The sequence below is a fragment of the Mercurialis annua genome, linkage group LG2, assembly GCF_937616625.2.
Source record: "Mercurialis annua linkage group LG2, ddMerAnnu1.2, whole genome shotgun sequence".
Classification (NCBI taxonomy): domain Eukaryota; kingdom Viridiplantae; phylum Streptophyta; class Magnoliopsida; order Malpighiales; family Euphorbiaceae; genus Mercurialis; species Mercurialis annua.
In genome coordinates this window covers 19,518,969-19,591,057 of record NC_065571.1, presented here as the reverse complement: position 1 = coordinate 19,591,057, position 72,089 = coordinate 19,518,969, and the positions used below count along the sequence as shown (strand labels likewise).

General features: G+C 36.2%; 1 protein-coding gene across 1 annotated transcript; it reads right to left on the bottom strand.

Annotated features, from left to right (window-relative positions):
* Window positions 1-26,691: 26,691 nt before the first annotated feature.
* Window positions 26,692-29,766, bottom strand: LOC126668345 (uncharacterized). Its single transcript, XM_050361550.1, has 2 exons — window positions 28,528-29,766; window positions 26,692-28,473 (listed from the first exon to the last, which is right to left on the bottom strand). The coding sequence occupies exons 1-2, from the start codon at window positions 29,764-29,766 to the stop codon at window positions 26,692-26,694; spliced, it is 3,021 nt and encodes a 1,006-aa protein (XP_050217507.1).
* Between the last annotated feature and the right edge of the window lie 42,323 nt (window positions 29,767-72,089).

Genomic DNA, 72,089 nt, shown 5'->3' with positions numbered 1-72,089 from the left:
AAAATAAACCTCCGAGGATTCAAATAATCGGAGTTCACCAGCTTTCAAATCATAAACCTTGAAAATTTGGGAAAACAACGGGGTCAGATATACTGAGATGAGTTCGCAATACTATTTACATTTATTAAGTTTAAAACCCTTAAATCAAATCCTTTTATACTAATATAATTAAAAAATCCCAGCGTAAGTATGACATAGCATAATTAAAAAATCCAAAGTGGACGGGAACAAATCCTCGTCAAATTACCAGCGTAAGCAAGACCTTAGTCTGCCGATCCCTAAGTACTTACTGGTGCACGCAGTCTCGATACAAGCCTATCGAGTAGCTCGTTTCAATCCAGATCCATAATCGCTTAAAACAATTCTAAAACATTTATAATACTAAAATAAATTGCGGTACTTAATAAAGCGGTAAATAGCACTACAAACTCAATGCTTGCTAATCCACGTGAAAACCTGGCAAGCGATAAAACCTGATTTGATTCTGAAACACCAGTAATCGACGAGTCTAAGAACAGAGTAGAAACCAATATTTAAATCAACCCCTAACTCTAGAGAGTACTAGACACCGCATAGGACTAACACAATACTAAGTCAAGCACAAGCACAGCCAAAACAGAATGGACAATTAAACACATTATGACCCGAGTCAAAATACGAACAACATCAAGTAATTCAATACCCCAATAATTAATAAGTCCACAATAAATAAAGTCTATTGAGTTTCCCGCTTTAAAATCCAATCCGGAAATATTACTTAAATAATATTTAAATAATAACTTAAATCAATTCCTCAAATAGTGGGTTAGCCGAGTTACCGATAACTACCAAGCTAACCTCACATGTCGGGCGATCAAAGTCTAACCCGGCCTAAAATATTTTATCAAAAATATAACCAGAGTTTATAATTCCCAAAAACAACTTTGATAAAATAAATATATTTATATTCAATAATAAACCATAGTTTATAATTATAGAAACAACTTTGATAAAATAATAATCAAAATTTAAAACGGAACTCAATAGCTTAAAACGCAAGTAACCAATAGTTACCGGCAAATTACTTAGTCAACTAAGTTAAGAAAAATAATTAAAAGCTAAAATGTAAATTATCCAAATTGACACACCGAGCCCATAATTCTCAAAAATAATAATTATCCGACTAAAATTTATAATATAAATATGTTTCCTGATTTTAAATATCAAACACAATTCAATTGAAATCCAATAAATATTATTTTTAAATTTAAATAATATTATCAAAATTTAAAACGATAATTGAAATTCCGGTTTTAAAATTAGTTTTTAACTAAAATAATAACCTTAAATTAAACTTGAATAAATAATCAATAGTAAGGAAAAATCAAGTGGCCAAGAATTTGAAAATCAAGTTGCCGCCATAGTAAAACCAAGCAATAATAGCCCATATTAAAACAAAATAATATAATGAATCCAAGTTACAAAAACCAAACAATTATTTGGTCTCACAATAATAACCTGTTGCTTTTGAATAAACAAAAATAAAGAGTGAAGTCAACATCCAGGAACTTTATCTGAAACAACCATTTCCGCCACCGAGCATGAAACCAAATAATAAGAAAAACAATGATTCATGACCAGGGACTACAATAACATTCACATCCTTCACAAAAATTCATAAAGGAGAAATCAAATGAAATTCTTAACCAAGAAGCAAATCAAGTATGAACAAATATATAGCAAAACTCAAATTGTCATGGCTTAAACAACAAGCAGAAGTTTCACGCAACAAATCATGACCAAAGAAACAAATTATGAACTCAAGTAAACAAAGCAACCCAGAAAACTAACATTCAAGCTCAAGAAAATGAATCAAAGATTTATAAAAGTAGCCCTATCAATTAGAAACCATCGGCAGAAAAAGACAAGAAACAATAGGCACATAAACATTCAAATGACGGTGCGTATAACGGAGAGAATAACGTACCAAAATAAATAAATTTCAAACGTAGAATCAAAGAGCACTGAGTTACTACGCCATCAAACAAACGGATCTCGATTTGGTGCTAAAATGAAAGAGATATCGATTAAGAACGAAGATTCCGATTTGAAAGTAAAACTAAAAATAGGCGATGAAAGCTTACCGATTTCCAGCAGAAATAGAGAGGATTAAGACATAATTTTTTTTGTGTTTTTCTAGGGCTTAGAGACGGCCAGGGTTTTCTAGTGAAATTAGGATTTAAAACAAATTTAAAAAGAATGAAAAAAGGAAATAATTTACGTGATTCTTTCAGTTTTAGAGTAAACCCTGCTTACTCAAGCTAAATAAAAACAAATTATAAGAATTGTGCGTGAATGGGCGGGCTGCATGAAAGTTGGGCCTTTAACAATGAATGAGCCAAACAAAAAAAATAGCATAAATAACAATTTATTGGCCTTATTAATAATACAAATCTAATACGAATCGAACCTTAACCAAACTAAAATTATTCAAACCGTTAAATCGTCTCATGATTCCACAAGCGACCTGAATTTAATACCGGAAGCTCATAAAATAAATTTAAAAAAAAAGAGAATTTACGGGGTATTACATTCTCCTCACCTTATTAAAAATTCATCCTCGAAATAATATTAAAACAATTATAGCACGCATAAAAGCACACATAACTCAAAACTACGGAGCAACGTGTCCTCAACAGAACGAAAGATACGACTACGCATCATAATATCTGATTTCCAAAATCACCTTACAACCGAGTGACAACTCAACGAAAATCAAAAGACAAAACCGCTTAATTCAACCTAAGCCAAAAACACGCCGTAATCTCAATAGATTAACCAGACTCTTACCCAAGGGTAATCCTACCCTTATGACAACTGAGGAGAGTCGAAGCAAAACGAACATAATTTAACCGAAAATACGCTGAAGATAAATGAGGTGTTACATCCTCCTTAACCTAATGAAATACGACCCTGAATTTAAAACTGATATGAAAACTCGAAAGATTACCACATGTCAACAATTTGGTACCTCAAACGACTTCTCAAACATCACGTATGAACGGGTTAGAAATTTATTTACAACCGGGAAATAATCAACACGCTAAACGAGGAAAAATAATCAACATGCTTAAATTATTAAAAAGATGAAACGTTTGGATTTTTTCTGTAACGCTTGTAAATGTTTGGCTTAAATCGCTAAAAAGGTGAAACGTTTGGATTTTTTTGTAACTTTTTAAACATTTGGATTAAATCACTAAAAAGGTGAAACGATTAGATTTGTTTCGTAACGTTTATAAATGTTTGGCATAAATCGCTAAAAAGTTAAAACGTTTGGGTTTATTTCGTAAAGTATTAAGGGTTTGGATTGGTTTCGTAACGTTTTAAACGTTTGGCTTTAATCGCTAAAAAGGTGAAATGTTTGTATTTGTTTCGAATCGTTTTAAACGTTTGGCTTAAATCGTTAAAATGGGGAAACGTTAGGATTTGTTTCGTAACGTGTTCAACGTTTGGATTGGTTTCGTAACGTTTTAAACGTTTGGCTTAAGTCGCTAAAAGGGGAAACGTTTGGATTTGTTTCGTAACTTTGTAAACGTTTGGCTTAAATTGCTAAAAAGGAGAAACGTTTCGATTTGTTTCATAACGTTTAAATAGTTTGGCTTCGTTTCGTAACGTTTTAAACGTTTGTCATAAATCGCTAAAAAGGTGAAACATTTGGATTTGTTTCGAAACATTTTAAACATTTGGCTTAAATCGCTAAAAAGGTGAAACATTAATATTTGTTTTGAAACGTTTTAAACTATTGGCTTAAATCGCTCAAAAGGTAAAATATTAGGATTTGTTTCATAACATTTTTAAACATTTGGATTGGTTTTGTAAGGTTTTAAACGTTTGGATTAAATTTCAAAAAAGGTGAAACAATTGTATTTGTTTTGAAACGTTTTTAAACGGCTTAAATCGCTAAAAAGGTAAACATTAGGATTTGTTTCCTAACATTTTAAACATTTATATTTGTTTCATTACATTTAAAACGTTTAGATTGGTGTCGTAATGTTTTAAAAGTTTGGCTTAAATGGATAAAAAGTTGAAACGTTTCGATTTGTTTCGTAAGATTTGTAAACGTTTGGCTTAAATCGCTAAAAAGGTGAAATGTTTGGATTTGTTTCGTAACGTTTATAAACGTTTGGCTTAAATCGCTGAAAAGGTGAAACGTTTGGATTTGTTTCGTAACGCTCTAAACGTTTGGATTGGTTACGTAACATTTTAAACGTTTATCTTAAATTACTAAAAAGGTGAAACGTTTGAATCTGTTTCGTAATATTTGTAAATGTTTGGCTTAAATCGCTAAAAAGTAGAAACGTTTGGATTAGTTATGTAGCGTTTTAAACAATTTGATTAGTTTCGGAACGTTTTAAACGTTTGGCTGAAATCGCTAAAAAGGTGAAACATTTGGATTTTTTTCGCAACGTTTTAAACGTTTGGCTTAAATCGCTAAAAAGGTGAAACTTTAAGATTTCTTTCGTAACGTTTTAAATGTTTTACTTCAATCACTAAAAAGGTGAAAAATTAGGATTTGTTTCGTAACGTTTTGAACCTTTGGATTAGTTTCGTAACGTTTTAAACGTTTGGATCAAATCGCTAAAAATGTGAAACATTTGGATTTGTTTCGAAACATTTTAAACGTTTGGCTTAAATCGCTAGCTTAAATAGTTAAAAATGCGAAACATGAGGATTTGTTTCGTAACGTTTTGAACGTTTGGCTTAAATCGCTAAAAAAGTGAAACGTTTAGATTTGTTTCGTAACGTTTGTAAACGTTTGGATTAAATCACTAAAAAGGAGAAACGTTTCGTTTTGTTTCGTACCGTTTGTAAACGTTTGGCTTAAATCGCTAAAAAGGTGAAACGTTAGAATTCGTTTTTTAACGGTTTAAACGTTTGGCTTAAATCGCTAAAAAGGTGAAACTTAGGATTTGCTTCGTAATATTTTAAACGTTTGGCTTAAATCGCTAAAAAGGGGAAACGTTACGATATGTTTTGTAACGTTTTAAATGTTTGAATTGGTTTCGTAACATTTTAAACGTATGGCATAAATTGCTAAAATGGTGAAACGTTTGGATTTGTTTCGTAATGTTTTAAAAGTTTGGCTTAAATTGCTAAAAAGGTGAAACTTTAGGATTTGTTTCGTAACGTTTTAAACATTTGGCTTAAATTGCTAAAAAGGAAAAACGTTAGGATTTGTTTTGTAACATTTTAAACATTTGGATTGGTTATATTAAGTTTTAAACGTTTGGCATAAATTACTAAAAAGGTGACACATTTGGATTTATTTCGAAAAGTTTTAAAACAGCTTAAATCGCTAAAAAGATAAACATTTGGATTTGTTTCTTAACGTTATAAACGTTAGGATTTGTTTCATTACGTTTTAAACATTTGGATTGGTTTCGTAACGTTTTAAACGTTTGGCTTAAATCACTAATAATGTGAAACGTTTGGATTTGTTTTGTTACATTTGTTAACGTTTGGCTTGAATCGCTTAAAAGAGGAAACATTTGAATTTGTTTTGTAACATTCATTTCGTGAAGTTTTGAACGTTTGGATTGGTTTGTTAACGTTTTAAACATTTGTCTTAAATTTCTAAAAAATTGAAGCGTTTGAATTTGTTTCTTAACATTTGTTTACGTTTGGCATGAATCGCTTAAAAGGAGAAACGTTTGGATTAGTTTTGTAACGTATTAAACATTTGTATTAATTTTGTAACGTTTATAACGTTTGACTTAAATCGCCAAAAAGGTGAAACGTTTATATTTGTTTCGTAACGTTTTAAACGTTTGACCTAAATAGCTAAAAAGGTGAAACATTAGAATTTATTTCGTAAAATTTTACATGTTTTGCTTAAATTGCTAAAAAGGTGAAACATTAGGATTTGTTTCATAATGTAGTAAACCTTTGGATTGGTTTCGTAACGTTTTAAACGTTTGGCTTAAATTGCTAAAAAGGTGAAACATTTGGATTTGTTTCGAAACGTTCGGCTTAAATCGCTAAAAAGGATTTTTTTCGCAACGTTTTAAACGTTTGCTTAAATCGTTAAAAAGATGGAACGTTAGGATTTGTTTCGTAATGTTTTGAACAATTGTCTTAAATCGCTAAAAAGGTGAAACGTTGGGATTTGTTTTGTAACGTTTGTAAACGTTTGGCTTAAATTGCTAAAAAGTGAAACGTTTAGATTTGTTTCGTAACATTTGTAAACGTTCGGCTTAAATCGCTAAAAAGGTGAAATGTTTGAATTTTTTTGGTAACGTTTGTAAATGTTTGGCTTAAATCGCATAAAAGGTGAAACGTTTGGATTTGTTTCGTGACATTTTTAACGTTTAGATTTGTTTCGTAACGTTTGTCTTAAATCGCTAAAAAGGTGAAACGTTTGGATTTAATTCGTAATATTTGGAAACGTTTGACTTAAATCGCTAAAAAAGAGAAGCTTTTGGATTTGTCTCGTAACGTTTAAACGTTTGGCTTGAATTGATAAAAAGGGGAAATGTTTGGAATTGTTTCGTAACGTTTATAAATGTTTGGCTTAAATCGTTAAAAAGTTGAAACGTTTGTATTTGACTCGTAACATTTTACACGTTTGGATTGGTTTCGTAACATTTTAAATAATTTGCTTAAATAGCTAAAAAGGGTAAACATTTGGATTTGTTTTGTAACATTTGTAAAGGTTTGGCTTAAATCACTAAAAAGGTGAAACGTTTGGATTTTTTCGTAACGTTTTAAACTTTTGGATTAAATCAATAAAAAGGTGAAACGTTTGGATTTGTTTCGTAATGTTTATAAATGTTTGGCTTAAGTCGCTAAAAGGATGAAACGTTTGGATTTATTTCGTAAAGTTTTAAATGTTTTGATTAGTTTCTTAACGTTTTAAACGTTTGACTTAAATTACTAAAAAGGTGTAGCGTTTGTATTCGTTTCGAAACGTTTTAAACGTTTGGCTTCAATCGCTAAATTGATGAAACGATAGGATTTTGTTTCGAAACGTTTTAAACGTTAGGATTGGTTTCGTAACATTTTAAACGTTAGACTTAAATCGCTAAAAGGGGAAATGTTTGGATTTGTTTCGTAACGTTTGTAAACGTTTAGCTTAAACTGCTAAAAAAAAGGAACGTTTATATTTGTTTCGTAACGTTTTATATGTTTGGATTGGTTTCGTAAACTTTTATACGTTTGGCTTAAATTTGTAAACAGGTGAAACATTTGGATTTGTTTCAAAACGTTATAAACATTTGGCGTAAATCGCTATAAAGGTGAAACGTTAGGATTTGTTTCGTAACGTTTTAAACGTTTTACTTAGATCGCTAAAAAGGTGAAACGTTAGGATTTGTTTCATAATATTTTTAACGTTTGGCTTAGATCGCTAAAAAGGTGAAACGTCACGATATATTTCGTAACGTTTTAAACGTTTAGATTTGTTTCGTAACGTTTTAAACGCATGGCTTAAATCGCAAAAAAGGTGAAACGCTTAGATTTGTTTCATACGTTTTAAACGTTTGGCTTAAATTGCTAAAAAGGTGAAACTTTAGGATTTGTTTCGTAACGTTTTAAACACTTGGCTTAAATTGCTAAAAAGGTAAAACGTTAGGATTTGCTTCGTCACATTTCAAACATTTGGATAAGTTTTGTAATGTTTAAAACGTTCGGATTAAATCGCTAAAAAGGTGAAACATTTGGATTTGTTTCGAAACGTTTTAAAACGGCTTAAATCACTAAATAGGTAAACATTAGGATTTGTTTCTTAATGTTTTAAATGTTACGATTTGTTTCATTACGTTTTAAACGTTTGGATTTGTTTCATAACGTTTTAAATGTTTGGCTTAAATCGCTAAAAATGTTAAATATTTGGATTTGTTTCGTAACGTTTGTAAACGTTTGGCTTAAATCGCTAAAAAAGTGAAATGTTTGGATTTGTTTGGTAACGTTTGTAAACGTTTGGCTTAAATCGCAAAAAAGGTGAAACGTTTGGATTTATTTAACATTTAGATTTGTTTCGTAACGTTTTAAACGTTTGTCTTGAATCGCTAAAAAGGTGAAACGTTTGAATTTGTTTCGTATAATTGGTAAACATTTGGCTTAAATAGCTAAAAAGGAGAAACGTTTGAATTAGTTTTGAAACATTTTAAACATTTGGATTGGTTTCGTAACGTATTAAACGTTTGACTTAAATCACTAAAAATTGGAAATGTTTGGATTGGTTTCGTAACGTTTTAAACGTTTTACTAAAATCACTAAAATGATGAAACGTTTGGATTTGTTTCTAAATGCTTTGAACATTTGGTTTAAATCGCTTAAAAGGTGAAACGTTAGGATTTGTTTCGTAACGTTTTAAACGTTTTGCTTAAATCGCTAAAACGGTGAAATGTTAGGATTTGTTTCGTAGTATTTTAACGTTTGGCTTAAATCGCTAAAAAGGTGAAATATTACGATATGTTTCGTAACGTTTTAAATGTTTGGATTGGTTTCTTAACATTTTAAACGTATGGCTTAAATCACTAAAAAGTTGAAACGTTTGGATTTATTTAGTAACGTTTTAAACGTGTGGCTTAAATCACTAAAAATGTGAAACTTTAAGATTTGTTTCGTAACGTTTTAAACGTTTGGCTTAAATCGCTATAAAGGTAAAACGTTTGGATTTGTTTAGTTACGTTTTAAACGTTTACATTGGTTTAATAATGTTTTAAATGTTTGCCTTAAATCATCAAAAAGGTGAAACAATTGGATTTGTTTCGAAACGTTTTAAAACGGCTTAAATCACTAAAAAGGTAAAAGATTAGGATTTACTTCGTAAGGTTTTAAACATTTAGCTTAAATCGCTAAAAATAAGAAACGTTAGGATTTGTTTTGTAACGTTTTAAACGTATGGCTTAAATCGCTAAAAAGGTTAAATGTTAGGATTTGTTTTGTAACGTTTTGAACGTTTAGATTGGTTTCATAACATTTTAAACGTTTGGCTTAAAACGCTAAAAAGAGGAAACGTTTGGATTTGATTCGTAAAATTTGTAAACCTTTGGCTTAAATCGCTAAAAAGGGGAAACGTTTGGATTTGTTTCGTAACATTTGTAAACGTTTGATTTAAATCTCTAATAGATAAAACGTTTGGATTTGTTTCGCAACGTTGAGAACGTTTGGATTGGTTTCGTAACGTTTTATACGTTTGCCTTAAATCTCTAAAAAGTTGAAACGTTTAAATTTGTTTCGTAACATTTGTAAACGTTTGGCATAAATCGCTAAAAAGAAGAAACGTTAGGATTAGTTTCGTAACGTTTTGAACGTTTGGCTTAAATTACTATAAAGGGGAAACGTTTGGATTAGTTTTATAACATTTTAAAGGTTTGACTTAAATCGCCAAAAAGGTGAAACTTTAGGATTTATTTCGTAACAATTTAAATGTTTTACTTAAATTGCCAAAAAGGTGAAATATTAGGATTTGTTTCGTAAGGTATTAACCTTTGGATTGGTTTCGTAATGTTTTAAACAAAAGACTTAAATTACTAAAACGGTGAAGCATTTGGATTTGTTTCGAAACATTTGGCTTAAATCGGGAAAAAGGTAAAATATTAGGATTTGTTTCGTAACGTTTTAAACGTTTGGCTTGAATCGTTAAAAAAGTGGAACATTAGGATTTGTTTCGTAACGTTTTGAACGTTTAGCTTAAATCACTAAAAAGGTGAAACGTTGGGATTTGTTTTAAAACATTTGTTAACGTTTTGATTAAATCGCTAAAAACGTGAAACGTTTGGATTTATTCTGTAACGTTTGTAAACGTTTGGCTTAAATCACTAAAAAGGTGAAACATTTTGATTTGTTTCATAATATTTGGAAACGATTGGCTTAAATCGCTAAAAAGGGGAAACGTTTGGATTTGTGTCGTAACTTTCAAACGTATGGCTTGAATTGATAAAAAGGGGAAACGTTTGGATTTGTTTCGTAACGTTTGTAATAGTTTTGCTTAAATCGCTAAAAAGGTGAAACGTTTGTATTTGACTTGTAACATTATAAACGTTTGGATTGGTTTCATAACGTTTTAAATGTTTAGCTGAAAGAGCTAAAAAGGTGAAACGTTTGGATTTGTTCTGTAACATTTGTAAACGTTTGACTTAAATCGTTAAAAAGGTGAAACATTTGGATTTTGTGGTAATGTTTTAAACGTTTGGATTAAATCACAAAAAAGGTGAAATGTTTGGATTTGTTTCGAAACGTTTAGAAAAGTTTGGCATAAATCGCTAAAAAGATGAAACATTTAGATTTTATTTCGTAAAGTTTTAAACGTTTGGATTGGTTTTTTAACGTTTTAAACGTTTGGCTTAAATCGCTAAAAAGGTGAAACGATTGTATTTGTTTCGAAATGTTTTAAACGTTTGTCTTCAATCGCTAAAATGGTGAAACTTTAGTATTTGTTTCGTAACATTTTAAACGTTTGGATTGGTTTCGTAACGTTTTAAACGTTTGACTTAAATCGCTAAAAGCGGAAACGTTTGGATTGGTTTCATAGCGTTTTAAATGTTTGACTTAAATAGCTAAAAAAGTGAAACGTTTGGATTTGTTTTGTAAAATTTGTAAACGTTTGACTTAAATCGCTTAAAAGGTGAAACATTTGGAATTTTTCGTAACGTTTTAAACGTTTGGATTAAATCACAAAAAAGGTGAAATGTTTGGATTTGTTTCGTAATGTTTATAAAATTTTGGCTTAAATCGCTAGAAAGATGAAACATTTGGATATGTTTCGTAAAGTATTAAACGTTTGGATTGGTTTTATATCGTTTTAAACGTTTGGCTTAAATCGCTAAAAAGGTGAAACGTTTGTATTTGTGTCGAAATGTTTAAAACGTTTGACTTCAATCGCTGAAATTGTGAAACGTTAGGATTTGTTTCGTAACATTTTAAACGTTTGGATTGGTTTCGTAACGTTTTAAACATTTTGCTTAAATCTCTAAAAGCGGAAACGTTTGGATTTGATTAGTAACGTTTGTAAACGTTTATCTTAAACTGCTAGAAGAAGAAACGGTTATATTTGTTTTGTAATGTTTTAAACGTTTGGATTGGTTTCGTAACATTTTAAACGTTTGGCTTAAATCAATAAAAGGGTGAACCATTTGGATTTGTCTAGAAAGGTTATAAACATTTGGCATAAATCGGTAAAAAGGTTAAATGTTAGGATTAGTTTCGTAGCGTTTTAAACATTTGGATTGGTTTCGTAACGTTTTAAACGTTTGACTTAAATCGCAAAAAAGGTGAAACGTTTGTATTTGTTTTGTAACGTTTTAAACGTTTGGCTTAAATCACTAAAAAGGTGAAACTTTAGGATTTGTTTCGTAACATTTTAAAAAAATTGCTTAAATGCTAAAAAGGTGTACATTATGATTTGTTTCGTACAGTATTAAGCCTTTGGATTGGTTTCGTAACGTTTTAAACGTTTAGCTTAAATTGCTAAAAGGGTGAAACATTTGGATTTCTTTCGAAACGTTTGGCTTAAATCGCTAAAAAGGTAAAACATTAGGATTTGTTTCGTAACGTTTTAAACGTTTGGTTTAAATCGTTAAAAAGGGGGAACGTTAGGATTTGTTCCGTAATGTTTTGAACGTTTGGCTTAAATCGCTAAAAAGGTGAAACATTAGGATTTGTTTTGTAAGGTTTGTAATGGTTTGGCTTAAACCGCTAAAAACGGGAAACGTTTTAATTTGTTTTGTAACATTTGTAAACGTTTGGCTTAAATCGCTAAAAAGGTGAAACATTTGGATTTGGTTTCGTAATGTTTTAAACGTTTGGCTTAAAACGCTAAAAAGGTGAACGTTTGGATTTGTTTCGTAATATTTGGAAACGTTTGGCTTATATAGCTAAAAAGGGGAAACGTTTGGCTTAAATTGATAAAAGGGGAACGTTTTGGATTTGTTTTGTAAAATTTTAAACGTTGGGCTTAAATCTGCAAAAAGGTGAAACATTAGGATTTGTTTCGTAACGTTTTAAACGTTTGGCTTAGATCACTAAAAAGGTGAAACGTTTGGATTTGTTTCGTAAATTTTTTAACCTTTGGTTTAAATCGCTGAAAAGGTGAAACGTTACGATATGTTTCTTAACGTTTTAAACATTTATATTGGTTTCGTAATGTTTTAAACGTTTGGCTTAAATTGCTAAAAAGGTGAAACTTTAGGATTTGTTTCGTAACGTTTTAAACGTTTGGCTTAAATCGCTAAAAAGGAAAAACGTTAGGATTTGTTTTATAACATTTTAAACATTTGGATTGCTTATGTAACGTTCTAAACATTTGGCATAAATTACTAAAAAGGTTACACATTTGGATTTATTTCGACAAGTTTTAAAACGGCTTAAATCGCTAAAAAGATAAATATTTGGATTTGTTCCTTAACGTTATAAACGTTAGGATTTGTTTTGTTACGTTTTAAACGTTTGGATTGGTTTCGTAATGTTTTAAACGTTTGGCTTAAATCGCTAAAAAGGTGAAACGTTTGGATTTGTTTCGTTACGTTTGTTAACGTTTGGCTTAAATCGCCAAAAAGGTGAAACGTTTGTATTTGTTCGTAACGTTTTAAACGTTTGGCCTAAATAGCTAAAAAGGTGAAACATTAGGATTTGTTTCGTAACATTTTAAATGTTTTGCTTAAATCTCTAAAAAGGTGAAACATTAGGATTTGTTTCGTAATGTGGTAAACCTTTGGATCGGTTTTGTAACGTTTTAAATGTTTGGCTTAAATTGCTAAAGAGGTGAAACATTTGGATTTGTTTCGAAACGTTTGGCTTAAATCGCTAACAAATGTAAAACATTAGAATTTGTTTCGCGACGTTTTAAACGTTTGGCTTAAATCGTTAAAAAGGTGGAACGTTAGGATTTGTTTCATAATGTTTGGAAATGTTTGGATTTGTTTAATAACATTTGTAAACGTTTGGCTTAAATTGCTAAAAAGGTGAAATGTTTGAATTTGTTTGGTAACGTTTGTAAACGTTTGGCTTAAATCGCAAAAAAGGCGAAACGTTTGGATTTGTTTCGTGACGTTTTTAACGTTTAGATTTGTTTCGTAACGGTTGGCTTAAATCGCTAAGAAGGTGAAATGTTTGGATTTGTTTCGTAATATTTGGAAACGTTTGGCTTAAATCGCTAAAAAGGGGAAGCTTTTGGATAACGTTTAAACGTTTGGCTTGAATTGAAAAAAAGGGGACACGTTTGGATTTGTTTCGTAACGTTTACAAACGTTTGGCTTATATCGCTAAAAAGTTGAAACGTTTGTATTTGACTCGTAACATTTTAAACGTTTGGATTGGTTTCATAACGTTTTAAATAATTGGCTTAAATAGCTAAAAAGGGTAAACGTTGGAATTATTCTGTAACATTGTAAAGGTTTGGCTTAAATCACTAAAAAGGTGAAACGTTTGGAATTTTTTTGTAACGTTTTAAACGTTTGGATTAAATCACAAAAAAGGTGATCACAAAAGAGGTGAAACGTTTGGATTTGTTTCGTAATGTTTATAAATGTTTGGCTTAAATCGCTAAAAAGATGAAACATTTGGATTTATTTCATAAAGATTTAAATGTTTTGATTAGTTTCTTAACGTTTTAAACGTTTGGCTTAAATCGCTAAAAAGGTGTAATGTTTGTATTTGTTTCGAAACGTTTTAAACGTTTAGCTTAATTCGCTAAAATGATGAAACGGTAGGATTTGTTTTGTAACGTTTTAAACGTTAGGATTGGTTTCGTAAAGTTTTAAACGTTTGACTTAAATCGCTAAAAGGGGAAATGTTTGGATTTGTTTCGTATCATTTGTAAACGTTTAGCTTAAACTGCTAAAAAGGAGAAACGTTTATATTTGTTTCGTCACGTTTTAAATGTTTGGATTGGTTTCGTAAAATTTTATACAATTGGCTTAAATCTGTAAAAAAAGTAAAACATTTGGATTTTATTCAAAACATTATAAACATTTGGCGTAAATCGCTAAAAATGTGAAAGGTTTGGATTTGTTTCGTAACGTTTTAAACGTTTGACATAGATCGCTAAAAAGGTGAAACGTTAGGATTTGTTTTGTAATATTTTAGACGTTTGGCTTAGATCGCAAAAAAGGTGAAACTTTACGATATGTTTCGTAACGTTTTAAACGTTTAGATTGGTTTCGTAACGTTTTAAACGTATGGCTTAAATCGCTAAAAATGTGAAACGTTTAGATTTGTTTCGTACGTTTTATACGTTTGGCTTAAATTGCTAAAAAGGTGAAACTTTAGGATTTGTTTCGTAACGTTTTAAACACCTGGCTTAAATTGCTAAAAAAATAAAACGTTAGGATTTGTTTCGTAACATTTTAAACATTTGGATAAGTTTTGTAACGTTTAAAACGTTCGGATTAAATCGCAAAAAAGGTGAAACATTTGGATTTGTTTCGAAACGTTTTAAAACGGCTTAAATCGCTAAAGAGGTAAACATTAGGATTTGTTTCGTAATGTTTTAAACGTTAGGATTTGTTTCATTACGGTTTAAACGTTTGGATTTGTTTCATAACGTTTTAAATATTTGGCTTAAATCGCTAAAAGTGTTAAATATTTGGATTTGTTTCGTAACATTTGTAAACGTTTGGCTTAAATCGCTACAAAAGGGAAATGTTTGGATTTGTTTGGTAACGTTAGTAAACGTTTGGCTTAAATCGCAAAAAAGGTGAAACGTTTCGATTTTTTTCGTAATGTTTTTAACGTTTATATTTGTTTCGTAACATTTTAAACGTTTATCTTGAATCGCTAAAAAGGTAAAACGTTTGAATTTGATTCGTAACATTTGTAAACGTTTGGCTTAAATCTCTAAAAAGGTAAAACGTTTGGATTTTTTTCGTAACGTTGAGAACGTTTGGCTTAAATTGCTAAAAAGGGGGAAACATTTGGATTGGTTTTATAACACATTAAAGGTTTGAATTAAATCTCCAAAAAGGTGAAACGTTTGTATTTGTTTCGTAACGTTTTAAACGTTTAGCTTAAATCGCTAAAAAGGTGAAACTTTAGGATTTATTTCGTAACAATTTAAATATTTTGCTTAAATTTCTAAAAAGGAGAAACATTAGGATTTGATTCGTAACGTATTAAACCTTTGGATTAGTTTCATAATGTTTTAAACGTTTAGCTTAAATTACTAAAACGGTGAAACATTTGGATTTTTTCTCGAAACGTTTGGCTTAAATCGCTAAAAAGGTAAAATATTAGGATTTGTTTCGTAATGTTTAAAACGTTTAGCTTGAATCGTTTAAAAGGTGGAACGTTAGGATTTGTTTCGTAACGTTTTGAACGTTTAGCTTAAATCGCTAAAAAGGTAAAACGTTGGGATTTGTTTTGTAACATTTGTAAACGTTTTGCTTAAATCGCTAAAAATGTGAAACGTTTGGATTTATTCCGTAACGTTTGTAAACGTTTGGCTTAAATCACTAAAAAGGTGAAACATTTGATTTGTTTCATAATATTTGGAAACAGTTGGCTTGAATCGCTAAAAAGGGGAAACGTTTGGATTTGTCTCGTAATGTTTAAACGTATGGCTTGAATTTATAAAAAGGGGAAACATTTTGATTTGTTTCGTAACGTTTGTAAACATTTGGCTTAAATCGCTAAAAAGGTGAAATGTTTGTATTTGACTTGTAACATTTTAAACGTTTGGATTGGTTTCATAACGTTTTAAATTTTTGGCTTAAATAGCTAAAAAGGTGAAACGTTTGGATTTGTTCTGTAACATTTGTAAACGTTTGACTTAAATCACTAAAAAGGTGAAACGTTTGGATTTTTTCGTAATGTTTTAAACGTTTGGATTAAATCACAAAAAAGGTGAAATGTTTTAATTTGTTTCGTAATGTTTATAAAAGTTTGGCTTAAATTGCTAAAAAGATGAAACATTTGGATTTGTTTCTGTAAAGTTTTAAACGTTTGGATTTGTTTTTTGAACGTTTTAAACGTTTTGCTTAAATCGCTAAAAAGGTGAAACATTTGTATTTGTTTCGAAATGTTTTAAACGTTTGGCTTCAATCGCTAAAATGGTGAAACATTAGAATTTGTTTCGTAACATTTTAAACGTTTGGATTGGTTTCGTAACGTTTTAAACGTTTGGCTTAAATCGCTAACAGCGGAAACGTTTGAATTTGTTTCGTAACGTTTGTAAACGTTTAGCTTAAACTTCTAGAAGGAGAAACGTTTATATTTGTTTCGTAACGTTATAAACGTTTGGATTGGTTTCGTAACATTTTAAATGTTTGGCTTAAATCTGTAAAAGGATGAAATATTTGGATTTGTTTCGAAAGGTTATAAACATTTGGCGTAAATCGCTAAAAGGTGAAACGTTAGGATTAGTTTCGTAACGTTTTAAACATTTTGATTGGTTTCGTAACGTTTTAAACGTTTGACTTAAATCGCAAAAAGGTGAAACGTTTGTATTTGTTTCGTAACGTTTTAAACATTTGGCTTAAATCACTAAAAAGGTGAAACTTTAGGATTTGTTTCATAACATTTTAAAAGTTTTGCTTAAATCGCTAAAAAAGGTGATACATTAGGATTTTTTTCGTACAATATTAAACCTTTGGATTGGTTTCGTAACGTTTTAAACGTTTGGCTTAAATTGCTAAAATGGTGAAACATTTGGATTTCTTTCGAAACGTTTGGCTTAAATCGCTAAAAAGGTAAAACATTAGGATTTGTTTCGTAACGTTTAAAATGTTTGGCTTAAATCGTTAAAAAGGTGGAACGTTAGGATTTGTTTTGTAATGTTTTGAATGTTTGGCTTAAATCGCTAAAAAGGTGAAACATTGGTATTTGTTTTATAACGTTTGTAAATGTTTGGCTTAAACCGCTAAAAACGGGAAACGTTTAAATTTGTTTTGTAACATTTGTAAACGTTTGGCTTAAATCGCTAAAAAGGTGAAACGTTTGGATTTGGTTTCATAATGTTTTAAACGTTTGGTTTAAAACGCTAAAAACGTTTGGTACTACATTACCCATACCCTAGCGCCGGTCACGATTCATGAAAATGGGTCGTGACAAACTTGGTATCAGAGCTTTGGTTTCAAACCAATGCCATTTGTATGCTATGTGTTACTCTGTTAAGTATGGTTGTGTCTTAGGAACTACTGCGGATATAGGTTTCTTGTCATGTCTTTAAAAACGTCATCTTTTGATTTTAAAACATTCTGCCTACACCAATAGGATTGCGTCGAGTCAGTCATTATATGTGGATTTAATGCTTTTAACTGTTAATGTTATTTCACTTGGGTGAATATTTTATTGTTGTTGATTTATTTGGAAATCCTATATGTTGCTTGTTTTGTTCATATTTGGGTATGAAATATCTGTGTATTTAAATTGTTTTTGTTCAATCCTTAGGATATGAACAACGCTGTTCGTACTCGTGCTCGTGCTGCGACCAACAAGAAGCTGAGGCTGATGATGCTATTTCCATCAGAATGTACCATCGGCTCAGGCTAATGCTGGGCGTGGTCGAGGTAGAGGTGTTGGTAGAGGACCTGGTAGAGGTAGAGGACGTGCTGCAGCAGGCGTTTAGGCACCAAGAGTGCAGCAGGTACCGGATGTGCAGCAGGCACCAGAGGTGCAACAGGCACAAAACATGCAGGCGTTCGACTTCACTACTTTCTTGGCTGGGATTGTCGAGATGCAGAACAATCAGGCTCTTCTGCAGAATCAGTGTACTGTACTTGGTCAGATAGCGCAGCAACAGCAACCTCAGGCTGGTGCTGTAGCTGGTATGGGTGGACTTGCTGGTGTGGACCATGTTCCGACAGATAGAGAGGCGGTGATGAGTTACACGAAGTTGACTCCGACTACATTTGATGGCACTAGAGATGTCCTTGACTTTTTGGAGGAGTTTGAGTACAACAGTCAGAGGATTCAGGCTACTGATTGTCAATCAGTGATGCTTGTGGAGATGTCGCTGAAGGGTCCAGCTAAGGACTGGTTTTGCGATAATATTAGACTAGAGATGGCTACAGTGACTTGGGCTGAGTTTGTGGTCAGGTTCAGAGGCTTCTATCTACCCTTCTATGTTATTGAGAATTTCAAAGAAAGGATGCTACATTTGAAGAAGGGGGATAGATCAGTGACAGATTACACTACAGAGTTTGTCCATTTGGGGCGGTTTTCTACAGATCTACAGGGTGATCGAGTGCGGGTGAATGAACGCTATGTTAGGGGCTTAGGCTCGGAATTTCTTCCTTTGCTGATAGGGACAGACATGGAGTTCTCTCGAGTAGTGATAGTGCTCGTCGGTTGGAGAGCTCATTCATTCAGTTTGGGATGATCTCTGACCCTTTCCAGATTCAGAAGGGAAAGAGTTATCTTCCTAGTAGGGGGAAGTAGGCCCCAGCGCAGCATGGCAGTGGGAACTACTACAGCGGCTCTTCTCAGGCCAATAGGGGGAGTCTTTGGACGCACAACAAGGGGAGGCATAGTGCTAGGAGTTCTCCGTACAGTTCTAGCAGCAATGGGAGTAACTGTGGTTCAGGACGCGGGTTTAGTGGTGGATCGGACATTCCGTTCTGTCAGAATTGCAAACGTAGGAATTATGGTCAGTGCCAGTTAGCTCCAGGAGGTTGTTTTTACTTGTGGCCAGCCGAGTCATTTCTCCAGGGAGTGTCCGACATCTGGGCAGCAGATGTCTAACTCTAGTGTGGCGCAATTGTCTTAACAGCAGCAGAGACCTGCGTTTACACAGTCTGTAGGTTACTCTTAACCTGCAGCATCTGTTGGTTTCCAGCGGGCCCGTGGTTCTGGTGGCAGAAGTTTTGGTGGCCATGGTAACGGTGGCAGCGGTTCCAACAGTTATGTTACTGGGCAGAGTTCGCAGTAGCAGCCGTAGAATCAGGCCAGAGTGTTCGCTCTTACTCCTCAGGATGCGCGTGCAGCAAACGCCGTGGTGCAAGGTATCATTCCGATTTCTTTTATTGATGCTTTGGTATTATTTGATGCGGGTGAAACCCATTCGTTTGTGTCTACGTGCTTTGCTGGAAAATTGGGTAGTGCACCATCTATTTTGAGTGAACCTCTAGCTGTGTCTACACCTATGTCTGAAGGTGTAGTAGTGGACGTCGTTTATCCTTCTTGTCTTGTGGTTATTCATGGTAAAGAACTATGTGCTGATTTGATTGTGCTTGACGTGCTTTCTTTTGATGTCATCTTGGGGATGGATTGGTTGTCACGCCACTTTGCTTCTATTGACTGTCGAGGGAAGTCAGTCGAGTTTAGGATTCCAGGTGATCTACCTTTTTCCTTTCAGGGAGAAAAGGCGGAGACACCTAAAAATCTGATTTTCGCCATCAAGGCAAAGCGGATGTTAGGCAAGGGTTGCCAGGGTTTTCTTGCTGTGGTTCGAGATGTGGAAGCAGAAGTTAGTGATATGCATAGTGTACCGATTGTTAGTGAGTTCACAGATGTATTTCCAGAGGAATTGCCTGGATTACCACCTGATCGTTATATTGAGTTTTGCATTGATTTGGTTTCTAGAACAGCTCCAATTTCGATACTGCCGTATCGGATGGCTCCCGCAGAGCTGAAGGAGTTGAAGGACCAATTACAAGAGTTGTTGGATAGTGGGTTCATCAGACTGAGTACTTCTCCATGGGGTGCTCCAGTTCTGTTTGTGAAGAAGAAATCCTTTCGACTATGTATCGACTACAAACAATTGATCAAGGCTACTGTCAAGAACATATATCCTCTTCCTCGCATCAATGATTTGTTTGACCAGTTGCAGGGTGCGAAGTGTTTTTCCAAGATTGACTTGAGGTCTGGGTATCATCAACTTCGGATCCGTGATGTAGATGTGCCTAAGACTGCTTTTCGGACGCGGTATGGACATTTTGAGTTTCTGGTTATGTCCTTTGGTCTGACTAACGCACCAGCAGCGTTTATGGATATGATGAACAGAGTGTTCAAGCCGTTTTTGGATCAATTTGTTATCGTTTTCATTGATGACATTTTGATCTATTCTCGGAGTGAGGAGGAGCATGCTTATCATTTGAGGTCTATACTACAGACATTGCGTGAGCATCAGTTGTATGCTAAGTTCTCAAAATGTGAGTTCTAGTTGGATAAGGTTACCTTTCTAGGACACGTAGTGTCGAAAGATGGGATCAAGGTTGATCTGAAGAAGATTGAGGCAGTTATGGATTGGCAGAGGCCGAGGTCAGTTACCGAGATCAAGAGTTTTCTTTGTTTAGCTGGCTACTATCATCGGTTCGTGCATGATTTCTCCAGAATATCTGCATCGTTGACTAAACTGACACAGAAGGGTGTTAAGTTTGAGTGGACTGACAAGTGCGAGGCGAGCTTTGAGAAGCTCAAGGAGATTTTGACTACAGCTCCGGTTTTGGCATTGCCTTCTGGCATTGACGGTTTGGTTTGGGTTGCGTGATGATGCAACATGAGCAGGTGATTGCCTATGCTTCCTGTCAGTTGAAGAAGCATGAGGTGAATTACCCTACTCATGATTCAGAGTTGGCAGCTGTAGTTTTTCGCTGAAAATTTGGAGGCATTACTTGTATGGCGCTACATGTGAGATTTTCACTGATCACAAGAGTCTGAAGTATATCTTTGATCAGAGAGAGTTTAACTTGAGACAGAGGAGGTGGCTAGAGTTGCTGAAAGACTACAACTGTACTATTCAGTACCATCCTGGTAAGGCTAATGTGGTAGCCGATGCGTTGAGTCGCAAGTTTTCGGGCAATTTGGCTCATATTTCTGAGGTTGGGCGTAGACCCATGGTTAGAGAGTGGCACAGTTTGATAGCTTCAGGCTATGGTTTTCAGGTTTCTCAGGCCGGTAGTTTGTTGGCACAGTTGTAGGTGCAACCTGTTTTGATTGATCGGATCAAAGCTTTACAAGCTGAGGATTCACAGTTGAGACGAATTTTAGAGGAGGTTCAACAGGATGGAAATTCTGAGTTTACATTTATGGATGGGGTTCTGAGACATGGTTCGAGATTGTGTGTTCCGCATTCAGATGGTTTGAGAGACCAGATTCTGGAAGAAGCGCACAAGTCTGCTTATAATGTTTATCCGGGTTCTACTAAGATGTACCATGATCTTAAGGGTACCTACTGGTGGAGTGGGATGAAGAAGGATGTCGCTGAGTATGTTTCTAAGTGTCTGACTTGCCAGCAGGTGAAGCTAGAGCATCAGAGACCTTTTGGTTATTTGTAGCCACTACCTATTCCAAAGTCGAAGTGGGAGCGGATTGCAATGGATTTTATGGTTGGGTTACCACGTACTCGACAGGGGTACGATTCTATCTGGGTGATAGTTGACCGTATGACCAAGTCAGCTCATTTCCTTCCGATCAAGGTTTCGTATCCTGCTTTGAGGTTGGCTCAGTTGTACATCGAGTGGATTGTCAGTTTGCATAGTGTACCGGTTTCTATTGTTTCAGGATGTGTGTTCTCGATTATCAGGGTAGCTGGGATTCTCATTTGCCGTTGATTGAGTTTTCTTACAATAACAGTTACCATGCGAGTATTGAGATGGCGCCGTATGAGGCTTTGTACGGGAGCAAGTGTAGATCTCATATCTGTTGGGAGGAGGTTGGAGAGCGTAAGCTCTCGGGAGCAGAGATTATTCAGATTACCTCAGAGAAGGTAACATTGATCTAGCGGAGGTTAGAGACTGCTTATAGTCGACATAAGAGTTATGTTGATCCGAAGAGAAAATACATAGAGTTTCGGGTCGGGGACTTTGTGTTTCTTCGTGTTTCGCCTATGAAAGGCGTGGTTTGTTTTGGTGTCAAGGGAAATGATGGTTCTGCGAATGGTAGGATCCTCTCTTGTCAACCTGAGATCACGAACACAGGTTAGAATGAGTCGGACGTTTGTGTCCGACCACACTCTGATGCCTAAGTCAGATACCTTGTAAGGTTCAAAGATAAATGACGTAGTTTAAAGAGAATGAATTAGCGTTTACCTTTGGTCTTCGGTCTATTTATATAGAATCCTTTCTCAGTAATTGACCCAAGGTCATCTTCTTGTGATTGTGTTTAATTCGGACTCATGCTGGAAAATAGGGATTAAGTCAATCCCAATCTTTCCGGATTCCAAAGATCATATCAGTTAGGATCTGCGTCTACTGACTAATGACAGCTGTTTGGTATCTGATGTCTACCATATTTATTTGACTATATGTACTGGGGTCAACTGCGTATCCATCATTAGCCCCTCCCCTCTCTATTCCGTAGCGCAACTATTTATGGTTGTTTGAAACACTACCCGGATAATTTAAATGCAGGGTAACCTTAGTTATGAAGTAACTATTCTTTCTTCATGCCGCGTGGCCCACTTTTTGAAATTTCAAAATTTTGAAAATCAAAATAATACCCGTCCGTTCCGTTCCTTACGCTCTCTCCCTTCTCCACGTGTTCTTTTTTTTACCTTCCCTTATAACTGCTTCTCTTTCTTCTTTCTCCCATTACTTCTTTCATTCTAGCGAGTTTCTGTTTTCTTCCTTCTTTCTTGCAAATTTCTACTTTCTTCTTTCTTTCTTGGCGATCATCCCCTCCATTTTTACCAGGTATTTTCTTTCTCCTTTTTATTTTTATTTTCTTCGCATCATGACTCGCACCTGTTCTATTGTTGCCACTCCTTCTTCTGGGACCACTGTAGATTACCGTAGGGATTTAATTGAGTTTACCTCTAAGATTGATGACAGTATGCTTCCTGGTATACGCGAGACATACGACATTCCTTTTGATTACACTTTGCATTCCTGTGATCCATCCTTTAGTGCTAACTATCGCCCTGACGCCGATCGTATTGTTGTTTATAAAGAACAGTTTCGAGGTGGTCTTCGTTTTCCTCTCACTCCTTTCCTTCATGGTTTCGTTCTTACCCACAAAATACCTCTAGGACAAATTCATCCAAATGCAATCCGGTTGTTGTGTGCGTTTGCTGAACTAGTTCACCATAAAGGTCTAATTCCCACCTTAGGTTTAGTGGCCGAAGTGTTCAATGTTTCCCGGCGAGCCAACGAGTTTTACCTTTATCTTCCTTTTGTTCGTGGCAAGCGTCTGCTTGCTGGTCTTCCTAAACTCAATAAGGGTTGGCAAAATTTGTTCTTCTGTGTTGGTCATGAAAATGCATTTGCTTCCTTTCCCCTTGTTTGGTTGGACAAACCTTTGAAAATTTCTGTTACTAAACCTCCGAAGAAGGATCTGCTTCTTCTGGAACAGCTTATTGGTGCTACGCGTATCAAATGTTTCAGTGCTCCTGACCTTGTTAACAATTACTTGGCCCGCTTGTTTCCTGAGTACGCTCCCCTTGTGGATGATTCTGGTGGATCCCCAGATCCTAGTGCGGGTAGCCAATCTCTTTCTCACGAACCTACCGAATCTGCGTCACTTATGGATCTAAGTTCTTCTGAAAAGGGTATGCTAATCTCTCATTTGTTGTAATTTTTGTTATGCGTATTGATCTGCTTTTGCTGTGTCTTCAGAAATGAACTATCTAGATGACATCAAGATTGTTGTGGAGGAGTTGCCTGGTGTAACACCTTCTGCGTCTGCACTTGCTTCTTCTACTCCTACTGCGTCTGGGGGCTCTCAAACAATGCCTGCGTCGCGGTCTGCGCTGAACAAACCTCCTATGAAGAAAGGGGATTCTTCCTCCAGAAAGGTACCTGAGCCCTCTACCCGATTGAAACAGGCGTCTGCGAAACGCCGGAAGCTTGACTTGGATTTGTGTCCTGATCCTCGTGCCTGGATTGAAGAGCACTTTGGATCTGCGTCCATTCATGACGCGGATGTGTCTGGTCTGTACTCCCAGTTTCTTCAGTTGAATGGAGATATGGATACGTGGAGGCAGGTACCCGTTGATGACATTTTTGATAAGTTTGATGCTTCCTTGCTACATGTAAGTATTTCTTTCGTTAATTTCTTACTCTTCTTTTTACTTTGTTTGTTCTGTTATCGTGACTTATCTATTATTTATTTAGGTGGTTCAAGGTGTCTCCTTTCTGCGTCAGCAGAAGGATCACCTGATGGAAAAGTATGAACAAGAGCTTGCGTCTCTGCGACAGTCTGCGCAGGCGGAAACGCAGAAGCTGAAAAACTCTCTCCAAGCGGCTGTTGACAAAGGCAAGATCCTGGAGCGAAAAGTTGCTGATCGTGACGCTTCTCTTTTGGAGGTGCAGCGGGTTCGCGATAGGTTGTTGTCTGAGCAAAAAGAGAATAGAAAAGATGTGAATGCCTACATTTCCGGCTGTTTAACCGACTTATGTGCTAATGCCGTCGGGGTGGTTCGTCAAGACTATCCTGGCTACGACATTGGGAAGTTCTTAGCTATTGACCTCCGTGCCTTGGGTCAGCGCGTCATGGCGAAGACAGATGCTAAGAAGAAGTTACCTGTAGATGCTTCTACGGAGAAAAGGGTTGCTTCTGCGCCTCTAACGCCGCGTTCAGCGTCTGGGGCTACATCGACTTCTGATGAAGGATTGGCGATTGACAAGCCTCCTCTTTCTAAGACTGCGGCCCCTAAGAGCGCAGATGATGTTGAAAAGGAGGTTACCGAAGAGCTTCCTACAGCTGATTCTTCTATTTTGGTTGAGCGTCCTTCTGATATTATTCCTGAAGATACCCTTGGCGTGGATGCTGTTCCTGAGAAAGTGCTGTCTGCTGGAGAGGAAGATGCTTCTGTCACAGAGACTGCGCCTTCTGCGGAGGAAGTGGTGTAGGCTGTGAAGCCCTTCTTTTACATACTTATTCTGTTAAGCTAGCTTTCTTTTGTAATTGCCTTTTGGACAAAAAATTCTTAGTTCTTTCTTTTGGGGTACTTACGTTTTATTTGAACTGGCCCACTATTTTTAGAATTGTTATTTTTGGTAATTATAGATGCAATTTAGGCTTAAAGGGAAAATAACAGATGCCATGCTTTATTAAAATTTGAGAATGATAGCAAATACATCTACTGGAAATATTTCTTCATGTCATTAATATTCCATGTTCGGGGGAGAATCTGCCCTTCTAGGCGAGCGATTCTGTAAGCCCCTTTTCCTACTACCTCTACGACTCGAAATGGTCCATCCCAATTGGCTCCTAATTTGCCAACTCCTGCTGCTCCTTTACCAATTTCTGCCTTCCGGAGTATCAAATCTCCTACCACGAAGCTTCTTCCTTTTACCTTGGCGTTGTGGTATCTAGCCATCTGCCTCCGGTATGCTTCAGCTTTCATAGCTGTCTGGTGTCTTCTTTCTTCCAAAAGATCCAGACATAATCGCATGGACTCTTCATTCTTTTCTTCATCAAAAACTTGCACTCTTAGTGAGGGCATGCCGATTTCTACTGGTAATACAGCTTCTGTGCCATACACCAGACTGAAGGGGGTTTCTCCGGTGGCTTTTCTGGGCGTGGTGCGGTACACCCAAATGACTTTGTACAGTTCATCAATCCATCTCCCCTTCAGATCATCGAGTCTCTTCTTTATTCCTGTGAGGATAGTTCTGTTGGTTACTTCTGTAAGTCCATTCGTCTGCGGGTGGGCTACTGAGGTGAACTTCAGCTTTATGTTCAACCCTTCACAGTATGCTCTGAACTTGCGGCAATCAAATTGCTTTCCGTTGTCGGTGACTAAGGAATGTGGTATGCCAAACCTGTCTATTTATGTTAGCAACATGCGAATGTATACAAGTATATGATAAAAAATACAACATGTTTTACCTTCCCATGACTTCTCTTGATAGCCAAGTTTGGATCTTCTCCATAGTGATTGTCTTCATTGGCTCTACCTCCACCCATTTGGTGAAGTGATCTACGGCTACCACGATGAACTTTACTTGTCCCCGCGCTGGGGGGAAGGGTCCCAGTATATCTACGCCCCAAGTCATGAATGGCCATGGACTACCGATGGGGTGTTGCTCAGATGCGGGTGTTCGTATTACTGCGCCAAACTTTTGACACTTATCACATTTAAGTACTAGGTCTTCTGCGTCCTTCTTCATTGATAGCCAGTAGAATCCTTGTAAAGATGCTTTCCTAACCAGGGCTGCTGACGCCTCATGGGCTCCGCAGATCCCCTCATGGATTTCCTGCAGAACGTATAGACCCTCTGTCTTGGTCAGGCATCGAGACCATGGGTGCGTAGCTGATGCCCTGTAGAGTACTCCTTCTAGGACTGAGTATGATGCTGACTGTCGAACTACTTTTGCGGCTTCAGCTGTTTGCTCTGGTAGAATGCCTTCTGTTTGGTATGCCAATAGTCTCTGCATCCAAGTGTCTACCTCCTCTATAGGTAACACTTCCTCCTCCGTATCTAAGGAAGAAGTCGAGCGCTCCTCTGTCATTTTCATCTCCATGAAACGCTGGTTCTTTGCGGCTACTGCCTTGGCGATTGCGTCCGCGGCTGCGTTCTCTTCTCTGGGTATGGGGCAGATTTCCCATTCTCCTCCAAATCTCTCTATGTCATTCAAGAGTTCTTTCGCTTTCTCCATATATTTCGCCATCTTGGCCTCCTTTGCTTGGAACTGTCCTCCTATTTGTCCAGTGACTAACTGGGAGTCGCTATGGACTCGTAGGACTTCGGTTTTCATTGCTTTCGCAATTGACAATCCTGTTATGAGAGCTTCGTATTCTGCAGTACTATTAGTTTATTGCAATAAATGGTATGTATATTTAAACGATAGATTGATACCATACCTTCCATGTTATTGGTTGCTTTGAATGTCAGTGTACTGCATACTCGATTGTTATTCCCATTGGTCCCTCTAAGACAACCCCTGCTCCCGCTCCGAGGTTGTTAGATGCTCCATCTACATAGAGATTCCAAGTAACTGCTTCTCTGGGTTCTTCAGTGTCTGGTTTCTCCGTCATCTCTACCACAAAGTCTGCGAGTGCTTGCGCCTTCAACGTTTTCCTCGGCTCATATCTTATATCATGTTCTCCTAACTGGATGGACCAGCTGACCATCCTTCCTGAAGTTTCTGGTCTCTGCAATGCCTTCCTCAGAGGTTGATTAGTGCTTATGATAACCGTATGCCCTTGAAAATATGGCCGTAACTTCTTCGCTGCTACTACCACCATTAGTGCCAACTTGTCAATTGTCGGGTAATTTAACTCTGCGCCTTTCAACGTCCTGCTGGAGTAGTAAATAGGCAGCTGCTCTTCTTCTTCCTCTCTTACTAGTACCAACGCGATCGTTTCTTTACCTGCTGACAGGTACAGGTACAGAATTTCTCCTGCTTTTGGGCGACTGAGTAACGGTGGGCTGGTCAAAAAGACTTTCAATTCCTCGAAAGCTTTCTGACATTCATCATTCCATTTGAACTTCTTCATGTTGCGCAGTTGCTTGAAAAAGGGGAGACATCTCTTCGCAGACGAAGAGACAAATCGCCCCAACGCTGTCACCCTTCCGTTTAGTTTTTGGACTTCTCTGATGCTTCGCGGTGCTACCATGTCTAGGATGGCTTGAATCTTTTCTGGGTTTGCCTCTATGCCTCTATGACTCACTAAGTACCCCAGGAACTTCCCGGCTTTAATACCGAACGCGCACTTCTCCGGATTTAACTTCATGTTAAATTTGTTCAGTACCGCAAAGGTTTCCTCCAGGTCCTTGGCGTGCTCTTCGGGTGTGCTGCTTTTTATGATCAAGTCGTCCACATAGACCTCTATGTTTCTTCCCAGTTGATCCTTAAACATGAAGTTCACCAGTCGTTGGTACGTTGCTCCAGCGTTCTTCAGCCCAAATGGCATGACGTTGTAACAATACGTTCCCAAGTCGGTAGTGAAAGCTGTCTTCTCCTGATCTGCTTCGTTCATTGGTATCTGATGATAACCCTGTTTAGCGTCTGCGAGACTATACAGCTGATAGCAAGCTGTTGAATCTACCAGCTGATCAATATTCGGCAGCGGATAGCTGTTCTTTGGGCATGCTTTGTTTGAATCCGTGAAATCTACGCACATGCGGTATCCTCCATTTGCTTTTTTCACCAAGACGACGTTAGCAACCCATTCCGGGTACATCACCTCCCTTATGAACTTGGCTGCCTCCAACTTCCTGACTTCTTCCTCTATGACCTTCCTACGATCTTCTGCGAAACGTCTCTTCTTCTGTACTACTGGTTTGGCGTCTTTGTAAACAGTCAATTTATGGGAGGCTATCGCTGGATCAATTCCTACCACTTCTGAGGCCTCTGCGGCAAAGGTGTCTCCATTCTTCTGTAATACACTCTTGATTTCTACAGCCACAGCCTCTGGTATTTCTGTCCCGATCATCACTGCTTTCTTCTGGGTGATCTGGAATTCCCTCATGTTGCCCACTGGGGCGTTCCTATCTCCTTCTTCTTCTTCTGGATCCTCAGGGAATGCTTCAATGTTCAGACTTTCGCCTTTTTCTTCAGTGATCAAGTTGCATTCTCGTGCGGCTAACTGGCTTCCTTTTACAGTTACTATCCCTTCTTCGTCCGGAATTTTAAGTGTCAGCCATCTGATGCTGGTTACTGCACCACACTAGTATAGGAAAGGTCTTCCTAAAATGGCGTTGTATGTCAAAGGGATATCCACCACATTGAAAACTGCTGTCATGGTCTTCAGTGGCCCTTCTTCTGCTTCTCCCAGAATTATCTCCAGCTCTACCATCCCTTCCGGTCTGATAGGCTTTCCTCCTAAGCCAACCAACGGCACGAAAACCTGTCTGAGATCCGTTACTGATCCCCTTATCCCCCTGAAGACTTGCAAGGTAAGGAGGTTAACTGCGCTTCCTTCGTCCACCAGGATCCTCATTACTCTAAAATTGTTAATCAATGCTTTGATTACTAGCGCATCGTTGTGCGGTTCCTGCACATGTCTCCCATCTTCTGGTCCAAAGGTGACTAACGGAAGCTCCTCTGCGGATGCTCTAGTGCTTATCGAGTACACGCCCTTACGTATCTTCTTCTTCTGTGCCTTCGAATAGGGTTCCCCCCCTTCTATCATGTTGATCACGCCCATAGGTTCTTTGAATCTTTTGTTTGCCTCTTCTTTTTCTATATTTTCCGGTTTCCTTTTTTCTGCACTTCCTTCTGTACGTACAAACTTCTTCAACACTCGTGACTGGATCAGCTGTTCTATCTCCCGCTTCAAGTCCCAGCATCTATCTGTGTCGTGGCCATATCCTTCATGGAATCTGCAATACTTGCTCTTGTCTCTCTCTTTGTCTGGGTGTAGCTTTCTGGGTGCATTGTACATGATTCTATTGTTCTTCATCCAGCTGAATATTTCCACTGGTGCTCTATTCAAAGGTGTGAAGTCAAATGGCTTGTTTCCTCTTCCAAATCTCTGCGCTCTGTCATCTCCTCCTCTACTGCGGTATCTCTCTGTTTTGTCCTCCTCATACTGTTTTGTCAGCGTTCTTCTTGCTTCATCCAGTTCTACGTACTTATGTGCTATTGCCATCAATTCTTGGAAAGTGGAAGGCTTTTTCATTAAGATCTTGTCTCTCAATCGTTCGAACCTAGTTCCCATCTTCATGGCTTCTATGGCTGTATCATGGTTTAGGTGCTCTATCTGGACTGCTTCTTTATTGAATCTCTCCACGAAGTTCTTCAACGTCTCGCCTTCACCTTGTCGGCACTTCCGTAAGTCACTTGAGTTCTTCTGCAGCGGGATGTTTGTGCGGAAACGCCCTTTGAATGCCGTTGCCAGTTCTGCAAATGTTCCGATGGTATTGGACTTCAGTCCGAGGTACCATTTCTGCGCTGATCCCTTGAGGGTGGCAGGGAATACTCTGCACAACATCGGATCTGAAACATCTTGAAGTAACATTATCGTCTTGAATTTTGAGATAAGCTTTTTGGGTCTCCGGTCTCATCGAAGGGCTCGAACGCAGGTAGTTTGAAACGAGAAGAGAATCTCACGTCTAATACCTCCCTTTTCAGTGGTGAAAAATCATCTCCTCCTTCATCGTCTTCGTAGCTATCCTTCTGGTACTTCCTCATCGCATGTTTAATCTTCTCATCCAGAGTGTTCTTTTCTCCAACGGCTCTTCTTCTGTTTGAAGAGTGGCTTTCTGCGTCTCGTTCCTTCCGTCTACCTCCTCCTTCTTCCTTCTCCAGGTCTACGTATTCTCTCTGCTTCTTCGCAACTTCTCCATCCCTTGCTTTCTCGCCTTGCTGTGCGTCGTCCCTTCCTTTTTCTTTTCCCACGTCTCCTGGGAGTGGAGCAGTGAGAACACGCCGGGGGCCGTTTCTTTATCTTTCCGTGCGTCTTTGTCTCGCCCTCTTGGGATTGGTTCCGATTGTTGCTTTCTCTGAGCTAGTGCTTTATCTGCTTCTACAGTTTTCTCCTTTGCGATTCCAATCAGTCTATCTTGGAAGTCGTTAAAGCTCTTCAGCACCGCCTCATGGTAGAGCGGTGGTAGCTGGGCTCCTGGTGGTACATATGGTGGAATGTATCCAGCTGTTACCGCTGTGACGGTTCCTTCTGCGTCTAGGGACGGAAAAGGAATTGGTGCGGTGGGTCTTTGATATCCCTGGTGATACTGGCTACCCCATGGGGTGTACGTCTGCGGCCAGCTTGTTGCGTTTTGATTATACAGGGGTGATGGATAATACATGTTCTGCGGTGTAGAATAATTCCAAGGAGGAAATACCTGACTAGTTCCGGGTAGTTGCGCTCCTCTGCCCATCAACCCTGCTGCTGAACCGGGTATGGAAACCGGTGGTGTGATGCCCGTACTTACGGCTCCGATTCCCACTGGGATTCCCGCGTTTTTCCTCAAAGGACCCGTCGTTCCCGCAGCTCCCGCCGGAGGTGGGCGAAGGGGAAAGACTATTCTGTCTGTTCTTGCTAACAGAGTTGGATTGCTGCCTCCGGCCATCTCTCTATCTCTGACTCCGACTCCAGGTGGTGGTGGTTCATCATGGTTGTCCATGAGTTTGTTTCAGTTCGTAGAACCAAAATTGATTGATTTTTAGGAAAGAACAAATCGTTTCCCACAGACGGCGCCAAATGATGGTTCTGCGAATGGTAGGATCCTCTCTTGTCAACCTGAGATCACGAACACAGGTTAGAATGAGTCGGACGTTTGTGTCCGACCACACTCCGATGCCTAAGTCAGATACCTTGTAAGGTTCAAAGATAAATGACGTAGTTTAAAGAGAATGAATTAGCGTTTACCTTTGGTCTTCGGTCTATTTATATAGAATCCTTTCTCAATAATTGACCCAAGGTCATCTTCTTGTGATTGTGTTTAATTCGGACTCATGCTGGAAAATAGGGATTAAGTCAATCCCAATCTTTCCGGATTCCAAAGATCATATCAGTTAGGATCTGCGTCTACTGACTAATGACAGCTGTTTGGTATCTGCTGTCTACCATATTTATTTGACTATATGTACTGGGGTCAACTGCGTATCCATCAGGAAAGTTGGCACCGAGGTATGTTGGTCCTTACGAGATTTCAGAGAGGATTGGAGTTGTGGCTTATCGTCTGGTTCTACCGCCAGACATGTCTTTAGTGCACCCTGTGTTTCATGTGTCTATGTTGAGGAAGTGCATTTTTTATCCTTCGCATATGATTGTGCCTCAGAGCGTTGAGATTGACCAAGAGTTATCGTATGAGGAACAACCAGTTGAGGTTTTTGATACGCAAGTGCGTAAGTTGCGGAATAAGGAGATTCTGATGGTCAAAGTTCTCTGGCGCAATCATTCCGTTGAGGAGTGCACTTAGGAGACGGAGTCCGATATGCGGAAAAGTTATCCTTTGCTTTTTCCTTGAGGTATGTGGGCCCTTGCATATGTGTTTATATTTAGTTGTTTCTATGTGTTTTATGTGTGGTTATAAGTTTATTTGATTACGTTTTAATTCGAGGACGAATTTTTATTAAGTTTGGGAGAATGTAATATCCCGTATTTTTCTTTCATTATTTTTAAATTATTTTAAATTTTATTTTATTTTATCTTTGCGTTCCGTCAAGCTTTAGGTAATTTATTACTATTTTTATTAAATATTTTTATTTAATTTTATTGGAAACGCTCGTTGATTCGTTCGTGGTTCGATTCGTGTCCGGTTTGTTTGAATTATTACAACTCATACAAGCCATGCATTATGAAAGCCCATGAATTATGTAAAAGCCCATGCATATGAGTAATTCATGCAAAGTTTTGGCCACTTATATGGACAAGTTTTGGCTAACAGCCTTTGGTAACAACCTTAGGCATAATGCATCTGTTTCAAAATCCCTATATTATACGTTTCTATCAGCCCTATAGATAAACTTTTCTATTCTTTTCTTTCATCAAACGTATTACAAAACCTGGCCGTCTCTCAAACTCAGAAACGCTTTGAGATCAACACATCCTTCTCTTTGTTCATCAAGCACGCTAGCATTGGTAAGAGTTCACGTTTCTTATCGTTTTAGTCAATATCATATGTATCGTTCTTAATCCACGTCTTATTTGTTTTAGCACCAATCTTAGGTTTGTCACTTTGGTTCAACAATACACATCGTCTTCTATTATCATACGCGTTGGAAACGAATTTGGTACGTAAAAATCTATCCGTCTTTCGCCGTTTTCTTTCGACGTTGTTGAACATGTTTACTGTCATATTCCTGTTCCTATTTGCTGTTGTTCTTGCTTATTTTGATAGCTTGGGTTGTTTGTGTAAACTGTCATGGGCTAACTGTGTTGCGAGAGTTGTGTTCAGTCGCCGTACGGTTCATCGTCGCTTTGAAATTTCTCACTGCCGTTACCTTCTTATTGTTGCTTCGGTTTTCTGAGTTTTACTAGGTGATTAGGGTTGTTCTTTATTCATGAATAATGTTGAGTTTGGTTAGTATAGGTTGTTATTGAATCATTGTTGTTTGAAGCTTGAGGTTCGGGTTGCTTTTGTTATTTAATGGCAGTGTATATGATAAATTGGTGTATATGTTGAAGATGATGTTGTGGCAGTAAGTTATTGGCTGTTTTGATTTGTGTTTGGTTAAAGGTCCTTTTTAATCACTAACTTGTTGTTGGATTCAATTTAGTTGGAGGGAATTTGTTTGATTGGATATAAAGGATGGTTAATTGGCTAATATAACCACTCATTGTTTTTGTTGAAATTAATTAAATCCTTCAAGTTAAATATTACTTATCATTTGGTAATAACTTTGAATTTCACATCAAGTTATAAATACGTGAATTATGAACGATAAATATTTTACAACTTAAATTATAATTTACTCGGGTAATTATATTTAATTTTGAATATCAATTTGACATGTAAATTGGCTAAATTACAATTTAGTCTCTAAACGTTTTTTTTATTGGTTATTTGATTAAGTTGTTGTTTAGTAACTTTATATTTTCTTTTTAATAAAAAATAAAAGTAATTAATTTGATTTCGAATATTAAATTGGCTAAAATACAGTTTAGTCCCTAAACTTTTAAAACCTATTTAATTAAGTTTTTGGTTTGTAACTTGGGTTACTTGAATTCGAAGTTATTGAGTTCTGTTTTAATGGTTTATTAATTTATCAAATTATTTTATAAATATAGACTCGGGTTTATATTTGATAAACGTTTTGTGTCGGGTTAGACTTGGGTCACCCGACAAGTGAGGTTAGCTTGGTAGTTATTGGTAACTCGGCTAACCCACAATTTGGAAATTATTTATTATTTATATTTTATTAAATAATATTTATAAATTGGATTTTAAAATAAGAACTCAATAGACTTGTATTAATTAGGCGTTTCTACCTATTAGATATTTTTGTGTTGTTCTGGATTGTTTTATTCCGACGTGTTATTTGTGCTAGTCCTGTGTGGTTTCTAGTACTCTATAGAGTTAGGGTCTGTTTTTAATAATTATTTTATATTGTCAAGACCCGACTACTGTTCGTGCTTCAGAGGCGAACCAGGATTAGTTGCTTGCCGGTTATCACATGGATTAGCAAGCAGTGAGTTTGTACTTACTCCCTCCATTCTGAAATAGTTGTCGCTTTAGCCATTTTCACACAAATTAAGAAATCAATAAATATGTCTAAAATTGTTAGTATTTTTTACTAAATTATCCCTTCTTGAAACTTATTAACATTAATTAGTATGACTCTTTATTTTTATTTTTATATTCTTTCAATGAATTGATGAGGGATATATATGAAAAAATAGCAATAAATGCTTTCTTGGTATTCTAAGATGGCAAGTATTATGGAACAAAAAAATCTCCCAAAAGCGACAACTATTTCAGAATGGAGGGAGTACTATTTACTGCTTTATTAAGTAAATCGTTATTTTAATATTAAATATATATACTGTACGTATATTTTGAACTCTTTTTATATTATGGCTCTTAGTTGGAACACGCCACCTAATGGGCATCATTAGGACTGCGTGCGCACCAGTAATCTGGGTAAGGTATATATGGAAATGTGGTAACTCGGTGTGAGCATAGCTCTCGGGACCAAATAGAGTAACTCGGTGCAGCACAGCTCTCGGGACTCTGGATATGGTATAAGTGTGGTCAGTGGTAACTCGGTGTAGCTCAGCTCTCGGGACCAGGCGTATTGGATTATGTTATATTATTTAGAATTGTGGATTAGGGTTCCAACTATTACTCGTAATATCGTTATTAAATGTTTTAAATGGTTTTAAAGGTTTTCCACTTGATTAATGTAAATAGTGGTATAAACTCATCTCAGTATATCTGACCCCTGTTGTTTTTCCAATTTTCCAGGTTATGATTTGAGAGAGTCAGCTGATCTCCGTTCTTTACTTTTCTCGGAGGTTTCATTATTTTGATAAATTGTAAAACTATTTTATTCTTTGACCGCAATAGTAAACTAGACGTCTTTATATTTGGATGTTGTCGGATTGGTCCGACTGGATTATTATTGCTTTGGCATGTTATATGATTATTCATGATTATTTATATTACACCTATTTAAGACTAGTATTGTGAAAGCATGTTATAACGGTTAGAATTAGGCTGATGTCTCGGTTGCCCCCGAGCATTGGTTTTCTTGCAGGTTTATTATAATTGAATGTTAATTGAAAGGCTAGCTACGGGTTTTGGTACTACATTACCCATACCCTATCGCCGGTCACGATTCATGAAAATTGGTCGTGACAGCTAGAAAGGTGAAACATTTGGATTTGTTTCGAAACGTTTTAAAACGGCTTAAATCTCTAAAAAGGTAAACATTAGGATTTGTTTCGTAACGTTTCAAACGTTAGAATTTGTTTCGTTACGTTTTAAACGTTTGGATTGGTTTCGTATTTTTTTAAACGTTTGGCTTAAATCGCTGAAAAGGTGAAACATTTGGATTTGTTTCGTAACATTTGTAAACGTTTGGTTTAAATCGCTAAAAAGGTGAATTGTTTTGATTTGTTTGGTAACGTTTTTTAAACGTTTGGCTTAAATTGCAAAAAAAAGTGTTGGGTTTTCTAGGTTCATAACGCAGCGGAATTTCAAAAATTTATATAAAACCCAAAACAAGATCCATGTAATTCGGCTTAATAGATTAATAACAGAATAAGTGCTTACTTGTATGTCGAATTCAACAGCAATGTAGGAAGGAAGGAGGTGGTTCACTTTGGTGATACTTGGCCTCGGATGAGAAACGCCTCCAAAAGAATGCGTCCTCTACGAGTATCCATACGAACAGACCTTAGCCAAAACTAGTGCTTGTGTGCTAGCACTATTGCTTCACAAGCAATTTCGAATTTTTAGTGATTTAGTGAATAATGAATTTTTTTGTTATTCTCAAACCAATTGCTTAATGTGTATTTATAGTGATACAACAACACTAGGGTTTGAGACAAATTCGAATTTCAATCTCATTGCAATTCTACAAGTTTATGTTTATCAAAAACTCCTTTTTGATAATCATCCATATAAATTAATTACTATATTTATTATCTTCCAAAAATAATAAATTAAGGAAAACACTTATCCTTAAATTTTGAATTAATATATACTTATTAATATATATATATATATATATTACGAATTATATATATATATATATAATAATTAATCACTTAATCACATTGGGCTTGTACAACCCATAACTGTTTTGGGCATGTTCTTAGTGTGCGACCCTGTAGGTTCATATAACGTTGGCAGTAGGCCCGAAATCCCTATTTCAGCCCACAAGTCATAAGTGGCCTCTAGCAAGACATTATGACTACCCAAGTTATACGAATATCGACAATCCAATTTAACCATTTACAATAATATTTTAATCCCTTTGTCTCTCGATATCCAGATTGAATATAAGGCATAGTCCTGTCATCCTTATAATATTCAATCATTAGTTTCTTGACTCTAAGTAGATTGAAAATGATAACTCTTTATCAATTCATTTTAGCATGGCCATGCATTTCCTTCAGTCTATGTTCTTCAAGGGGCCCATAGATATCTTACTCAAATAAATAAGGGACAAATTCCTTCTCAGTCACTCACATTTCTCACATAGTTACTTTCATATCCAATGACAATCTATTCCATTATCCTGTTAAAGATAATGTAAGACTGTATCAAAATAGGAAATAGCTATGTAGAAATCCATGATGATTTCAAGGTCAAAGGATTATACTAATAGAACTGTAATGAGAATTACTTATGACAGTGATCTATGTAGTATTCTCACAGTGGGTCATCCAGTGCCTTATTTCTCAAATAGCACCTATGATTTGACTTAATATCTCATATACATGATTAGTAAAACATAATCATCAGTCAACATCATACTAGTCTCAATGTTCTATTAATACTAGGGATAGATGGTATAATAATTCTTTTATTAAATCTAAGGGTTCTACTATCAAGTCACATACTTGATGACCTTAGAAAGAATTAACCATTCAAGTATTTTAATCATTAATATAAAATGATAAAAACTGCCAATCAATAAATAACAAAATGATAAAGTCAAAACATGGTCAAACATGATTAACCTAGTCCATATCACTAACAAAAAGGCGAAACGCTTGGATTTATTCCGTAACATTTTAAACGTTTAGATTGGTTTCATAGTGTTTTAAACGTTTGTCTTGAATCGCTAAAAAGGTGAAATGTTTGAATTTGTTTCGTAATATTTGTAAACGTTAGGCTTAAATCGCTAAAAAGGAGAAACGTTTGTATTAGTTTCGTAACGTTTTAAACATTTCAATTGATTTCGTAACGTTTTAAACGTTTCGCTTAAATCATTAAAAATGTGAAACGTTTGGATTGGTTGCGTAACGTTTTAAACGTTTGGCTTAAATCGCTAAAAAGGTGAAACGTTTGGATTTGTTTGAATTTTTTTTAAACATTTGGGTTAAATCGTTAAAAAGGGGAAGCGTTAGGATTTGTTTTGTTACGTTTTAAACGTTTGGATTATATCGCTAAAATGGTGAAACGTTAGGATTTGTTTCGTTACGTTTTAAACGTTTTACATAAATCGTTAAAACGGTGAAATGTTAGGATTTGTTTCGCAGTATTTTAAACATTTGGCTTAAATCGCTAAAAAGGTTAAACATTACGATATGTTTCGTAACATTTTAAACGTTTGGATTGGTTTTGTAACATTTTAAACGTATGGCTTAAATCGTTAAAAAGGTGAAACGTTTAGATTTGTTTCGTAACGTTTTAAACGTTTGGCTTAAATCGCTAAAAATGTGAAACTTTAGGATTTGTTTCTTAACGTTTTAAACGTTTCGCTTAAATTGCTAAAAACGTAAAACGTTAGGATTTGTTTGGTTACGTTTTAAACATTTGGATTGGTTTACTAATATTTTAAACTTTTGGCTTAAATCACTAAAAAGGTGAAACATTAGGATTTGGTTCGAAATGTTTTAAAACGGCTTAAATCACTAAAAAGGTAAAACATAAGGATTTTTTTCGTAACGTTTTAAACATTTGGCTTAAATCGCTAATAATGAGAAACATTAAGATTTGTTTTGTAACGTTTTAAACGTATGGCTTAAATCGCTAAAGAGTGAAACATTTGGATTTGTTTCGTAACGTTTTAAAGGTATGGCTTAAATCGCTAAAAAGGTGAAACGTTTGAATTTGTTTCGTAACAATTGTAAATGTTTGCCTTATATCGCTATAAAGGTTAAACATTTGGATTTGTTTCGTAACGTTTGTAAACATTTAGCTTAAATCACTAAAAAGGTGAAACGTTTGGATTTGTTTCGTAACAGTTCAATAGTTTGGATTAGTTTCAAAATGTTTTAAACGTTTGGCATATATTGCTAAAAAGGTAAAACGTTTGCATTTGTTTCATTACATTTGCAAATGTTTCGCTTAAATTTCTAAGAAACATTTCGATTTGTTTCCTAACGTATTAAATGTTTAGATTAATTTCATAACGTTTTAAACGTTTGGCTTAAATTGATAGAAAAGGGAAACGTTTGGATTCGTTTCATAACGTTTAAAAATGTTTGACTTAAATCGATAAAAAGGTGAAACGTTTGGATTTGTTTTGTAACATTTTAAACATTTGGATTGGATTCATAACGTTTTAAATGTTTGGCTTAAATCGCTAACAAGGTAAAACGTTTGGATTTGTTTCGTAACGTTTATAAATGTTTGGCCTAAATCGCTAAAAAGGTGAAACGTTTGGATTTGTTTTGTAACGTTTGAAACGTTTGGATTGGTTCGTAACGTTTTAAACGTTTCGCTTATATCGATATAAAGGTGAAACACTGCTCGGCATATGACGTGGCACGCAGACCACGAGATGGATGGTGATAAGATGTGCCACCCGTCCGACTCTCCGGCTTGGAAACGTTTTAGTGAACTGCATTCTGAGTTTGCCGATGAAGGGAGAAATATCAGATTAGGCTTATGCTCCGATGGGTTTCAGCCATTTACCAATTTTGGGCAGCAGTATTCCTCGTGGCCGGTCATTTTGACGCCGTACAATCTCCCCCCAGGCATGTGCATGAAGGATGAGTTTATGTTTTTAACGGTTTTGGTACCGGGGCCTAGAAACCCAAAACACCTAATGGATATCTTCCTACAGCCGCTGATTGCAGAGTTGAACCAACTGTGGGAATGTGGAGTCCAGACATATGACGTTCATAAGCGTCAGAATTTTCAACTAAAAGCGGCTCTTATGTGGACAATAAATGACTTTCCCGCTTATTCTATGTTGTCTGGTTGGAGCACTGCTGGTAGAAAAGCATGCCCGTACTGCATGGAAAACACCGATGCATTCACACTGGATAAAAGCGGTAAACAATCGTGGCGAAGATGATGCAGACTCTTCCTCCGCAGTATCGCCCACCCCCAGGTCCTTCAGACGATGACGACACTCCGACTTTGTAGTGTCACGTTTGTATTTCTGACATTTTGTATTTTGTCACTTTTATACATTTTGTGTTATCTTGTTTTGTATATTTTCTTACGATATGTAAAATATAACATGTTTTTATATGAAATCGGTCGTTTTTGGAAATTGAGTTTTAATGAGAGTTGCAAATAATAGATTTTACAGATTTTAATCGTCGTGAATTGAATAGGAAAAACGGACGGAAAATAGATAATTTTGTCCAAATTGCGACAACATATGCGACGGAATCAATTCCGTCGCAAATATTGACAATTTGCGACGGACTCAATTCCGTCGCAAATATTGACAATATGCGACGGAATTGATTCCGTCGCAAACTTGTACCATTTTGCGACGGAATTGAGTCCGTCGCAAATTGTCAATATTTGCGACGGAATTGATTCCGTCGCAAATTGTTTAAATCCGTCGCCAATACGTCTCCTTTTTCATTTTTTGGGAGACGACATTGGCGACGGTGTGTTTGGTTATGGCGACGGGCTGGCCGTCGCCATATTTGCGACGCTCTGGTCGCTAATATTTTAGCGACCAGATCTTTTGCGACGGACTAAGTCCGTCGCAAATCCGTCGCAAATACACATTTGCGACGGAATATGAGTGATTTGCGACGGAATTGTCCGTCGCAAAATCACTGAAATCCAGTAGTGTTGGATTTGTTTCGAAACATTTTAAACGTTTGGCTTATATAACTAAAACAGTGAAACGTTAGGATTTGTTTCGTAATATTTTAAACGTTTGACTTAAATCGCTAAAAAGGTGAAACATTACGATAAGTTTCGTAACGTTTTAAACGTTTGGATTGGATTCATAACGTTTTAAACATACGGCTTAGATCTCTAAAAAGGTGAAACGTTTGGATTTGTTTCGTAACATTTTAAACGTTTGGATTAAATCGCCAAAGAGGTGAAACTTTAGGATTTGTTTCGTAACGTTTTAAACGTTTGGCTTAAATCGCTAAAAAGGTAAAACGTTAAGATTTGTTTCGTGACATTTTAAACGTTTGGATTGGTTTTGTAACATTTTACACGTTTGACTTAAATCACTAAAAAGGTGAAACATTTGGATTTGTTTCGAAACATTTTAAAACGGCTTATATCGCTAAAAAGGTAAACATTAGGATTTTCTTCGTAACATTTTAAACGTTAGGATTTTTTTCGTTACGTTTTAAACGTTTGGATTGGTTTCATATTTTTTTAAATGTTTGACTTAAATCGCTGAAAAGGTGACAAAATGAACGTGTATAAGAGCGTGAATTAGGAGTTATATTTTTTAAAGGCATGAAGCTAGCCGAAATTCCACAATCCATTATGGGATTAAAAGAACAAGGTGAACACAAGTAGTAAAGTGAAATAGACTGAACTATGAACTAGGATGTCCCTATCTTTGAACGAATTGTGCCTAGACCTAAGAAAGAATTACATTACTACCATGACATAACTAAAATTACATCACTACATACATGAAAGCATGCAGTAATAGGACATGCATCACATGAATTTTGCACAGACAAGAAGTAAGTAGTGGCAACTCTTTGGGGATGAGAGATGTCATCACCGTAGGGCACAATTATGCTAACGTTTAAAGGATTTAAAATATTTTTCTTTAAAAGGGCCCTTTCCTTTGAATTTCAAAGATGATTGAATTTTTTTTATAAGAGATTTGTTTTAATGTAAGTATACCTAGACCGGAACCCTGTAACGTAGGTGAAATGTTCGAGAACAAGCTACAAGAAACTCTCGAAGACACAACGAACGTGTATAAGAGCGTGAATTAGGAGTTATATTTTGAAAAGGCATGAAACTAGCCGAAATTCCACAATCCATTATGGGATTAGAAGAACAAGGTGAACACAAGTAGTAAAGTGAAATAGACTGAACTATGAACTAGGATGTCCCTATCTTTGAACGAGGTGGTTAGAAACCATGCTATAAGACAATAGAAGTACGAAAATGATAGTTGAATTTAGTAATCGACCCATAGCTTAAACATTAGAGATTAAAGGTAATCTCTATGCATGGATGACATGAATTTTACGCGATATCCGGAAACTGTCAATCTAGTAAAACTAAGATATCTTTTGATTGAACCGTTGGATCGGTTTAATATCGAAATATGTTGTTCCTAAGAAGGTTGTTTAGGAGTTAATCGTTCCGATTGTCGAACGAAGGACTAAACAATAGTTTTCATAAGAGTGTGACGAAAAGTTTATATAAATGATCAATCTAGAAGATGAATTGCATAAGTTGCATAGGAGTATGTTAAGAAATTGAGAAGCTAGACAAAATGCTTTGTGATTAAGATATTTTAACCGACAAATTAAAGAACAAGTGTATGCAGACGAAGTATAAGACCACAAAATTAGAGTATGAATGGCATAGTGTGGAAATCTTAGTACAAAAGCTAGGAAACGCCCTCGATGATGCTTAAGCAAGAACATAGGTGATGGTTACCGAAAGGTAAGATACATGAGATGGCGAAGAATCATGTCAAAGATATGAAATGTGTTAAGGACAAAAGTACTCGGAAGATAACTTAATGAAATAAAAGGAGTAACTTAACGCGAATAAGAAAATAAAACAAGCGTTACATAAAAGAAAGTTGAGTTATGTTAGGATTTAAAGAGAGAGAAAGATATAAGAATTAATAAAGATGCAAGGACCCCAGAATATGATAAGAGGAGCAATAAAGAATAAGTAAAATTATGATGGATTGAGTATGCGGGTAAATTAAAACCGCTCATCGGATACGAGGGAATGGGTAAATGGAAAAGGCGCTTAATGAATGAATTAAAGAAGGAGGAAGTGAATAATTAAAGTTATGATATCGAGAATGAAGTTGTGGTATAAGGACATCGTACCAATAAACATCGTACCAATGGACAACACAATGAGTTTGACATTATATAACTCTAAAGCTAACAGATACATCAACTGTATTTAAACAGTATATCGAAGTATGATATAAGTTTATTCTTTGACTATTGTCAGAAGTTTAATAGTGGTCCACAAAAAAATAATTTGGATAAGAAGAAGGAACACGGGGAACATTAATGATCAGTGCATCAACTCCTGAGAGATTAACAGAACAAAGTCAAGCTTATCTAGTGCCAATAATGTCTGTTTTAGGATCCAGAAAGTCTCAAGAGACATTTGGACAAGTCGGGGCAATAATACATAGAAGTAACTAGTACAACAAAACAAAACAAAAATCAATAAAGTCTTAAGATTTGAAGAGTATTGCTAATATCGAATATAAAATTCGACATGGATTTTGCATGCAAAATTAAGAATGGTTTAAAGGAATGTGATAGTAAAAGACAGATTAGTCTTACTGACATAATAAATGTCAGTGTTGGATGCATCACATAGGTATTAGCGAATATTAATGCATTGAAGATCGGGGTGATCCAAGGAAAATAACGTTTAAGATTGTCATTGGAGGTGCAACAATGTAAAATGGAACAAAAGACAACGATAAAGGAGTAAACGATCAAGGAAACAAACGAAAGTATGTAGTGCAAGAGGCAAAAGACAAGAATGATAGTGCTAAGAAATGGATCTAAGGGGTAGCTGATGGAATAAAGAGTTATGTCAAGGACAAGACGTGAACAAATGGATGTATAAAGAGTTGATTATAAGAAACTTGTGAAAAAGAAACGAAGAATGATTATAGAAGTCTAAAGACGTTACTTCTATAATTCCAAATATAGGTCATCTACGAATTTATAATCCAACGTAGAATGACTTTTATGAAGGAGGTATATCGGAGAAAGAAGTAAAGTATCTATCAAGCATGACAACCAAAAAGGATAATCAAATTTAATTAATTAAACTTGATGCATACCGGAATTATAGGACTTTATAAGGACTCAAAGCAAAGTTATTTGAGAACTTCAGCGTAGTAATTTTAACGAACAATATAGCAATATAACAGCGCGAAGAATAAGATCAAATGCAGAAAAGTGTCATTAGATGAAGATATCTAATGAAAACAATAAGACACTAAGGTAAAGACAACACTGGCAGCTATTAATAAAAATAGACTACTAAAGTAACCCGCAACTTGAAAATATGAAATATAACTTTAAGGAAGGAAAAAAGTAATACCAGTCCGATAAAATAATGGAATTAAAGGGTGGAGAAATGAAATATACCATGGAAGATGGACCCGAAATAAATCAAATAATGCCAAGAGTGTACTCAACTTCATAAGAATCAATACCATGAAACCATGAAGTGCGAAAAGGAAATATTAAGTTAAACCTTATACGTTTAGGAAAACGTATATGAATACCGCAAAAAGGGCAAGCGCTATGAGAAGATTTTCATGATCTAAGCAAGATCACTCTGATAAAGACGTAGATATAAAGATGGAGCACTTCTAAGAAAGATTTGACTCATGATACAAGATCATGATGTTAACAAGGTAACGAAACAAAGTTAACAATAAATAACAAGGATATAGTATCTTTTCAATCTACAACCAACTAGAGTAAAGTTAAGTATCAGAAGAAGGAAAGTAATGATAAAATAATGGACATAAAGTCAAGGTCAGTAAAACTACAAGTGAAGCAATTACTGTGGATAAGTAATTTGAGTAACGGAAAATTCAGAAACTTTGCCAACAGCAAGTAAGTGGAAAATCACCAAGGAATTGACAATGTGAAAAGTTTCAAGAAAATAATGATTGTAAAGGTGAAAGTGTATTATGCTTAAAAAGGTAAAGTATAAGAAGTAAGACTTTAAGTCTTAACAAGGAGCAATAAGAACTGTTAAGAAGTGTAATACTTAATGGATAAGAGATCCAAACCGCTCCAAACTTTGAGGCCATACCCAAGACATCTCAAAACACATATTAAAAGGTTTGGAACTAGAAAACCACTATTCTAAGTGGTCGAACCACCCGAAAAAACACCCGAAGTATAAGATAAGCTTAACGAAACTAACCAGAAAATACGGGATGTTGCATAAATTCAAACGTTTCACCTTTTTAGTGAATTAAGCTAAATGTTTACAAACGTTACAAACAAATCCAAACGCTTTACCATTGAAGCGATTTAAGCCAAACATTGAAAACGTTATGAAACAATTCCAAACGTTTCGCCTTTTTAGAGATTTAAGCGAAATGTTTAGAAAAGTTACGAAAATGTTTAAAACGTTACTAAAAAAATAAAAATGGTTAACCATTTTAGTGATTTAAGCCAAACGTTTACAAACGTTACGAAACAAATCTAAACATTTCACCTTTTTAGCAATTTAAGCCAAACGTTTAAAACGTTACGAAACCAATCCAAACATTTAAAACGTTAAGAAACAAATCCTAACGTTTCAGCTTTTTAGTAATTTAAGCCAAACGAATAAAACATTACAAAACAAATCTTAACGTTTCATCTTTTTAGCGATTTAAGCTAAACGTTTAAAACCTTACGAAAAAAATCCTAATGTTTCACCATTTTAGCGATTTAAGCCAAACGTTTAGAAACAAATCAAATTATTTCACCTTTTTAGCAATTTAAGCGAAACGTTTAAAACGTTACGAAACCAATCCAAACGTCGAAAACATTACGAAACAAATCCAAACGTTTCACCTTTTTAGTGATTTAAGCCAAACGTTCAAAATGTTACGAAACCAACCCAAACGTATAAAATGTTAAGAAATAAATTCAAACATTTCACCTTTTTATCGAATTAATCCAAACGTTTACAAACTTTACGAAACAAATCTAAATGTTACACCTTTTTAGCGATTTAAACTTAACGTTAAAAACATTACGAAAGCAGTCCAAATGTTTAAAAGGTTAAAAATCAAATCCAAACGTTTCACCTTTTTACCAGTTTAAGCCAAACGTTTACAAAGGATATGAAGCAAATCCAAACGTTTCCCCTTTTTAGCGATTTAAGCCAAACGCTTAAAACGCTACGAAAGCAATCCAAACATTTTAAACGTTTCGAAATAAATCCTAGTGTTTCACCCTTTTAGCGATTTAAGCTAAACGTTTACAGATGTTACAAAACAAATCCAAACGTTTCACCATTTTAGTGATTTAAGCCAAACGGTTACAACGGTTACGAAACAAATCCAAACGTTTCACCTTTTTAGCGATTTAAGCCAAACGTTTAAAACATTACGAAACCAATCCAAACGTTAAAAAAGTTACAAAACAAATCCAAACGTTTCCTTTTTTTTAGCAATTTAAGCCAAACATTTGCAAACGTTACGAAACAAATCCAAAAGTTTCACATTTTTAACGATTTAAGCCAAATATTTAAAACGTTACGAAACCAATCCAAACGTTTAAAACGTTACGAAATAAATCCTAACGTTTCACCTTTTTAGTTATTTAAGCCAAACATTTCAAACATTACGAAATAAGTCCTAACGTTTCACCTTTTTAACGATTTAAGCCAAACGTTTACAAACGTTACCAAACAAATCCAAACGTTTCACCTTTTTAGCGATTGAAGCCAAACATTTAAAGCATTACAAAACCAGTCCAAACATTTAAAAAGTTACGAAACAAATCCAAACGTTTTCACCTTTTTAGCAATTTACGCCAAACGTTTACAAACGTTACGAAATAAATCCTAATGTTTCACTTTTTTAGCGATTTAAGCCAATTGTTTACAAACGTTACAACATAAATCCAAACATTTCACCTTTTTAGCGATTTAAGCCAAACGTTTACAAACTTTAAGAAACAAATCCTAATGTTTCCCCTTTTAGTGATTTAAGTAGAACGTTTAAAACGTTACGAAACCAATCTAAACGTTTAAAACGTTACGAAAAAAATTCCAAACTTTAAAACGCTTAGAAACAAATCCTAACGTTTCACCTTTTTAGCGATTTAAGCCAAACGCTTACAAACGTTACGAAACAACAAAGTTTTCACCATTTTAACGATTTAAGCCAAACATTTAAAACGTTACAAAACCAATCCAAACGTTACGAAACAAATCGAAACGTTTTACCTTTTTAGCGATTTAGGCTAAACGTTTACAAACGTTACGAAACAAATCCAAATGTTTTACCATTTTAGCTATTTAAGCCGAATATTTAAAACGTTACGAAACAAATCCGAACGTTTCGCCTTTTTAGCGAATTAAGCCAAATGTTTACAAAAGTTACGAAACCAATCCAAACTTTAAAACGTTACGAAACAAATACAATTATTTCACCTTTTTAGCGATTTAAGCTAAACGTTTACAGACGTTACGAGACAAATCCAAACGTTTCACCTTTTTAACGAATTAAGCCAAACATTTAAAATGTTACGAAACCAATCCAAACGTTTAAAATGTTACGAAGTAAATCCTAACGTTTCAGCTTTTTAGTAATTTAAGTGAAACGTTGACAACATTACGAAAAAAATCCTAACATTTCACCATTTTAGCGATTTAAGCCAAACGTTTAAAACGTTCCGAAACAAATCCTAATATTTCACCATTTTAGCGATTTAAACCAAACCATTAAAAAGTTTAGGAAGAAATCGAAACGTTTCACCTTTTTAGCAAATTAAGCCAAACATTTAAAATATTACAAAACCAATCCAAACGTTTAAAACGTTACGAAACAAATCTAAATGTTTCACCTTTTTAGCGATTTAAGCAAAATGTTTAAAACGTTACAAAACAAACCCAAACGTATACACGTTATGAAACAAATCCAAACGGTTCACCTTTTTAGGGATTTAAGTTAAACGTTTACAAATTTTACGAAAGAAATCACCTATTTTGTGATATAAGTGTAATGTTTAAAACATTACGAAACCAGTCCAAACATTTAAAACGTAACAAAACAAATCCAAACGTTTCCCCTTTTTACAAATTTAAGCCAAACGTTTACAAATGTTACGAAACAAATCCAAACGTTTCACCTTTTTAGCGATTTAAGCCAAACGTTTAAAACGTCACGAAACAAATCCAAACGTTTAAAACGTTATGAAATAAATCCTAACGTTTCACCTTTTTAGCGATTTAAGCTAAACGTTTACAGACGTTACAAAACAAATCCAAACGTTTCACCTTATTAGCGAGTTAAACCAAACGTTTACAAACTTTACCAAACAAATCCAAACGTTTCACTTTTTTAGTGATTTAAGCCAAACGTTTAAAACATTATGAAACCAGTCCAAACGTTTAAAAAATTACGAAAGAAATCCAAACGTTTCACCTTTTTAGCAATTTTAGCCAAACATTTACAAACGTTACGAAACAAAACCAAACGTGTCACCTATTTAGCTATTTAAGCAAAACGTTTAAAACGTTACGAATCCAATCCAAACGTTTAAAACGTTACGAAATAAATCTTAACGTTTCACCGTTTTAGCGATTTAAGCCAAACGTTTAAAACATGACGAAACAAATCCTAACGTTTCACCGTTTTAGCGATTTAAGCCAAACGTTTAAAACATGACGAAACAAATCCTAACGTTTCATCTTTTTAGTGATTTAAGCCGAACGTTTACAAAAGTTATGAAACAAATCCAAACGTTTCACCTTTTTAGCGATTTAAGCCAAACGTGTAAAACATTACGAAACTAGTCCAACCGTTTATAAAGTTACGAAACAAATTCAAACGTTCTACCTATTTAGCAATTTAAGCTAAACATTTACAAACGTTAGGAAACCAAATCCACACATTTCACCTTTTTAGCGATTTAAGAGGTCCAGCTGCTTCTTACTTCGCCGAATCTAAAACAAATTTCAAAATATTTGACTCACGTCAGAATCCTATTCTAAGATTGACTCTATGCTCGAGACACGACACATTACACTCATTAATCGTCGTGCTTTTCACGTATATCCCAATAAACGGCATTTAACTCATTTACGGATCGAATATCACTTTTAAATCAATTCTCGTTTAACCTCATTAGGTTAACGTCTCAAACTAATCGAAAATTAAGCGAATACTAACCGATTTCAAATCTCGGTATGTGCGTACGACAAATTTTTCAAAAATGGGTCGATCGGCGGATTCACTGTGCGTACGCGCGTCTTCCTGTGCTGCTGCACAGGGAGCTGTGCGTTCGCACAGTCCACAGACTGTGCGTTCGCACAGTCCACAGACTGTGCGTTCGCACAGTCCACAGACTGTGCGTTCGCACAGTCCACAGACTGTGCGTTCGCACAGTCCACAGTCCACAGACTGTGCGTTCGCACAGTCCACAGTCCACAGACTGTGCGTTCGCACAGTCCCGGGTGGTATTGTATCGTGCAGTTGTAGTCTTTTAGCAGCTCCATCTATCTTCACTGTCTGAGGTTCAACTCTTGTTGATCAAAAATGTACTTCAAGCTTTTATGATGTGTAAAGATCTCGCATGTGGCGCCGTACAAATAATGCCTCCAAATATTCAGCGTGAAAATCACCGCTGCTAGCTCCAGATCGTGCGTCGGATAATTCGTTTCATGTTTCTTCAACTGTCGCGAGGCGTACGCGATTACTCGTCCATGTTGCATTAGGACACATCCCAATCCAACTCTCGACGCATCACAGTAAACTATGAATCCTTGTGTTCCTTCTGGTAGTGCTAAGACTGGTGCCATCGTCAGACACTCTTTCAGTTTTAGAAAACTGAGCTCATTCTAGTCCGTCTAGTTGAATTTAGCGATCTTCGAAAAGTCCTGTACGAATCGTTTATAGTATCCTGCTAAACCGAGGAAACTTCAAACTTATGTAACTGATTCAGGTCGTTTCCATTCTATCAAGGCTTCAATCTTCTTTGGGTCAACCTTAATGCCGCTTTGCGATACCACATGACCCAAGAAAGCCACTTCCGTTAGCCAAAATTCACATTTCGAGAATTTGGCGTAAAGTTGATGCCCTCTTAGCGTCTGCAGTACTATCCGCAGATGCTGTCCATGTTCTTCTGTACGTGAATAGATCAAAATGTCGTCAATAAATAAGATCACGAACTGATCCAAATATGGCTTGAATATTCTATTCATTAAATCCATAAATGCTGTTGGCGCATTAGTCAACCCGAACGACATAATAAGAAACTCGTAATGTCCATAACGAGTTCGAAAAGCAGTCTTCTGAATGTCACCATCGCTAATCTTCAACTGATGATAACCTGACCTTAATTCAATTTTGGAGAAGTACTTTGGTCCTTGTAGCTGATCGAATAAATTGTCGATTCTAGGTAACGAATACTTATTCTTGTTCGTCACCTTATTCAACTGTCGATAATCGATGCAGAGTCGAAGCGATCCATCTTTCTTTTTCACAAACAACACGGGTGCACCCTATGGGGATACACTCGGTCTGATAAAACCATGATCAAACAACTCTTCTAGTTGATCTTTCAACTCCTTGAGCTCTGCAGGAGCCATACGATAAGGTGGTATCGATATTGGCTTCGTGCCAGGAGCCAATTCGATACAAAACTCAATCTCGCGATCTGGGGGTAATCCAGGTAATTCCTCTAGAAAAATATCTGGATATTCTGACACAACTGGTACATTGCTTATGTTTGCGCTCTTCTTCTCCATGTCTCGTACTATTGCTAAGAATCCTTGACATCCCTTCTTTTACAGACGATCAACTTTAATAGCCGATATAATACTTGTAGGAGATTCCATCTTGTCACCCTGGATTGAAACTGCTTCAATTTCAGGTGTATTAAACGTTACCGTCTTCTTTCGACAATCCACATTGGCATAGTGCTGCGCTAGCCAATCCATTCCTAATATGACGTCAAAAGCTAATACCTCGAGTAAAATTAAGTCGACCAATAAGTCTCGTCCTTGAACTTTCACAGGACAGGACGGATAAACAATACTAACTTCCACACTTTCACCTACTGGGGTGGCTACGGATAAGGGGTTCTTTAGATACGCTGGTTGTACTCCTAACTTACTAGCGAAGCTAGTCGAAACAAATGCATGCGTAGCGCCCGGATCAAACAAAATTAATGCATCTCGAGAAGCGATAGGAAAGGTACCTTGCACCACAACATTGGAAGCCTGAGCCTCTTGAGGATTCAGTGCAAAGACTCTGGCCTGACTCCCGCCAGCCTGCGAAGTTTGACCAGTACCGCGACCTCCACCATTTCTTCCTCCTCGATTTTCATAACCACAGCCTCTCTGGCCAGTGAAGGTACTTCCTGTCTGATCGTACCCTGATGCTGCCTGATGTGCAGTCCTCTGTTGCTGATAAGAAGGCTGTACTACAGTAGTCATGGAGCCTTGAGGCATCTGCTTCGGGCACTCTTTAGCAAAGTGACCCTGCTGACCACAGTTGAAGCACGCTCCGGTAATGTTGCGGCACACTCCATAATGCCTCTTATTGCAATTCAGACAGATTGGTGCTCCGCCTCCCATGTCACTCATGGATCTTGCACCAAATCCTGTGCCTGAGGTACTAACTCTAGTTCCATATCGAGCTCTCTTATTTCTTGGCTGGCGTGATGTGGGTCTTCCAAGTTATGACTGGGTAGGTGCACTCTGCACGCTGCAGAATGTATTACTTCTCATAGGTGCAACATTAGAAGGATTAGGAATATTTCCAAAACGGATCAAAGAAACTTCCATTTGCTTAGCGCTGTCGATTAGCTGCACTAGGGTTCTTCCAATATCAGACGTCAGACTCACAAATTCGGTTCCTAAACCTTCTACAAACCTCGAGTTCACTCTGACTGGGTCCACAGTCAGGTCAGGTGCAAACCTACTCAATCTGGTAAACTCCGTCACAAACTCTTGCACAGACCGATTGCCCCTACTCAGAGTCAGCCACTGATTACGATAACTTTCCGTCACCGCATACGGTAAGAAAAATTCTCTAAAACGTTTCACAAATTCAGCCCAAGTCATAGTGTCCATGGTTGGCTGAATGTGCTGATGAAACCAGTCTTTCGCGGGTCCTCGCATAGACATTTCCACCATGATGATGGTCTGTCTCTCATTAGCTTGTAGACGTCGAGCGTTACCTTCTACTTCTTCGAGGAAATCTAAAGCATCATCAGAGCTGTCGAACTTAGTGTGCTTAAGGTGCATATAATTCAAGACGATATCTCGATTAGTAAAAGCAACGTTATTATGAAATATGTGCATGAAAAGTGATGCTAGGTTAGTATGTCCCGTCTCAAGTCTCTGTAATGCCTCGTTCGGATTACATAAGCGTGGTTAGGTTATGTTACGCAATGTATGTGTGAAAAATTGAGGATAGATTAGTATGCCTCGGCTCAATTCTCTTTATCGCGTAGTTTCGATTACCTAAGAATGGTAAAGTTATATTACAAAAAATGTGCGCAAAACGTGAGGCTAGATTAGTATGCCCCGTCTCAAGTCTTTTTATCGCGTCGTTTCGATTACCTAACAATGGTTAGGTTATATCACATAAAGTGTGCTTGAAAAGAGACGCTCGATAGGTATATCCCGTTGCAAGTCTTTTTAATGCGTCGTTCGGATTACCAAAACATGGTTTGGTTATGTTACGAAAAGTATGTGTGAAAAATGAGGATAGATTAATAGTCCCTGTCTTGATTCTCTTTATTGCGACATTTTTATTACCTACGAATGGTTAGTTTATATTACTCAAAGGGTGCGCAAAAAGTGAGGCTAAATTAATTTGCCCTGTTTATGTCCTTTTAACGAGTCGTTCTGATTAACAAAGCATTATAACGTTATATTATGAAACGTGTGCGTGAAAAATGAGTCTAGAAAAGTATGCCCAGTCTCAAGTCTCTTTAACGCGTCGTTACGATTACCCAAGCATGGTTATGTCACATTACACAAAGTTTGCATGAATAGTGAGTCTAGGTTAGTATTCCCCTACTCAATTCTCTTTAATGTGTCGTTTCGATTACCTAGGCATGGTTAGGTCATACTACCAAAGCATGCGTGAAAAGTGATGCTAAATTAGTATATCTCGTTTAAAGTATCTTTAACGCGTCGTTCGGATTATTTATGCAAGGTTAGGTTATATTACGCAAAGGGAGCGTAAAAAGTGAGGATATATTAGTATGCTCTGTCTCATGCCTCTTTAATGCGTCGTTTCGATTACAAAAGCATTCTTAGGTTACTTTACGCAAAGTGTGCGTGAAAAGGGAGCCTAGATTAGTATGTCCCATCCTTAGTCCCTTTAACTCGTCGTTCGGATTACCTAAGTATGGTTAGGTTATATTATGCAATGTGTGCATGAAAAGTGTTGCTAGGTTAGTATGTCCAGTCTCAAGTCTCTTTAACGCCTCGTTTGAATTACCTAACTTAGGTTATGTTACACAATGTATGTGTGAAAAAATGAGGATAGATTACTATGCCCCGTCTCAATTCTCTTTATTGCGTCGTTTCGATTACCTATGAATTGTTTGGTTATATTACAAAAAGTGTGAGCAAAACGTGAGGCTAGATTAGTATGCCCCGTCTCAAGTCTTTTTATTGCGTCTTTCTGATTATGTAACCATAGTTAGGTTATGCTCGATTACTATGTCCCATCTCAAGTCTCTTTAACACGTCGTTCACATTACCGAAACATGGTTAGGTTATGTTTTGCAAAGTATGTGTGAAAATGAAGATATATAAGTATGCTCAGTTGAAGTCCTTTTTAACGCGTCGTTCCAATTTCTAAAGGATGGTTAGGTTATATTATGAAAAGTGTGCATGGAAAATAAGTCGAGATCAGTATGCGCAGTCTTAAGTCTCTTGAACGCATCGTTCTGATAACTTAAGCATGGTTTGGTTAAATTACACAAAGTCTGCATGAATAGTGAGTCTAGGTTAGTATTCCCCATCTCAATTCTCTTTAAGGTGTCGTTTTTATTACCTAAGCATGGTTAGGTTATATTACGCAAATCGTGTGGGAAAAGTTATGCTAGACTAGTATATCCCGTTTAAAGTAACTTTAGCGCGTCGTTCGGATTGTTTAAGCAAGGTTAGGTTATATTAAACAAAGGGTGCGTGAAAAGTCACGAAAGATTGGTATGCCCCGTCTCAGGTCTCTTTAATGGGTCGTTTCGATTACCTAAGCATTGTTAGGTTACTTTACGCAAAGTGTGCGTGAAAAGTGAAGCTAGATTACTATGTCCCTCCTCTAGTCCCTTTAACCCGTCGTTCGGATTACCTAAGGATTGTTAGGTTATATTATTCAATGTGTGCATGAGAAGTGATGCTAGGTTTATATGTCCCGTCTCAAGTCTCTTAAACACCTCGTTCGGATTACCTAACTTAGGTTATGTTACGCAAAGTATGTGTGAAACAATGAGGATAGATTACTAATCCCCGTCTCAATTCTCTTTATTGCATTGTTTGGATTACCTAAGAATGGTTAGGTTATATTACGAAAAGTATGCGCAAAACGTGAGGCTAGATTAGTATGCCTTGTCTCAAGTCTTTTTATCGCGTCGTTCCGATTACCTAACCATGGTTAGGTTATATTATGCAAAGTTTGCGTGAAAATTGACGCTTGATTAGTATATCCCGTCTCAAGTCTCTTTAACGTGTCATTCAGATTACCGAAACATGGTTAGATTATGTTTTGCAAAGTATTGGTGAAAATTAAGATATATTAGTATGCCCCGTCTCAATTCTCTTTATCGCATATGGTTAGGTTATATTACTAAAGGGTGCGTGAAAAGTGAAGCGAGATTGATATACCAGTTTAAGTCTTTTTTAACTTATCGTTCCAATTGCGAAAGCATGATTAGATTATATTATGAAAAGTGTGCGTGAAAAATGAGTCTAGATTAGTATGCCCAGTCTCAAGACTCTTTGACGCATCGTTCTGATAACTTAAGCATGGTTAGGTTAAATTACACAAATTTTGCATGAATAGTGAGTATAGGTTAGTATTCCCCGACTCAATTCTCTTTAATGTGTCATTTTGATTACCGAAGCATAGTTTGGTTACATTACACAAAGCGTGCATGAAAATTTATGCTAGATGAGTATATCCCGTTTATAGTATCTTTAACGCGTGAAAAGTGAGGATAAATTAGTATGCTCTGTCTCATGCCTCTTTGATGCGTCGTTTTAATTACATAAGCATTGTTAGGTTACATTACGCAAAGTGTACGTGAAAAGAGAGGCTAGATTAGTTTGTCCCGTCTCTAGTCCCTTTTAGCTCATCGTTCGGACTACCTAAGCATGGTTAGGCTATAATATGCAATGAGTGCATGAAAGGTGATGATATGTAAGTATATGCCGGTGCGCGTGAAAAGTGAGGCTAGATTAGTATGTCACGTCTGAAGTCTCTTTAACTAGTCGTTCTGATCACCAAAGTACGGTTAGGTTATTTTACTCAAAGTGTTAGTGAAAAATTAGTTAAGATTAGTATGCCCCGTCTTAAGCCTCTTTAACTCATCATTTTGATTACCTAGGCATGGTTAGGATACATTACTCAGAGTGTGCATGAAAACCGAGGCTAGATTAGGATTTCCTGTCTCAAGTCTCTTTAACACTTCGTTCGGATTACATAAGCATGTTTAGGTTATATTATGCAGAGTGTGCGTGAAAAATTAGGCAAGATTAGTATGCCCGGTCTCAAGTCTCTGTAACACATCGTTCTGATAACCTAAGGATGCTTTGCTTAAATGACACAAAGTTTGCATGAATAGTGAGTTTACATTTGTCTTCCCCATCTCAATTATCTTTAATGTGTCGTTATTATTACCTAAGGATGGTTTGGTTATATTACGTAAAGCGTGTGTGAAACGTTATGCTAAATTAGTATATCCCGTTTAATGTATCTTTAACGCGTCGTTCAGATTATTTAAACAAGGTTAGAATATATTATGCAAAGGCAGCGTGAAAAGTGAGGATAGATTAGTATGCTCTGTCTCATGCCTCTTTAATGCGTCATTTCAATTACATAAGCATTGTTGGGTTAGTTTATGCAAAGTGTGTGTGAAAAGAGAGGATAGATTAGTAAGTCCCGTCTCTAGTCCCTTTAACATGTTGCTTAGATTATCTAAGCATGGTTAGCTTATATTATGTAATGTGTGCATCAAAAGTGATGCTAAGTTAGTGTTTTCAGTCTCAAGTCTCTTTAACGCCTCGTTCGGATTACCTAAGCGTGGTTAGGTAATGTTATGCAAAGTATGTGTGAAAGAATGAGGATATATTAGTATGCCCTGTCTCAATTCTCTTTTTCGCGTCGTTTCGATTGCCTAAGAATGGTTAGGCTATATTACGAAAAGTGTGCGCGAAATGTGAGGTTAGATTAGTATGCCCTGTCTGAAGTCTTCTTATCGTGTTGTTCCGATAACCTAACCATGGTTAGGTCATATTACACAAAGCATGCATGAAAAGTTACGCTCGATCAGTATATTCCATCTCAATTCTCTTTAACGCGTCATTCAGATTACCGAAACATGATAGGTTATGTTTCGCAAAGTATGTGTGAAAATAAAGATATATTAGTATGCCCCGTCTCAATTCTCTTTATCTTATCATTGTGATTACCTAAGAATGGTTAAGTTATTTTACTCAAGGGTGCGTAGAAAGTGAGGCTAAATTAATATGCCACATTTAAGTCCTTTTTAACGCGTTGTTCCAATTGCCAAAGCATGGATAGGTTATATTATGAAAAATGTGCGTGAAAAATGAGTCTAGATTAGTATGCCTAGTCTCAAGTCTCTTTAACGCATCGTTCTGATAATTTAAGTATAGTTAGGTTAAAATACACAAAGTTTGCATGAATAGTGAGTCTAGGTTAGTATTCCCAGTCTCAATTCTCTTTAATGTGTCATTTTGATTACCTAAGCATGGTTAGGTTACATTACGAAAATCGTGTTTGAAAAGTGATGCTAGACTAGTATATCTTGTTTAAAGTAACTTTAACGAGTCGTTCCGAATATTTAAGCAAGGTTAGGTTATATTACACAAAGGGTGCATGAAAATTCAGGAAAGATTGGTATGCCCCGTCTCATGCCTCTTTAATGTGTCGTTTCGATTACCTAAGCATTGTTAGGTTACTTTACGCAAAGTGTGCGTAAAAAGTGAGGCTAGATTAGTATGTCCCTTCTCTAGTTTCTTTAACTCATTGTTTGAATTATCTAAGCATTGTTAGGTTATATTATGCAATGTGCAAATGAAAAATGATGCTAGGTTAGTATGTCCCGGTGTGCGTGAAAAGTGAGGCTAGATTAGTATGTGACATCTGAAGTCTCTTTAACGCGTCGTTCCAATCACCTAAGTAAGGTTAGGTAATTTTACTCAAAGTATTAGTTAAATATTAGTTTAGATTAGTATGCCCCGTCTCAAGCCTCTTTAACTCGTCGTTTCGATTACCTAAGCATGGTTAGGTCACATTATGCAAAGTGTGCATGAAAACTGAGGATAGATTAGTATGTCCCTTCTCATGTCTCTTTAACACGTCGTTCGGATTAGCTAGGCATGTTTAGGTTATATTATGCAAAGTTTGCATGTAAAATTAGGCTACATTAGTATGCCCTGTCTCAAGTCTATTTAATGCATCGTTCTATAACCTAAGCATGGTTAGGTTGAATTACACAAAGATTGCATGAATAATGATTTTAGATGAGTATTCTGGTCTCAATTATCTTTAATGTGTCGTTTTGATTACATAAGCATGGCTAGGTTATACTACATAAAGCATGCTTAAAGTGATGCTAGATTAGTATATCTTGTTGAAAGTATCTTTAACTTGTGGTTCAGATTATTTAAGCAAGGTTAGATTATATTATGCGAAGCCAGCGTGAAAACTGAGGATTGATTAGTATGCTCAGTCTCATGCCTCTTTAATGTGTCATTTCGATTACATAAGTATTGTTAGGTTACTTTACACAAAGTGTGTGTGAAAAGGGAGGCTAGATTAGTATGTCCCGTCTCTTGTCCCTTGAACGCGTCGTTAGGATTACCTAAGCATGGTTAGATTATATTATGAAATGTGTGCATGACAAGTGATGCTAAGTTAGTATGTCCCGTCTCAAGTCTCATTAGCGCCTTGTTCGAATTAGCTAAACGTGGTTAGGCTATGTTACACAAAGTATATGTGAAAAAATGAGGATAAAATAGTATGCCCCATATAAATTCTGTTTATCGCGTCGTTTCGATTACCTAAAAATGATTAAATTATACTACAAAAAGTGTGCACAAAACGTGAGGCTAGATTAATATGCCCCGTCGCAAGTCTTTTTATTGCGTCGTTCCGATTCTCTAACTACTGTTAGGCTATATCACGCAAAGTGTGCGAGAAAAGTGACGCTCGATTAGTATATCCTGTCTCAAGTCTCTTTAACGCGTCGTTCATATTTCTGAAACATGGTCAGGTTATGTTTTGCAAAGTATGTGTGAAAATGAAGATATATTAGTATTCTCTGTCTCAATTCTCTTCATCGTGTCATTGGGATTACCTAAGAATGGTTAGGTTATATTACTCAAGGGTGCGTGAAAAATGAGACTAGATTAATATGCCCTGTTTAAGTCCTTTTTAACGCGTCGTTCCAATTGCCAAAGCATGATTAGGTAATATTATGAAACGTGTGCGTGAAAAATGAGTCTAGATTAGTATGCCCAGTTTCAAGTCTCTTTAACGCATCGTTCCGATAACTTGAGCATGGATGGGTTAAATTACACAAATTTTGCATGAATACTGAGTCTAGGTTAGAATTCCCCATCTCAATTTTCTTTAATGTATCGTTCTGATTACCTACGTATGGTTAGGTTATATTACGCAAAGCGTGCGTGAAAAGTGATGCTAGACTAGTATGTCTTGTTTAAAGTAACTTTAACGCGTTGTTCATATTATTTAAGCAATGTTAGGTTATATTAAAACAAGGGTGCGTGAAAAGTCAGAAAAGATTGATATGCCCCGTCTCAGGCCTCTTTAATGCGTTGTTTCAATTATGTAAGCATTGTTAGGATACTTTATGCAAAGTGTGAGTGAAAAGTGAGGCTAGATTAGTATGTCCCTTCTCTATTCTCTTTAACTTGTTGTTCGGATAACCTAACCATGGATAGGCTATATTATGCAATGTGCGCATGAAAAGTGATGCTAGGTTAGTATGTCCTGAGACGTGTGAAAAGTGAGGCCAGATTAGTATGTCACGTCTGAAGTCTCTTTAACGCGTCGTTCTGATCACCTAAGTACTGTTAGGTTATTTTACTCATAGTGTTAGTAAAAAATTAGTTTAGATTAGTATGCCCCATATGAAGCCTCTTTAACTCGTCGTTTTAATTACCGTAGCATGGTTAGGTTACATTATGCAACGTGTGCATGAAAACTAAGGCTAGATTAGTATGTCCCTCATCAAGTCTCTTTAACGCGTCGTTCATATTACCTAAGCATGTTTAGGTTATATTATGCAAATTGTTCGTGAAAAATTATGCTAGATTAGTATGCTCGGTCTCAAGTCTCTTTAACACATCGTTTTGATAACCTAAGCATGGTTAGTTTAAATTACACAAAGTTTGCATGAATAGTGAGTTTAGATTAGTATTCCCCGTCTCAATTTTCTATAATGTGTCATTTTGATTACCTAAGCATGGTTAGGTTTAATTATGAAAAGCGTGTGTGAAAAGTGACTCAAGATTACTATATCCCATTTAAAGTATCTTTAATGCGTCGTTCGAATTATTTAAGCAAGGTTAGATTATATTATGCAAAGAGAGCGTGAATAGTGAGGATAGATTAGTATGCTCAGTCTCATGCCTTTTTATTGCGTCGTTTCGATTACATAAGCATTGTTAGGTTACATTACAAAAAGTGTGCATGAAAAGGGAGGCTAGATTAGTATGTCCCGTCTCTAATCCCTTTAACGCATTTTTCGGATTACCTAAGCATGATTAGGTTATATTATGCAATGTGTGCATGAAAAGTGATGCTAGGTTAGTATGTCCCATCTCAAGTCTCTTTAAGGCCTCGTTCGGATTACCTAAGCGTGGCTAGGTTATGTTACGCAAAGTATGTGTTAAAAATGAGGATAGATTAGTATGCCCCGTCTCAATTCTCTTTATCGCGTCATTTTGATTACCTAAGAATGGTTAGATTATATTATGTAAAGTGTGCGCGAAACGTGAGGCTAGATTAGTATGTACGAAAAGTGATGCTCGATCAATATATCCTGTCTGAAGTCTCTTTAACGCGTAGTTCAGATTATCGAAACTGTGTTAGGTTATGTTTCACAAAGTAAAATGAAGATATATTATTATGCCCTGTCTAAATTCTCTTCATCGCGTCATTTTGCTAACCTAAGAATGGTTAGGTTATATTATTCAAGAGTGCGTGAAAAGTGAGGCTAGATTAATATGCCGAGTTTGATTCATTTTTAATGCGTCGTTCAAATTGCCAAAGCAATGTTAGGTTATATTATGAAAACTATACGTGAAAAATGAGTTTAGATTAGTATGTCGAGTCTCAAGTCTCTTTAACTTATCGTTCCAATAATTTGAGCATGGTTAGGTTAAATTACAGAAAGTTTGCATGAATAGTGAGTCTATGTTAGTATTCCCCGTCTCAATTCTCTTTAATGTATCATTTTGATTACCAAAGCATGGTTAGGTTATATTACGCAAAGCCTGCGTGAAAAGTGATGCTAGACTAGTATATCATGTTTAAAGTAACATTAACGCTTCGTTTGGATTATTTAAGCAAGGTTAGGTTATATTAAACAAAGGATGCCTGAAAAGTCAGGAAATATTGGTATGCCCCGTCTGAGGCCTCTTTAATGCATCGTTTCGATTACCTAAGAATTGTTAGGTTACATTACGCAAAGTGTGTGTGAAAAGTGAGGCTAGATTAGTATGTCCTTTCTCTAGTCTCTTTAACTCGTTGTTCGGATTACCTAAGCATGGTTAGGTTAAATTATGCTGTGTGCAAATGAAAAGTGATGGTAGGTTAGTATGTCCCGGTGCGTGTGAAATGTGAGGCTAGATTAGTATTTCACGTCTGAAGTCTCTTTAACGCGTTTTTTCGATCACCTAAGTACGGTTAGGTTATTTTACTCAAAGTGTTAGTGAAAAATTAGTTTAGATTATGTTTCCCGGTCTCAAGATTTTTAACTCGTCGTTTTGATTACCTAAGCATGGTTACGTTACATCACGCAAAGTGTACATGAAAATTGAGGCTAGATTAGTATTTCCCGTCTCAAGTTTCTTTAACTCGTCATTCAGATTACCTAAGCATGTTTAGGTTATATTATGCAAAGTCTGCGTGAAAAATTAGGCTAGATTAGTATGCCCGGTCTCAAGTCTCTTTTACGCATCGTTTTGATAACCTAAGAATGGTTAGGTTAAATTACATAAAATTTCCATGAATAGAGAGTTTAGATTAGTATTCCCTGTCTCAATTAGTATGCTAAGCATGGTTAGGTTATATTATGCAAAGCATGCGTGATAAGTGATGCTAGATTAGTATATCCTGTTTAAAGAATCTTTAACGCGTCGTTCGCATTATTTAAGCAAGGTTAGATTATATTATGCAAATGGAGCTTGAAAAGTGAAGATATATTAGTATGCTAAGTCTCATGCCTCTTTAATGCGTCGTTTTGATTACATAAGGATTGTTAGGTTACTTTACAGAAAGTGTGCATGAAAAGGGAGGCTAGATTAGTATGTCCAATTTCTATTCCCTTTAACGCGACGTTCGGATTACCTAAGCATGGGTAGGTTATATATTATGCAATGTGTGCATGAAAAGTGATGCTAGGTTAGTATGTCCCGTCTCAAGTCCCTTGAACACCTCGTACGTATTACTTAACTATGGTTAGGTTATGTTACGCAAAGTATGTAAGAAAAAATGAGAAAAAAATTAGTATGCCCCGTATAAATTCTCTTTATCGCGCCGTTTCAATTACCTAAGAATGGTTAGATTATATTATGAAAAGTTTGCGCAAAACGTGAGGCTAGATTAGTATGCCCCGTCTCAAGTCTTTTTGTCACGTCGTTCTGATTACATAACAATGGTTAGATTATATTACACAAAGTGTGCGTGAAAAGTGACGCTCGATTAATATATCCCATCTCAAGTCTCTATAACGCGTCGTTAAGATTATCGAAACATGGTTTGGTTATGTTTCGCGAAGTATAGGTGAAAATGAAGATATATTAGTATGCCCCGTCTCAAATCTCTTTATCGCATCATTGTGATTACCTAATAATGGTTAGGTTATATTACTCAAGGGTGCTTGAAAAGTCAGGCTAGATTAATATGCCCAATTTAAGTCCTTTTTAACGCGTCGTTACAATTGCCAAAGTATGGTTAGGATATATTATGAAAAGTGTGCGTGAAAAATGAGTCTAGATTAGTAAGCCCAGTCTCAAGTCTCTTTAACGCATCGTTCCGATAACTGAAGCATGATTTGGTTAAATTACACAAAGTTTGCATGAATAGTGAGTCTAGGTTAGTATTCCCGATCTCAAGTCTCTTTATGTCCTCTCAAGTCTCTTTATCGCAAAGTTTGAGGGTAGATTAGTATGTCCCGTCTCAAGTCTCTTTATCGCGTCATTCTGATTACCTAAGCATGGCTAGGATATATAAGGCAATTTGGGCATGAAAAGTAAGGATAGATTATTATGTCCCGTTTCAAGTCTCTTTAATGCGTCGTTCGGATTACCTAAGCATATATTACGCAAACAGTATTTGAAAAGTGAGGATAGATTAATATGCCTCGTCTCATGCCTCTTTAAAGGGTCGTACCGATCACCTAAGCATGGTTAGATTATATTACCCAAAATATTCGTGAAAAATGAGTTCAAACTAGTATGCCCCGTCTCAGGTCCCTTTAATGCGTCGTTTCGATTACCTAAGCATTGTTAGGTTACTTTTACGCAAAGTGTGCCTGAAAAGTGAGGCTAGATTACTATGTCCCGTTTCTAGTCTCTTTAACTTGTTGTTCGGATTACCTAAGCATGGTTAACTTTATCTCGTCATTTTGATTAACATACCTCATCTCAATTCTCTTTATCGCATCATTATGATTAACTAAGAATTTTTAGGTTATATTACTCAAAGGGTGCGCGAAAAATTAGGCTAAATTAATATGCCCAATTTAAGTCTTTTTTAATGAGTTGTTCCAAATACGAAAGCATGGTTAGGCTATATTATGAAACATGTGCGTAAAAAATGAGTCTAGATTAGTATGCCTAGTCTGAGACCTCATTAAGGCATTGTTACAATTACCTAAGCATGGTTAAATCACATTACACAAAGTGCGCGTGAAAAGTGAGGCAGTATTAGTATGTCATGTATGAAGTCTCTTTAACGAGTTGTTTCGATCACCTAAGCATAGTTAGGTTATGTTACGCCAAGCGTGCGTGTAAAGTGATGCTAGATTAGTGTATCTCGTTTAAAGTATCATTAACGCGTCGTTTGAATTATTGAAGCAAGGTTAGGTTATATTACGTAAATGGTGCGTAAAAAGTGAGGATAGATTAGCATGCTCTGTCTCATGCCTCTTTAATGCGTTGTTTTGATTACGTAAACATTGTTAGGTTACTTTACGCAAAGTGTGCATGAAAAGTTATGCTAGATTAGTATGTCACGTCTCTAGTCCCTTTAACGCGTCGTTCTGATTACCTAGGCATGGTTAGGATATATTAGGCAATCTGTGCGTGAAAAGTGAGGGTAGATTATCATGTCCCGTTTCAAGTCTCTTTAATGCGTCGTTCGAATTATCTAAGCTTGATAATGTTATATTATGCAAACGGTAAGTGAAAAGTGAGGATAGATTAGTATGCTCCGTCTCACTCATTTCGATTACATAAGTACTGTTAACCACTTTACGCAAAGTGTTCATTAAAAGTGAGATTAGATTAGTATGTCCTGTCTATAGTCCTTTTAACGCGTCGTTCCAATTACCTAAGCATGGTTAGGTTATAATATGGAAAGTGTGCTTGAAAAATGAGGCAAACTTAGTATGCTCAGTTTCAGGACTCTTTAGCACGTCGTTACGATTACTTAAGCATGATTAGGTCACATCACGCGAAGTGTGCGTGAAATAAGAGGCTAGATTAGTATGTCCCGTCTAAAGTCTTTTTAACGCTTCGTTACGATCACCTAAGAATTGTTAGGTTATATTACACATAGTGTTTGTGAAAAATGAGTATAGATAAGTATGCCCCATTTCAGGCTTCTTTAACGAGTCGTTTCGAGTACCTATGCATTGTTTGCTTTCATTATGTAACGTATGTGTGAAAATTGAGGCTAGATTAGTATGTTGCGTCTCTAACGTCTATAACACGTCGTTTTGATTACCTAAGCATGGTAAGATTATATTATGTGTTCATTAAAAGTGATGCTAGATTAATATGTCCCGTCTCAAGTCTATTTAACGCATCATTCATATTAACTAAGCATGGTTAGGTTAGGTTACGCAAAGTATGTGCAAAAATTGAGGATAGATTAGTATGCTCCATCTCAATTCTCGTTATTGCGTCTTTTCAATCACTTAAGAATGGTTATGTTATGTTATGAAAAGTGTGCGCGAAATATGAGGCTAGATTAGTATGCTCTGTCTCAAGTCTTCTTATCGTGTCGTTCTGATTACCTAACCAAGGTTAGGTTATATTACGCAAATTGTGCGTGAAAAGTGATGATCGATTGGTATCTCCCGTCTCAACTCTCTTTAACGCACCGTTCGGATTATCGATTACATGTTTAGGTTATGTTACGCAAAGAATGTGTGAAAAATGAGGATAGATTAATATGCCATGTCTCAATTCTCTTTATCGTGTCATTTTGATTACCTAAGAATTGATAGGTTATATTGCTCAAAGGGTGCACAAAAAGTGAGGCTAAATTAATATTCCCAGTTTAAGTCCTTTTTAACGGGTCATTCCGCTTACCAAGCATCGTTAGGTTATATTATAAAACATGTGCGAGAAAAATGAGTTTAGATTATTATGCCCAGTCTTAGACCTCTTTAACGCGTCGTTACAATCCCCTAAGCATGGTTAGGTTACATTACGGAAAGTGCGCGTGAAAAGTGAGGCTAGATTAGTATGTCGTGTCTCAAGTCTCTTTAACGCGTCGTTCTGATCACCTACGAACAATTAGGTTATATTACTGAAAGTGTTAGTGAAAAATTAGTTTAGATTAGTATGCTTCGTCTCAAGCATCTTTAACACATCGTTTCAATTACCTAAGCATGGTTAGGTTACATTACGCAAAGTGTGCATGAAAACTGAGGCTAGATTAGTATCTCCCGTCTCAGGTCTCTTTAATGCGTCACTTGATTTACCAAAGCATGGTTAGGTTATATTATAAAAAGTTTACATGCAAAATTAGGCTAGATTAGTATGCCCAGTCTCAAGTCTCTTTTACGCATCGTTCCGATAACCTAAGCATGGTTAGGTTAATCTACACAAAGTTTGCATGAATAGTGAGTCTAGGATAGTATTCCCTGTCTCAATTCTCTTTAATTTTTCATTTTCATTACCTAAGCATGGTTAGGTTATATTACGCAAAGCGTGCGTAAAAAGTGATGCCAGATTAAAATATCCCGTTTAAAGCATCTATAACGCGTCATTCGGATTATTTTAGCAAGGTTAGGTTATAATACGCAAAGGGTGCATGAAAAGTGAATATAGATTAGTATGCCCCGTCTCATACCTCTTGAATGCGTCATTTTGATTACATAAGCATTGTTAGGTTACATTACGCAAAGTGTGCGTGAAAAGTGAGGCTAGATTAGTATATCCCGTCTCAAGTCTCTTTAACGCGTCATTCGTATTGCCTAAGCATGATTGGGTTGTATGATTAAATGTGTGCATGAAAAGTGATGCTATATTGGTATGTCCTGTCTCAAGTCTCTTTAAAGCGTCGTTCAGATTACCTAAGCATGGTTAGGTTATCTTATGTAAAGTTTGACGACAGATTAGTATGCCCCGTCTCAAGTCTCTTTATTTCATCGTTCTGATTATCTAAGCATAGCTAGGATATTTAAGGCAATTTGTGCGTGAAAAGTGAGGGTAGATTATTATGTCCGGTTTGAAGTCTCTTTACCTCGTCGTTCGAATTACCTAAGCATGATTAGGTTAAATTATGCAAACATTACGTGAAACGTGAGGCTAGATTAATATGCCCATTCTCAGGCCTTTTTATAGGGTCATACTGATCACCTAAGCATGGTTAGGTTATATTACGCAAACTGTTTGTGAAAAATGAGTTTAAATTAGTATGCTCTGTCTCAAGCCTCTTTAATGCGTTATTTCGATTACCTAAACATTGTTAGGTTACTTTACGCAAAGTGTGCCTTAAAAGTTAGGCTAGATTAGTATGTCCAGTCTCTAGTCTCTTTAACTCGTTCGGATTACCTAAGCATGGTTAGGTTATATTATGTAATGTGCGCATGAAAAATGATGTTGGGTTAGTATGTCCCGTTTCAAGTCTGCTTAATATTGTTAGGTTTTGTTACGCAAAGTACGTGCAAGAAATTAGGTAGATTATTATGCCCCGTCTAAATTTTCTTTATCGCGTTGTTTTGATTACCTAAGAGTTGTTAGGTTATGTCACGAAAAGTGTTCGCAAAATGTGAGGTTGGATTAGTTTATCGCGTTGTTCTGATCAACTAACGATAGTTAGTGTATATTACGCAAAGTGTGTGTGGAAAGTGACGCTCGATTGGTATATCTCGTCTCAAGTCTCTTTAATGGGTCGTTCGGATTACCGCAACATGGTTAGGTTATGATATGCAAAGTATGTGTGAAAAACGATGATAGATCAATATTCCTGTTCTCAATTCTCTTTATCGCGTCATTTTGATTACCTAAGAGTTGTTAGGTTATATTACTCAATGGGTGCGCAAAAAGTAACCTAAATTAATATGCCCAGTTTAAGTCCTTTTTAACAGGTCATTCTGATTACCAAAGCATGGTTACATTATATTATGAAAAGTGTGAGTGAAAAATGAGTCTTGATTAGTATACCCAGTCTTAGGCCTCTATAACACGTCGTTATGATTACCCAAGCAGAGTTAGGTCACATTACGCAAAGTGCGCATGAAAAGTGAGGCTAGATTAGTATGTCGTGTCTCAAGTCTCTTTAACGGGTCGTTCCGATCACATTAACAAGGTTAGGTTATATTATGCAAATAATGCGTAAAATGTGAGGGTAGATTAGTATACCCCGTCTCAAGCCTCTTTAACGCGTCGTTTCGATACCGAAGCATTGTTAGGTTACATTACGCAAAGTGTGTGTGAAAAGTGAGGCTAGATTACTATGTCTTGTCTCTAGTCTCTTTAACGTGTCGTTCCGATTACCAAACCATGTTTAGGTTATATTATGCAATGTGTGCATGAGGAGTAATTCTAGATTAGTATGCCCCGTATCTAGTATCTTTAACGCATTGTTCGGATTAGCTAAGCATGGTTAGGTTAGGTTACGCAAAGTATGTGCGAAAAATGAGGATAGATTAGTACGCCCCGTCAAAATTCTCTTTCTCGCGTTGTTACGAAAAGTGTGGGCAAAACGTGTGGCTAGATTAGTATGTCCCGTCTCAAGTTTATTTATCGTGTTATTTCGAATACCTAAGCATGGTTAGATTATATAACACAAAGTGTGTGTGAAAAGTGACTCTAGATTTGTATCTCATGCCTCAAGTCTCTTTAACGCGTCGTTCGGATTATCAAAACATGGTTAGGTTATGTTATGCAAAGTATGGTTGAAAAATAAGGATAGATTAGTATGCGTAGTCTCAAGTCTCTTTATCGCGCTGTTCTGATTACCTAAGCATGGTTAGGTTATATTACGCCATGGGTGCGTGATAATTGAGTCTACATTAATATGCCCAGTCTAAGGCCTTTTTAACGTGTTGTTCCAATTACCTAAGCATGGTTAGGTTATAATACGGAAAGCATGTGTGAAAAATGAGGCTAACTTAGTATGGTCAGTTTCAGGACTCTTTAACGCATGGTTACGATTACCTAATCATGGTTTGGTCACATTACGCAAAGTGTGCACAAAAAACGATTCTAAATTAGTATGTCCCATCTAAATTCTCTTTAACGCTTCGTTCCAATCACCTAAGCATGGTTAGGTTATATTACGCAAAGTGTTCGTGAAAAATGAGTTTAGATTAGTATGCCATGTCTCAGGCCTCTTTAACGCGTCGTTTTGATTACCTAAGCATTCGTAGGTTACATTATGCAAAATGTGTGAAAAGTGTGGCTAGATTATTTTGTCCCGTCTCTAGTCTCTTTAACGCGTCGTTCGGATTACCTAAGCATGTTTAAGATATATCATGCAATATGTGCATGAAAAGTGATGCTAGATTAGTATGTCCCGTCATAAGCTCTCTAACGCATCGATTCAGATTACTTAAGTATTGTTAGGTTATGTTACGCAAAGTATGTGCAAAAAATAAAGATAGATTAGTATGCTCCGTCTCAATTCTCTTTATCGCATTATTCCGATTACCTTAATAATGGTTAGATTATATTACGAAAAGTGTGCGCGAAAAGTGAGGTTGGATTAGTATGGCCCATCTCAAGTCTTTTTATGACGTCATTTCGATTACCTTAGCAGGGTTAGGTTATATTACGCAAAGTGTGCGTGAAAAGTGACGCTAGTTTAGTTTGCCCGGTCTCAAGTTGTTTTAACGTGTAGTTCTGATAACCTAAGCATTTTTAGTTTAAATTATACAAAGTGTGCATGAAAAGTGATTCTATATTAGTATGCTCTGTCTCAAGTCTCATTAGCTCATGTTTCCGATAACCTAAGCATGAATATGTTAAAATTACACAAATTCTGCATGCAAAATGAGTCTAGATTAATATTCCCCTTCTCAAGTGTCTTTAATGTGTCGTTCTGATAACCTAAGCATTGTTAGGTTAAATTACACAAATTGTGCATGAAAAGTGATTCTAGATTAGTATGCTCTGTTTCAAGTCTTATTAACTCATGTTTCCGATAATCTAAGCATGGTTATGTTAAAATTACACAAATTGTGCATGCAAAATGAGTCTAGATTAATATTCCCCTTCTCAAGCCTCTTTAATTTGTCGTTCTGATTATCTAAGAAATCTTAGGTTATATTACACATAGTTAGCGTGAAAAGTGACACTAGATTAGTATATACCGTCTCAAGTCACTTGAACGCGTCATTCGGATTACCTCAGCTTGTTTAGGTTATTTTACATAAAGTGGGCGTGAAAAATGAGGATACCTTAGTATGCCCCGTCTCAAATCTCTCTAACGTGTCGTTCGGATTACTTAAACAAGGTTAGGTTATATTACGCAAATGGTGGATGAAAAGTAAAGCGAGATTAATATGCCCTGTCTTAGGCCTCTTTAACACGTCATTCAAATCACCTAATCATAGATAGGTTATATTAAGCAAAGTGTGTGTGAAAAATTATTTTAGATTAGTATGCCCCGTTTTGAGCCTCTTTAACGCATTGTTTCGATTATCTAAGCATCGTTCGATTACATTATACAAAGTGAGGGTAGATTAGAGTGTCCTGCCTCAAGTATCTTTAACACGTAGTTCGAATTACCTAACCATGGTTAGTTTATATTATTCAATGCGTGCATGAGAAGTGATGCTATATTAGCATGTCTAGCCTCAACTCTCTTTCACGCGTCGTTCGGATTACCTAAGCATGGTTAGGTTAAATTATGCAAAGTGTGCATGAAAAGTGATGCTAGATTAGTATTTCTCGTCTCAATTCTCTTTATCATTCATTTCGATTACCTATGAATAGTTAGGTTTTGGTTTGCAATTCGTGCGCGAAAAAGTGAGGCTAGATTATTATGCCTCATCTCAAGTCTCTTGATCGCGTTGTTCTGATTACCTAAGCATGGTTAGTTTATTTTAGGAAATGTATTCGTGAAAAGTGACGCTAGATTAATATATCCCGTTTCAAATCTCTTTAACGTGTCGTTCGGATTAACTAAGCATGGTCATGTTATATTACGCATAGGGTGCGTGAAAAGTGGGCTAGATTAATATGACCCGTCTAAGGCCTCTTTAACGCGTTTTTCCGATTACCTAACCATGGTTATATTATATTACGCAAAGTGCGTGTGAAAAATGAATGTAGATATTAGTATGCCCCTTCTTAAAACTCTTTAACGCGTCGTCGCGTTCATTTAAGTACAGTTAGGTTATATTACGCAAATTGTGCGTGAAAAATAAGTCTAGATTAGTATGCCTCGTCTTATCTCTCCTTAACGCGTCGCTTTGACTACCTAAGCATGGTTAGGTAATATTCCGCGAAGTGTGCATTGAAATTGATGCTAGATTAGTATGTCAAGTCTCATGTCTCTTTAAAGAGTTGTTTCGATTACGAAAGCATGATTAAGTTATATTACGCAATGTGTCTGTGAAAAGTGATGCTAGATTAGTATGTTCTGTTTCAAGTCTCTTTAACATGTCGTTCCGATTAGTGTGATAGGAGTGACAGATTGAGGCTCGATTGGTATACCCTGTCTCAGGTCTCTTTAGCGCGTCGTTCTGATTACCTAAACTTGGTTAGGTTATATTATGCCAAGTGTGCGTGAAATAAGAGGGTAGATTAGTATGCCCCATCTCAAGTCTCTTTAACGCATCGTTTGATAACCTAAGCATGGTTAGCTCAAATTACAGAAAGTGTGCATGAATTGGATGTAGATTAGTATCTCCCATCTTAAGACTCTTTAACGCATCGTTCTGATAATATATGCATGGTTAAGTTAAATTACTCAAAGTGTGGGTGAAAAATGAGTTAGATTATTATGCTTCGTCTCATCTTAAATGCATTGTTTCGACTGCGTAATCATCGTTTGATTATATTATGCAACGTGTGCATTAAAATTGATGCTAGATTATAATGTCAAGTCTCAAATCTCTTTAACCCGTCGTTTCAATTACGTATGCATGGTTAGGTTATATTACGCTATGTGTTCGTGAAAGTTGATGCTAGATTAGTATCTCCCGTCTCAAGTCTCTTTAACGCATCGTTCTGATTATGTAATTATGGTTAGTATCTATTACGCAATATGTGCATGAAAAGTGACGCTAAATTAGTATGCCCACTATAGTCTCTCAGACTCGTCGTCCTGATTCCCTAAAAATGGTTAGGTTATATTACGCAAAGTGTGCGTGAAAAGTGACGCTAGATTAATATATCCAGTCTCAAGTGTCTTAAGCGCATCGTTCAGATTACCTAAGCATGGTTAGGTTATGTTACGCAAAGTATATGGAAAAATGAGGATAGATTACGCCAAGTCTCCGGCCTTTTTAACGCGTCCTTCCGATTACCTAAGTATGGTTAGATTTTATTACGGAAAGTGTGCGTGAAAAATGAGTGTAAAAGTCCCTTTCTCTTTATCAGCTACTTGAGTTTTTAACTTTTCAAGTTCCTTTGTGATCTTCTCAATTTCACAGTTGGGTTGTATATGATTAGCACTAAATTACTAAAATTTCTTTTCTCTAAATAGGTGGGCCTATGGTTCCCCTTTGTCTCCTATGGAGGCTTGGTTCATAAACTTGCATGTTTTGAGTCTGCTACTGGAGACGATTTAATTGTTACCATGGAAGGTTCAACAGGTCCTTTTCCTTTTAACTGTTTTAATGCTTCCAAAATTTGAGCTAGCTTGCCATCAAGAGTGCTCTCAACTATCCTTTCCACCTCATCCCATAAGATAGGGTCGGTTGCTTGGCTAGTGGGTGATTGTGAGCCTTGCAATTGTGATTGCTGAGCCATTGGAGATTGTCTAACTGGAGTGCTGAAATTGATTTGAGTAGGTTCGGGCAATCTGTCAAGATGCTTTTTGGACCTAGACCAAACAACTTGTTTCGGTGACTGCTTACTTCATTTGTATTGAGTGGTGCGAGGTTACTTTGGAGGCGCAATGATGTTTCCTTAATAAAACAAAATGATGTATGATTAGGAAATCTTATGGATATGCATACTGGACTTTAAGCGCATGAATAAAGCATTTTTATAAGTGTATAATATTCCAAAAATGATATGGGAATGCATGATATGCATGATACGTCACTTTCGATCATTCCACGATAACTATACAAAACAATATGTATAACCAGTTTTACTCGACCTTACGTTCCCGATTTATTATTTCCTAATAGGACATATAATAATAAAGGTCTTAAAGGAAGTGTATACATTTTCCTTATGCGAGTCTTAGGACAAGAAAAGTTAACCTATAAATAATCATAAAGCAAATGATGGATATTTTCATAATTATTTCTCATGTCCCAGTGGAGTCGTCACTGTGGAGATCCTGCGAGGTTTCGCTCGAGGCCCCACACTATTTTGGCGGCGTCTCTCTTTATAGAGTTGGAGAATATAATTTTATTTATTTAAAAATATATATGGAGTCGCCACCAAGAGTTAACCGGAAAGGAAAAGATAATTAATGCATTATAATTATCTTCACCTCTTTAGAGATTCTTGTTCGGAAATAATATCCTATTTAATTCATCGTTTGTTTTTGATAATTACGGGTTAACTTTTTGACTTCTAATTCTAAGAAAAAGGGTCTCAAAACCAATATACCCTTGCTGTTTATCGAACTCGAATATAACAGGAGTTACTTTTGAGTGAGAATTATCACGCAGAGCTTCCGGTTTTCCAAGAAGTTAACGATACTCATTTTCGTTATAAGCTAAGAAAAAGGTTTATGGATTGGACACCAATCCATTTGTGAGTGTGTACTTAGTATAAATAAAATATAAATAAATAAGCAAGTAAAATTAAAAGCATAAATTAAATTAATGTACAACATATTTTTATGAATTATTAGTATAGAATAATGTAAAAACGTTAATTTAAACATTTTTATAAGAAAAATAATTTTAAAAAAACTGGACTTGTATTTGAATCCACAGATGCCTACGTCTCCGTAATGCCGGAATCAAAGTCCACGTAGTTCGAGTTAAAATATTTTAAATAAAAAATTAAAATTTAAAATTTTGACAAA

Coding starts and splice junctions, on each gene's coding strand:
- LOC126668345 (XM_050361550.1), bottom strand. CDS start 29,766: ATGTTACTTCAAGATGTTTCAGATCCGATGTTGTGCAGAGTATTCCCT. Junction 28,474..28,527: donor TGACAGCAGTTTTCAATGTG/GTGGATATCCCT, acceptor TTCCTATACTAG/TGTGGTGCAGTAACCAGCAT.